Source organism: Chiloscyllium punctatum, chromosome 1, assembly GCF_047496795.1.
Source record: "Chiloscyllium punctatum isolate Juve2018m chromosome 1, sChiPun1.3, whole genome shotgun sequence".
Taxonomy (NCBI): domain Eukaryota; kingdom Metazoa; phylum Chordata; class Chondrichthyes; order Orectolobiformes; family Hemiscylliidae; genus Chiloscyllium; species Chiloscyllium punctatum.
The window spans coordinates 159,035,577-159,107,665 of NC_092739.1; the positions used below are offsets into that span (position 1 = coordinate 159,035,577).

At 46.0% G+C, this 72,089-nt stretch overlaps 1 protein-coding gene across 3 annotated transcripts; it reads right to left on the reverse strand.

Moving 5' to 3' along the window:
- Nucleotides 1-805: 805 nt before the first annotated feature.
- LOC140481391 (RING finger protein 145-like) lies at nucleotides 806-52,602 on the reverse strand. 3 transcript variants are annotated; one of them, XM_072577517.1, is made up of 10 exons: nucleotides 51,729-52,602; nucleotides 46,688-46,796; nucleotides 42,914-43,005; nucleotides 40,649-40,884; nucleotides 24,562-24,740; nucleotides 22,091-22,231; nucleotides 20,963-21,145; nucleotides 19,389-19,476; nucleotides 7,537-7,893; nucleotides 806-4,446 (listed from the first exon to the last, which is right to left on the reverse strand). In XM_072577517.1, the coding sequence occupies exons 1-10, from the start codon at nucleotides 51,895-51,897 to the stop codon at nucleotides 3,751-3,753; spliced, it is 2,250 nt and encodes a 749-aa protein (XP_072433618.1). In that variant the 5' UTR covers nucleotides 51,898-52,602; the 3' UTR covers nucleotides 806-3,750. The 3 variants fall into 3 exon arrangements, with proteins under 3 accessions (XP_072433618.1, XP_072433608.1, XP_072433626.1); XM_072577507.1 differs by having other exon boundaries at nucleotides 19,389-19,536; nucleotides 51,729-52,601; XM_072577525.1 differs by having other exon boundaries at nucleotides 19,389-19,536; nucleotides 46,688-46,755; nucleotides 51,729-51,860.
- Nucleotides 52,603-72,089: the final 19,487 nt, after the last annotated feature.

Here is a 72,089-nt window from a genome sequence, read left to right on the forward strand (position 1 = left end):
CTCAGCAATAGTTTTAAATTAATAATCTTTGTTCTCAATTCCCTATTGAGAAAATTATTTGTCTATGACATTGATAATTTTCAACAATTTAACAATTCGGTCAGCTTACACCCCTGGAACCTGCTACATCAACACTTCTCAAACGCTGTCACTGTCCCATTCCAAGGCTTCAAAGTTGTCACTACCACTCAGAGACGTGAGAGGGGAGCCCAAGGTAGGGGGGGGGTTGGGGGCAGGGGGCACAAGTAGGAGTGCAGCAGTTTGGAGTCACAGTGGGGGCTTGGAGGTAATACCAATGGACTAGCTCGAGTCCCAACGAAGGTAGATGGTGACATTTGAATTTAATAAAATTCTGGAACCAAACTACAGAGTGCTCCAATGTCAACTGTAGCCAATCGTCATAAAGCCCAACCTTATTCACCAATTTTATTTAGGGAAGGAAATCTGCCATCTTTACCTGGTCCGGCCTACAGGTGACTCCAGACCCACAGCAATGTGGTTGACCCCCTCTGGACAACAAATGCTGGCCCAAGCTAGCGATGTCCACACTCCCATGAACAAATGAAGGAAAATAGTTAGCCAGAGTTCGATGGTGTCCACTGCCCCATTTGGGGTCCTGCACACCCCACCCCTCCATTTAAGAAGCCCTGTCCAACAGTCATCGGGAAAATAGCCAGAGTTACATGAGATGCCCTCGCAGGGTAACTCCAGGATACTCTGATGGAGTTTGCGTCTGACCCAGCGCAGGATCTGCTGGAATGCAAAACTGGAAACAGGAGGAATGAATCACAGCCATGACTCGAACTGAGATAAAATAAAACTTTCAGTTCAATTCAAATTCCCAAAAGCTCACACAGATCAAACCTTCATGTTAAAGTTATAGAGAACAAGGCAGAGAAGGAGGAGGAGACAGGACAAAGGCACAATGTGGTGTCCTTTAGCTAAATGATGACTGAATTGCTGCATCTCAAACATCGATGACCACAACCTCACCCAGACCTTCTGGACCTGGATGATAAATGGTAAGAATTCCAGAACTTTCCTTGACCATGATCCTCCCCTGCTTTCAGCTGGGGCTTCTCCCCTTGGTAGTTTGGAGGCAGGAGCAGGAGAATAATGATGGGGTCGGCAGAAGGGGCTAAGCACAACGTTCCCCCATCCTTTTGACCCAACTCTTCCTTTGAGGCAATCTAACCAGAGCAACAAATGAACATAACTAACTGGGTTGGTAGGGTCAGGCAGTAGGCTGTCAACTCTGGTTGGGCATCTCCAAGGAGATCTCATCACATGACCTCCAACCACCTCACCCAACCTGCCATTAGTCACCTGATCTGTCAACTACCACCTTCCCCTCCCTAATTATTAGTTCGAGCATGCAACCATTATCCACTGGATGATTCTTAATCTGTCAAATAACCTCTTTCCTCATTTGGATATGCAGGTAAATAAACAAAATCAAATTGAAGAAAGCATTCTTGCAGCTACAATCCTTCTCCCCTGAGTTATTCACAGCACCATTTAATCTTTTCCTTACACTGTTCCTGAGGACACCCCTGGATAATTCACCCCCTCCATTCCCCCCAAAGCTCATCCGGGGCTCTGGGTGGGGTCAATTGAAGATATCAAAGCTGAGGATAGGCAGGTTTTTCCAATAGGTGGAGAGGTAAAGGGTTACAGCACCTGAGATGGACTCAAAACACAGATCGGCGGCCATCTAAATGCACAGCAGTGCAGGCCTCTTCCCCTTCCTCTCTCGGAGGGTTTTCAGCATTGTCGGGGAGAGTTTGTGAAAGGGTGGAGGTGGATGGAAATCAGGTGAAGTTGGAGAGTATCGGGAAGAGGGGACAAACCTGGCTGCAGACTGCACTAGCTCCACCCTTGCCCACCCTTCACTTCCCACTCCCACTCAAAGAAGCTCAAGGGAAGTTGAAGGTTAGTGCCTCGTTATTCAGTGAGGGACTTCACATCCTGACGCATTCAACATAGCGCAACAACTCCTGTTCATAACCACTACTCCTATTCTTTACAAATACAGCTCCTGGTTGTACCAGGGTATCTACTTTCTAGAGCTAGCCTTTACTTAACATCACTAAAATTCTGTCTATCACAGCTCTGTTGGTCAGTCAGTCAGGGAATCGACAGGGAAAGAGAGTTGCGGTTGCACAGGACATTGGTTAGGCCACTTTTGGAACACTGCATGCAATTCTAGTCTCCTTCCTATAGGAAGGATTTTGTGAAAATTGAAAGGGTTCAGAAAAGATAAACAAGGATGTTACCAGGGCTGGAGGATTTGAGTTGTAGGCAGAGGTTGAATAGGGTGGGATTATTTTCCTGGAGCATTGGAGGCTGAGGGTTGACCTTATAGAGGTTTATAAAATCACAAGGAACATGGGGACAGGGTAAATAGGCAAGATCTTTTCCCTGGGGTTGGAGAGTCCAAAGCTAGGGGGCATAGGTTTAAGGTGAGAGGGGAAAGATTTAAAAGGGACCTAAGGGGTAACTTCATGTTGCAGTTATATAAGACTCTGGTGCGGCCACATCTGGAGTATTGTGTGCAGTTTTGGTCGCCATACTATAGGAAGGATGTGGAGGCACTGGAACGGGTGCAGAGGAAGTTTACCAGGATGTTGCCTGGTATGGTAGGAAGATCGTATGAGGAAAGGCTGAGGCACTTGGGGCTGTTTTCATTGGAGAAAAGAAGGTTTAGGGGTGACTTGATAGAGGTGTACAAGATGATTAGGGGTTTAGATAGGGTTGACCATGAGAACCTTTTTCCACGTATGGAGTCAGCTATTACGAGAGGGCATAGCTTTAAATTAAGGGGTGGTAGGTATAGGACAGATGTTAGGGGTAGATTCTTTACTCAGCGAGTCGTAAGTTCATGGAATGCCCTGCCAGTAGCAGTGGTGGACTCTCCCTCTTTATGGGCATTTAAACGGGCATTGGATAGGCATATGGAGGATAGTGGGCTAGTGTAGGTTAGGTGGGCTTGGATCGGCGCAACATCGAGGGCCAAAGGGCCTGTACTGCGCTGTATTCTTCTATGTTCTATGTTCTTCACCCAGAGGGTGGTGTGTATATGGAATGAGCTGTCAGAGGAAGTGGTGGAGGCTGGTACAATTGCAACCTTGAAAAGGCACCTGGAATTTTGGTGAATTTCTGCAATATATTGTGTAGATGGTATACATTGCGATAAATATCCTTGTTCATTCACTGTCGCTGTGTCAAAATCCTGGGTTTGCTTCCTAACAGAACTGAGTGTGCTCAAATGCCCAAGGACTGCAGCTATTCAAGATGGCCACTCACCACCATCTTGCCAAAGACTGTTAGGGATGGGGCAATGAATGCCTGCCCTACCAACTGCACAAACAAATAAAATCAAACCAAGAGCACAGGGTTAGTAGTGGAGACACCTACTTTCGCTGGGTCATTCCTTGGTAGCTTGGTCTACCAGTAAGCCTTCAACCAACAGTAACCTGGGTGAAACACTTCTCAATGTGTTCACTTGAATGAGGCCAGGTTCGATCAACTTTGACCCTTTCCTGACTTCTCTGAAAACTGGGGATTTCCAAGATAGCTGCCACCGAAGGACAGTCAAAGGTCAGAGTTCAATTTTTTATAGATATATATGCATGTATGTACACACATGTTGAGTGGACAAGCTGAATGGCAACACAAACCAATTCTGTTTTAACAGGAACATAGTTTATATCCTTTCATTCTTTCCTGTCTTGCCAAGTCGTAACAAGGTCAACTTTCTTCATCATGCAAAGTCAGTTCTATTCCTGAGGGTTGATTCCTTGTGGAGATTGGTGAAGAATCCCTGCTGTCTGCTGGCGTTCCTGCTTTGTCTGGAAGAGGTTTAACATCTCGATTTGCTGACTCATTGCACACAGTGTCCTGTTGACTCTCTCCGCCTGCGCTAGCCAGGAGGCTTAGTTCCTTGGAAGGAGCTTTCCCACAGTCCGGGCTCTCCTTTTCATTTTCTCTCTCTATTTCAACCAGGTCCATTCCGTCCGCGGAATTGTTTTCTTCCAATTCTGGAATTCCAAGATGCCAGCCTCCCTTTGGAGTCTGGGACCTTTCAGGTTCTGCCCTCTGGTAAGAATCCTCACCTTCGACCTGGCTTGTGACCTTTCCCTGACCATCACACTGCAGTTCGCCATCTCCGCTGGAGCTAGGCCCAAAGTCTGGGGCCTCGGTTTGTTCCTCATCACCTCCCAAAGGCACTGCTGTCCCAGTTGCTTCATTGTCTCCCTCAAGGATTGGCTGTTGATCATGAATCTGTCCCTCCTCCTCTGTCTGCTGAGGAGGATCAGGTGGAGGGGGCGATGGCTTTATGAATTGATGGCACATGGGACATGTTTTTTGGACGTACAGCCAGCGCCGGAGACACGATGAATGGTAATAATGTCCGCAAACTGTTACGACAGCAGCCCTCATACCCTGAGCGGGGAAAAGAAATTGATGGAAATGAGACAAAAAGCAATCAACATCCAACAAATATGTTAACCTCCACACCCTGCACCACCGATGCTCAGTAGCAACAGTGTGTACCATCTACAAGATGCACTGTGGCAACTCACTGAAGATCCTTCAGCAGCCCATAAGATCATAACAAATCCTGTACTCACTGGTATGCAAACTAGGGAATGTTTTCAAACAGAAATATTTGTCTCACAATCTTTTGCTACTCAAGCATGGGCGATGGAACAAAAATGTGGTTCCTATTAACTGAAAGATGACACACACAGTATTACTGTATAAGCTACAGATAACCACTGTTAGAATTTCAAATTGTTTTTTTTTAAGTTAGATTTATAACTACTATCTTGATGGAATGTACTTTCAACCATCTGATCAGCAATGCTATAGAGTAGCATTTATACTTGTTCAGGGCATTTGCTTACATTAGACTGGTACCAAGTTGTTGGACAAGGTTACCAAATCATTTTGAAAGTTACTTGGCGTAATATATTAATTATTTCAAAACTTGCAAACTCTACTAACAAGAAGGGCGAAGGCAGTAGGTGCATGGGAGCACTACCAGCTGCAGGTTCCCCTCGGAGCCACTCCCCATCTGACTTGGAAACATATCGCCATTTCTTCAGTGTCACTGGGTCAAACTCCCTGCAATCCCCCCAACTTTGCCCAACAGGATTGTGGGTCAACCTACAGCTCATCACCACCTTCTCAAGTGTCATTAGGGACAGCCCCACCGGTGACTCCCAATCCCCAAGAAAACAAAAAAACTCTAGGCGCACCTTCATTGTGACGCTGAGATTGAGAACACAGGAGTGTGGAACAGGACGAGCCTTCATGGCTGATCATGCAAAACATCTCTCACACTTGCTCCCCATATCCTTTGATACAAACTTCTATTTCTTATGGCTAAAGGTAAGTTAGCTCACTGAGCTGGAAGGTTTGTTTTCAGACATTTCGTCACCATACTAGGTAACATCATCTGGTGAAGCGCTAGTGGTATGTCCCATCTCTCTATTTATCGGTCTTGGTTTCTTAAGGTAGGTGATGTCATTTCCAGAGACTCTCACTGATGATGTTACCATTAATCATGGTAACGAGATGTCTGAAAACAAACCTTCAAGCTCAGCGAGATAACTTACAGACTTTTCATCAAACTGAGCTATAAATCTTCTCAAAAATCCCGAAGAACTATGTCTAACTCCTTATTGAAAACCTTCAACATTTTGGCCTCAACCATTCTCCACTGTGGAAGATTCCACGGGATCCCCACTCTCTGGGTGAAGACATTTCTCCTGATCTCAGTCTGAAAATGGCTATTCTTTAACTTTAGACCGTGACCCCTGGTTCTGAGGGCCCCTCACCACTGGGAACATATTTCGTGCATCTAACCTGTCTAGTCCTGTTAGAATCATAGTGGTTTCAAAGAGATTGCCCCTTGTTCATTAAAAATCCAGAGAATATAGTCCTAACTGATCCAGTGTCTCTTTATACATCAGTCCTGAACATCCTAGGAATCAGTTGGAAAGGTTACGTATGAAGATGGTATATTCGGGATTGAAGCGGACTGTAGGGAAAGTGAAGATGACTTCACCTCTGTTGTTCTGTGATGCCTGTGATCTCTAATCTCCCTCAGTTGCTAACCCTTCCTTTCCATTCCGCTTGCTTCTCCCGCCTTTTCTTAACATTACACCCATCATTTCCCCACCTCAGTCTCCAGAGCTGTTGAAGGATAACTGGGCTGGAAACATGAACTCTGTTTCTCTCCACGGTGCTGGCTGACCTGCTTAGTTTCTCCACACCTTTGTTTTGAGTTCTGATGTAAAGCATCTACAATATTTGGGTTTGTTTCTTCCACCGCAACATTAGTCCCAACCACCAACATCGCTAAAACAAAAAGGCTTTCCAAACACGATCAACTTGCATGTGGGACCTAGTTATATAACCAGAGAATCTCTGCAGTGTGGAAACAAGCTCTTCTACCCAACAAGTCCACACCGACCCTCTGAAGAATAACCCACCCACACCCATTCCCCTACCCTATTATCCTATAATTACCTTTAAACAATGGGCAATTTAGCATTACAAATTCACCTAACCTGCAAATCTTTGTACTGTGGGAGGAAACCCACGCAGACACAGGGAGAATGAGCAAACTCCACACAAACAGTCGCCCGAGGCTGGAATCAAACCTGGGTCGCTGGCACTGTAAGGCAGCAGTGCTAACCACTGAGCCACCCTGTCGAACCAGGAAGCATTTTCTTTCTTGATTGTTAACAAGACATGGGTAAAGGACAGTTAAGAGTCAGCCACACAGTGCTGTAGGTCTGGAGCCGCATGTCGGCCAGACCAGGTAAAGATGGCAGTTTCTTTCCCTAAAGGACAATAATGAATCAGATGGGTTTTCCAACAATCAACAATGGTTTCCTGGCCATCACTAGACTCTTAATTCCAGACTTTTACTGAATTTAAATTCCACCATCTGCTGTGACAGGTTTCGAATCCAGGTCCTCATTGGGTCTCTGGATTAACAGTCCAAGCCATCACGCCCTGCCCCCCACATGTTGTTTACATTGCCCATTGTTTTAAAAAAAAGCACGTTAACTGGCTGTGGATTGTTTTGGCACATGAAGCTACATAAATCACAGAATCCTTACAGTGTGGGAGCATGCCATTCGGCCCAACGAGTCCACACCAATACTCCAAAAGGCACCCACACCCACCCCCTTACTCCATCCCTGTCAGCCTGGATTACTCATGGCTAATCCACTGAGTCTGCACAGGCCTGGACACTGAGTAACTTAGCATGACCAATCCCCTTAACCTGCACATTTTTGGACTATGGGAGAAAACCCACGCAGACATGGGAAGAATGTTCAAACCCCACACAGACAGTTGCCAGAGGGTGGAATCGAACCCGGGTCCCTGGCGCCATGAAGCAACAGTGCTAACCACCCAAAGGCAAGTAATCCTGTGTATTGGGTTCCTCAACATCCTATTTGGCCTCCCATCCATCCCCCCCCTCCCCAGCCCATTGGAGGTGCAGAGACCTACCTGGTAGCAGATGGCACAGACATCAGCGTAGTCAGCAAGCTGTTGTTCGGAGGCGCGGGGCAGAGAGCTGATCTTCTGGGCAGCCTCTCTGCGGAGGACAAAGCTGTTCCAGCCAGCGCGGGCGCGCAGCCAGACGTTGAAGTAAGAGTGCACGACGATGACCGAGGCGCCCATCCAGCTCCACGCCCCAAAGATGGACTCCACCACGCCGTAGGCCACGACGCACACTGCCACAAGGAACTCCAGGACCCGGCACGAGCTGTTGACGTAGTAGATGACGTCCTCCAGGTTCTCGATGGGCTCCCCCCTCAGGTCCTCAGTCACAAACAGCCCGTAGATGAATATAGTCCCAGTAACCTGGAGGAAGGAGTTTCAGTCACAATATGGCATAATCCACCAGTGAGGGGGCTAACGCAGAGAGGGCATGAGTGGGGTGGGGGGGGGGTAGGGGAGAGAGAAGAGAGTGAGTAGTGGGGAGGGCGCGAGCCGGGAGGGGGGTGGAGGGGGCGAGGCGGGGGGGTGGAGGGCGAGAGTCGGGGGGGTGGAGGGCGTGAGTCGGGGGGGTGGAGGGCGAGAGTCGGGGGGGTGGAGGGCGTGAGTCGGGGGGGTGGAGGGCGTGAGTCGGGGGGGGTGGAGGGCGTGAGTCGGGGGGGTGGAGGGCGTGAGTCGGGGGGGTGGAGGGCGTGAGTCGGGGGGGTGGAGGGCGTGAGTCGGGGGGGTGGAGGGCGTGAGTCGGGGGGGGTGGAGGGCGTGAGTCGGGGGGGGTGGAGGGCGTGAGTCGGGGGGGGTGGAGGGCGTGAGTCGGGGGGGTGGAGGGCGTGAGTCGGGGGGGTGGAGGGCGTGAGTCGGGGGGGTGGAGGGCGTGAGTCGGGGGGGGGTGGAGGGCGTGAGTCGAGGGGGTGGAGGGCGTGAGGAGGGCGTGAGTCGGGGGGGTGGAGGGCGTGAGTCGGGGGGGGTGGAGGGCGTGAGTCGGGGGGGGTGGAGGGCGTGAGTCGGGGGGGGTGGAGGGCGTGAGTCGGGGGGGGGTGGAGGGCGTGAGTCGAGGGGGTGGAGGGCGTGAGGAGGGCGTGAGTCGGGGGGGTGGAGGGCGTGAGTCGGGGGGGGTGGAGGGCGTGAGTCGGTGGGGGTGGAGGGTGTGAGTCGGGGGGGTGGAGGGCGTGAGTCGGGGGGGTGGAGGGCGTGAGTCGGGGGGGTGGAGGGCGTGAGTCGGGGGGGTGGAGGGCGTGAGTCGGGGGGGGTGGAGGGCGTGAGTCGGGGGGGTGGAGGGCGTGAGTCGGGGGGGGTGGAGGGCGTGAGTCGGGGGGGGTGGAGGGCGTGAGTCGGGGGTGGGTGGAGGGCGTGAGTCGGGGGGGTGGAGGGCGTGAGTCGGGGGGGTGGAGGGCGTGAGTCGGGGGGGTGGAGGGCGTGAGTCGGGGGGGTGGAGGGCGTGAGTCGGGGGGGTGGAGGGCGTGAGTCGGGGGGGTGGAGGGCATTAGTAGGTGGGTGGAGGGAGTGAGTGGGGGAGTGTAGGGCGTGTGTAGGGGGTGGAGGGTGAATGGGGGGGGTGGGCGTGATTGGGGTGCATGAGTGGGCGGGTGGTGGGCGTGAGTCGGAGGTGGAGGGCGAATGGGGGGTTGCAGGGTTTGAGTGGGGTGCGTGAGTGGGGGGGTATTGGGCGTGAGTGGGGTGTGGAGGGCGTGAGTAGGTGGACAGGCATGATTGGGGGAGGGCATGAGTGGGAGGGGGGAGGGTGAGAGTCGGGGAAAGGCGTGAGTGGGAGGGGAGGGCGTGAGTGGGTGTGATGGGGGAGAAGAGGGTGAGAGTGGGGTGATGGCAGAGAGTAGGGAGTGGAGGATTGAATCATCTTGTACTCATCAGTGGTAGCTTTGTTAGATTTATCATTTATTCTGGTCTTTACGACTAGTCTGAGGGGCAGGAAATGCTTAAAACGATGAGGGACTGTGAAGCATTTATCTCCCAAGTACCTGGGTGCCCTTGTTTACCATAAGGCTATAAGATACAGCGGCAGAATTAGGCTACTCAGCCAATCAAGACTGTATCAGCATTTGATCATGGCTGATATGTTTCACAACCCCATTCTACTTGCCTTCTCCCTGTCACCCTTGATCCCCTTACCAATCAAGAACCTAACTATATGCTTTTTACGGTTTATTCGCAGAATGTGGACATATTTATTGTCTATCTCTAAGTGCTGGGCGTCTGGAGTCACATGTAGGCCAGACCAGGTAAAGATGGCAGATTTCCTTCCCTAATTAGCGAACCAGATGGATTTTTTTTCTGACAAGCGATGATGGATTCATGGTCATCACTCCAGATCTTACTGAATTCAAACTGCAGCATCTGGGATTTGAACCCAATTCCCCAGAATATTACCAGAGTTTCTCAATTAGTGGTCTAGTAATAATACAGCTAAGCTATTACCAATCCATCTCTGTCTTAAATACTCAATGACTTGGTCTCCACAGCCTTCTGTGGCAATGGGTTCCACAGATTCCCCACCCTCTGACTGAAGAAATTCCTCTGCACCTCAGTTCCATAGGGTCTTCCATTCACTCTGAGGCTGTGCTCCCTGGTCCCAGTCTCTCCTATTAGTGGAAACATCACCTCCACATCCAGCCTATCCAGGCCTCTCAGTATTCTGTATGTCTCAATCAGATTCCCCCTCATTCTTCTAAATTCCATCGAGTACAAACCCAGAGTCTTCAAGCACGCCTCATATGACAAGCCCTTCATTCCTGGGATCAGTCTTGTGAACCTCCTCCAGACCCCATCCAAGGGCAACACATCCTTCCTTAGACAGGGGCTTAACAAGTCACTGAAGGCTCCCATACAGGTTCAGCAATTAATGCAGGCAGCACATTGAGGCCAAAACATTGAACATTTTTGAGGAGTTGGATAAGGTTCTTGGAGTAAAGGGATGAAAGAGAGAAAGTGGGAACAGGGTGCTGAGTTGGATGATCAGCCATGATCATACCAAACAGCCTCCGAGGACGGAATGGCGTGCTCCTGCTCCTACGTACTCTGTCTCAATGCTTCATATGGTATGTGGACCTTTATCGCAAGAGGATTCATGTGCAGGAGTAGGGATACTTTACTTTAATTGTATAGAACTTTGATGAGACCATACCTGGCAGGCTATGTACAATTTTGGGGTCTCCACATCTAAGGACCTATCTACTTGGCCGTATTTTTGGAGGTGGGGGGACTGCAATGATTGTGGGAATGCCTGAGGAGGAGAGACTGAGCAGAATGGATCTTTAGTCCTCTCAGAGTTTTGAAGCGAACTCACCAAAACTCTCAAAATACTTCCAGGGATCGACAGGGTAGATGCAGTAATTTTTCCCTCGCTGGTGGGGAGGTCAGAAGGTTCTACAATAGGGAACATTTTCTTATCAGAGGGGGTTCAGAAAAGATTTACAAGCATGTTACCAGGACTACAGGGTTTGAGTTATAAGGAGGCTGGGACATTTTTTTCTCACCCTGGAGTGGAGGTAGTTGCGAGGTGACCTTAGAGGTTTCTAAAATCATGAGGAGCATAAAAATGGTGAATATACACAGTCTTTTCCCTAAGGCGGGGAGTCCAAAACTAGCAGACATATTGTTAAGGTGAGAGGAGAAAGACTGAAAAGGGACCTTGAGAATGTGAGTAGGCTATAAGCAGTTAGGGAAAGAGTTCTGTGTTTTGTGAAACAAGAGGTTCCTGGGTTTCAGTGGGGTTCGGGTTCTCTGTGTTTCACTGGGGTTCAAGCCCTAGTGAGGAGTAAAGTGAGAAAGGGGTGAAAGTCCCCCTCGTAGGGAAATTTGAGGCTCTGAGTGTCTTTGTTCTGGGGGAAGAGTGTGGCTTGGATTTCTCTTTTTATAAGGGTAATTTCAGTGAGAGGATGCAAAAAAAAACACTGATCAAGCTAACATGACAACACCCAATTGGCTTTGTTACATTTAGATTAGATTAGATTAGATTAGATTACTTACAGTGTGGAAACAGGCCCTTCGGCCCAACAAGTCCACACCAATCCTCCGAAGCACAACCCACCCAGACCCATTCCCCTACATTTACCCCTGCACCTAACACTATGGGCAACTTAACAAGGCCAATTCACCTGACCTGCACATCTTTGGACTGTGGGAGGAAACCCACGCAGACACGAGGAGAGTGTGCAAACTCCACACAGTCAGTCGCCTGAGGCGGGAATTGAACCCGGGTCTCTGGCGCTGTGAGGTAGCAGTGCTAACCACTGTGCCTCCGTGCCACCCACTGCAGAGAAGGAGCAGACGCAGCAAAGGATATTGCTTTTACCTAGCCTGCAGCTGCAGTACTGCACTCTCAGATGCGCTGGTATCCTCCATCTGAAGCATCTCCAGAAGGATGGAAGTCTCGTCAGTTTTGTGAAGCAATTAACTGCCCTTATCCAAGAATTCAGATTTCTCCAAGGAGTGACGCAAGAACAGACTGATTTGTTTTCAGGTTGGACTTTACTGAAGGAGATTTTGGAGAACAGCTAATTTCTCCTTGATTTAGAGGGGATGGAGTGGTCACTAAGGACTGTGGATTGAAGAACTTTACTGGTGGATTTTCTTTTTCCACATAGGATTCTTCAAATTCTACTTACTGTAACGGATTTGTAATTTTGTTGTTATAATCATTGTATGCTGTGTCTTGCTTAAATGCTGGCTGCCAGAGTCTTATAAAAGCTGGTAATGTCATCTCAGTGGTTATCATGAAATGATAAAAGGAGGGAATGAGAACATGTATACGGTATAAGCAGGCAGGGAAAGAGTTAAGTTTTGAATTTAGTGAAACAAGAGGTTTAGCTGAGCATGACTCAGATCAGATAAGAACTTACAGTTAACAATGGGGTGCTGGAGGCAGAGGGTAATAGGTTAACAAGGTGGAAAAGCATTCATTATGTAAAGCCATTTAACAAGATGAGTTGGCATTCAGTATGTAAGGTCAGTTAACAAGGTGAAAAGTATTAGATTAGACTAGATTCTCTACTGTGTGGAAACAGGCCCTTCAGCCCAACCAACCAGTCCACACCGACCCTCCGAAGAGTAACCCATCCAGACCCATTTTCCTCTGACGAATGCACGTAACACTATTGACAATTTAGCATGGCCAATTCACCTGACCTGCACATCTTTAGTCTGTGGGAGGAAACCGGAGCACCTGGAGGAAACCCACGCAGACACGGGGAGAATGTGCAAACTCCACACAGACAGTCGCCCGAGGCTGGAATCAAATCTGGGACCCTGGTGCTGTGAGGTACCAGTGCTAACCTCTGAGCCACCGTGCCGTATTCATTTTGTGAAGTCAGTTATTCACTGTGTAACAGCAGATAGCTTAATTTTTACTATTGACACTTGCTGATTGTAACGGTCACCCAATTAATATGTATGTTGCCTTATCTGGAGGTTCCTCCCTGTAAAATGACTATATAGTTCACTGAGAAACTGCTGTTCCAGAGAAAACCATGAACTCATGTCCCTGTGCACATGGGTGATCATTCTCTCCTCCTCCAGGGCCCGGAATAAAGATGAAGGAGTCAAAACAACTCTGTTTCTGAGCGTTTTACTTCAACTGAGGGTGGGGGGGCGGGGGGAGGGAATGGAATGACAACCTGAGGGGCAACCTTTCCACACAGACAGTGGCTCGTATGTGGAATGAGCTGCCAGAGGAAGTGGTAGATGCAAGTACAGTTAAAACATTTCAAGATTTTTGGACAAGTAGATGAATAAGAAAGGTTTGGAGGGATATGGGCCAAATGCAGACAAATGAGACTAGGTCAGTTTAGGAAATCTAATCAGCATGGATGAGTCGGGCTGAAGGGTCTATTTCCCGTGCTGAATAACTCTATGACTCAGTATAATGGGCAAGCCATTGAGAGCTGGATGGAGGAGAAATTTCTTTACTCAGAGGATGGTGAGGTTTTACAATTCGTGACCTCAGAGGCTGATCGAGGCTCAGTCATTGAGTATGTTCAAGAGAAGGACCAATAGATTGAGAATTTAAAGAATAAGGGGATAGTGTGAGAAAATAGTGCTGAGAGAGATGATCAGCCACGATCTTGTTGAATGTCAGAGCAGCGTCAAGGGGTCCAATGGCCTATTCTGCTCCTATTTCCCATATGCTCATAGGTGCTTACAGCACAGAAGAGGCCATTCATCCCAACGTGTCTGTGCAGGCCAACAAAAGTCTGACGACACTAACCACATCTTCCAGCTTTTGGCCCATAGCCTTGGAATCACAGAAACCCTACAGTCGAGATAGAGGCCATTTAGCCCATCGAGTCTGCACCGAACCTCCAAAGAACAACCGACCCCTGTAACTCCACATTTACTATAGTTAATTCACCTGGACTGCCCACTACTGGGCAATTTAGCATGGCCCTGGAGGCTATGGCAGTACAAATGAATATCTAAATGTCACAAGTGTCTTTCGGACAGCAAGTTCTAGACCCCTCCCCCCCTCAAAGTGAAAATATTTCTTCACATCTTTCCTTATATCCTACGCTTACTTTAAATCAATGGCCCCTGGTTATTGACCATTCGACAAGTGGAAAAAGTAGCTTCTACTCCACTCTCAATCTCATGCACCTGCATCATCACCCATCTGAACCTTCACTGCTCCAAGGACAACAACCCCAACCTCTCCAATCTTCCTTCAGACTGTTCAGCCCAGGCAGCTTGAGAGGGTAACTTGCCTCTGCACCCTCTTCAGAAGAATCTCATCTTTCCCTGTAATGTGGTGACCAGGCCTGCACACTGTACTCCAGTTGTAGCCGAAACAATGTTTTATACACTTCCAGCATAATCTCCTTGCTTATTCTCTGCCTCGACTAATATCCCAAGAAGCCTATCTACCTGCCCTGTTAGCTTCAAGGATCTGCAGATATGCACACCACCATCCATCTGATCTTCTGTCATATCCAGGATCCTACCATTCAATGTAATTTGCTTGTTAGCCCTCCCCAAGTGCATCATCTCTCACTTTTCCAGGATGAATTCCATTTGGCTCTGCTTTGCCCACCTGACCAGTCCGTCCATATCCTTCTCGCTGTGTACCACTCTATCAATTTTTATCTCACCCTTTGTTGTACTTCAAATCCAAAATCTACAAACAGCAATGCTCCAACACCAAACCCTGTGGAACTCTACTGGAAACAGCCTTACAGTCACAAAAGCCTCTAGCATCACTCTCTCTACTTCTCAGCCAATTTTGGATCCACTTTTCCTTGGATCCCATGTGCTCTTACTTTCTTGACCAGCCAGCCATGAGGGACAGTGGCTCAGTGGTTAGCACTGCTGCCTTACAACACCAGGGACCAAGGTTCAATTCCGGCCTCAGCCGATTGTTTGTGTGGAGTTTGCATGCTCCCCCTGTGTCTACATGCGTTTTCTCTGGTTTCGTCCCACAGTCCAAGGATCTGCAGGTTAAATGAACTGGCCATGCTAATTTATCCCATAGCGTCCAGGGATGTGCAGACTGTGGGGGTTAGCCATGGGAATGCAAGGTTACAGGGATAGGGTGGGAGGGTGGGGGAATGCGTCTGGGTGGGATCTTAAGAGGGGCAGTATGGACTTGATGGGCCAAAGGCCAGCTTCCACACTGTCAGGATTCAATGATTAATTCATTATTCTCTCTCTCTCTCATACACTCACACATACATACACTCACACACATATACATACATACATGTTAACAGAGTTGTCTACATTGTTCTTGTTAATCAATACGAGAGCAAAGCGTCTCTGAGACCTGCTGGACCATAACTATAAGAGATTAATCGTCTCTCATCAACATCATCCTGAACCCATACTCTCTGGAGCTCAGGAGAATGAGAGGGGATCTGATTGGAACACACAAAATTCTCCAGTGTCTGACAGGGTCCATCCAGGGAATCAAAAATGAGGGAGTCACAGTATTTTTTTTTAATTCACTGATGGGATAATGGCATCAATGGCTGGGCCAGTGTTTATTGCCCATCCCTAACCTAATCTAATTGTTAAGTGTCAACCGCGTTGCTGTGGGTCTAGAATCAAATGTAGGCCAGACCAGCTAAGAATGGCAGTTTCCTTTTCTAAAGGCTATTAGTGAACCAAATGGTTTTTTTTTCTGACAATCAATAATTAATTCATGGTTTTCATTAAACTCTTAAAATCAGATTTTCATTGAATTCAAATTCCACTGCCTGCCATGGCAGGATTCAAACACAACTCCCCAGGACATGACCTGAGTCCCTGGATTAACAGTTCAGCAATAATACCACGAGGCCATCATTTCACCTTAAAATAAGATGAGGCGAAATTTCTTCACTCAGATGATTGTGAATCTTTTAAATTTTCCACCCCAGAGATGCTCATTCAGAGCACAGTCCAGGTTTACAGATCTTTGAACAATAAAGGGAATTAAGTGATAGAGGAGTAGTGAGAGAGTAAGGTTGCTCAGTAGATGACCAGCACAAGGGGCCAAATGACCTACCCTGTACACATTGCACAATATGCCATCACATCAGTGGCTTCTATCTCCAACTATTTGATATAATTTGTTTCAACATTTGTCTAACACTACATTGTTACCACATCTATCCATCAAGTTTGTGTATACATTGTTATCGTTCAATACTCATTGATCTTTCACAGTGAATACAACAGTTACCAGATAAAGCTCTCACTGCCTTAGCTTGACATCACTACTGTCGAATCTAATAATGCTTCACATTCCCATGCCTAACCCACATGACCCACATCCTCGCTCATGATAATTCCTTACCACCAAAACATTCCGAGGGAAGGTATAGCACAGGATCAGATACAGAGAAACGATCACTCTATACTGTCGCAGCAAACACTCAAGGTTATGTACAGAATGAGTTATAAACAGAGTAAAGCTCCCTCCATTCTAACAACATCCCAGATACCACCGTCACCATCTTTGGTCCTCTCCCACTGACAAGACACAAATGGCAGTGCACTGACATACAGTCGGGGCACAGCTGCTCTGGGAACCCTCAATGGTGACTTTGGATGCCATGAGGTCTTCTGGCATCAGATTAAACATAGGCAAGTAAACCTCCTGCCAACAAATCAATCTTCCTCTATTATGAAATGCACTTAGAGGAAGCACTGAGGGAGGCAAGGACACAAAATGCACTGAATGGGGGATTTCAATGTTCACCACCTCCATACTAGGGCAGTATGGTGGTTCAGTAGTTAGCACTGCTGCCTCACAGTGCTAGGAGACTGGCTTCAATTCCACCTCAGGAGTACAGCTTGCACATTCTCCCCATGTCTGGATGCTCCGGTTTCCTCCTACAGTCCAAAGATGTGAAGGTTAGGTGAATTGGCCATGGGAAATTGCCCATAGTTTTCAGGGATGTGTAGGTTAGGTGCATTAGTCGGGGTATATATAGGGTAGGAGGAACGGGTCTGGGTGGGGTACACTTTAGAGGATTGGTATGGACTTGTTGGACTGAAGGGCCTGTTTCACAGTGTAGGCATTCTATGAAAAGTGGCTCGGCAACAGCACTACTGATCGAGCTGATCGGGTCCTAAAGGACATAGCTGCTTGACTGGGTCTGCGGCAGGTGGTGAGGGGGCCAACAAGAGGGAAACTCATATCAGACCTCATCCTTACCGATCTGCCAGCTGCAGATACATCTGTCCATCGCAGCATTGCGAAGAGAGACCACCGCACAGTCCTTGTGAAGACAAGGTCCCATCTTTACATTGGTAGTACCTTACATCATGTTGTGTGGCACTATTACAGTATTGAGCAGGACAGACTTTAAACTGATTTAGCAACTCAAAACTGGGCATCCACGAGACTGTGTGGACAATTAGCAACAGCAGATTCATACTCCAGCACAATCTACAGCCTCACAGCTTGGCATATCTCTCACTCTACTATTGCCAGCCAATGAGCAGATCAAGCCTATCTCAATGAAGAGTGCAGGAGGGAATGCCAGGACCAGCAGCAAAATGAGGTGTCAAGCTGATGCAGCTACAACACAGGACTACTTGTGTGTCATCAGCACAAGCAGCAAGTGATAGAGCTTAGCAATTGCACGGCCAACGGATCAGATCTGAGATCTGCAATTTTGCCACATTCAGTCGTGAATGGTGGTGGGCAATTGAACTCACTGATGGAGGTAGCTCCACATATATCTCCACTATCAATGTTGGAGAAGCCCAGCACATTAGTGCAAAAGATAAGGCTGAAACAACTGCAACAATCTTCAGTTACAAGTGCAGAGTGGATGATCCATCTTGTCCTACTCTGAAGGTCCTCAGAATCATTGATCCCAGCCTTCAATTAATTCAATTCGCTCCAATATAATGTCAAGAAATGGCTAAAGGCACTGGATACTGCAAAGGCTGTGTGCCCTGTCAATAATCAGCAATAGTACTGCTACATCCCTAGCCAAGCTGTTTCAGTACAGCTATAATACTGGTATCAGAGAATCCCTACAGGCCATTTGGCCCAATAAGTCCACACTGACCCTCCGAAGAGTCTCTCACCCAGACCCATTCCCCTACCCTATTCCTCTGTTTCTCCTGACTAATGCACCTAACCTACACATCGCTGTACACAATAGGCACTTTAGCATGGTCAATTCATCTAACCTACACAACTTTGGATTGTGGGAGAAAACTGGAGCATCTGGAGGAAACCCACACAGACACGGGGAGAATGTCAGTCTATGTCGAAATGCCACAAACAGTTTGACACCATCCAGGACAAAGCAGCCCACTTGATTGGCACCAGATCCACCAAGTCAATGTTCTGTTGTCTACAAGATGCACTGCAGAAATTCAACCAAGCTCCTTCCAAACCAACGACCAACTTCATCGAGAAGGTCATGGACATACACATGTCAGCACCACCACCTGAAAGCTCCTCTCTTACCACACATCACCTTGACTTGGAAATATACCACATTTCCTTTAGTATCACCAGGTCCAAACCCTGGAATGCTTTCCCTCACCATATTGTAGGTGTACCTACATCAAATGGATGGCAGTTGTTCAAGGTGGCTGCCCTCCACCACCATCCCACGGGTAACTGGGGTAGACAATAAATTCAGTGCCAGCCAACAACGCCCATATCAAATAAAAGAAAAGACCCCATCAAATACTTGCAGGGCAGGAACAGCACTGGATTAGATACAGTGTCCCTCCATACTGTCCCATTAAACTCACCCAGGGCCAACTTCTCTCAAAGGATGGTGAATGCGGGGAATTCCTTACCACAGAGGTGAGTGAGTCTGAGTGATGGCTGAAACAGACAGATTCTTAATCAGTAAGGGAACGAAGGGAAAAAGCAGCAAAGTGGAGTTGAGGATTATCAGGTCAGCCATGATCTCACTGAGTCATAGAGATCTACAGCACAGAAAAGCCAGTCAAAACAAACCAACTACCTGTTCTTATCCCAGTGAATGACGGAGCAGATACGATGGGCCAAATTACCTAAGTCTACTTCAAGGTGTTACAGTCTTATGTATGCCATGGTATTTATGTTTTAACTCATTCAGGGGTGTGGGCTTTGCTGGTTTGGACAGCATTTACTGTCCATCCTTAGTTACCCCTTGTGAAGGTACTGGTGAGCTGCCTCTTGAACCACTGCAGTCCATTTGGGGGAGAGACACCCACAATGCAGTTAGGAAGGGAATTCCAGGACTCTGACCCAGAAACAGCACTCACATACATACCACAAGTCTGTCTCTGCATCCTCAATCCTGCTACAGATCTTCCTGACTACTGACGGCATTTCCAAGTTTTTGCGCCATCTGCAACCTCTCAAACATCGTCCACCTCACCCAAGTCATGACCTGATACAAACAGTGCCCTCCTACCTGGAGAGAGGTCAGCGCACTGCTGGAGATGATGATCAATAGCCAGAAGTCCATCTTGAAAAACTGTGCAATCCTATAGGCCATGAAACTGGGAAAGACCAACAGGAAAAGACACATGCTGATGGCACGGAAATGCTTCCACAAACTCCTAAACAATCAGAAAGCACATAAAGATATGGAACGTGAGTAGAAATGGGTGATACGGCCTGTCAAGCTCCACTCCTACCATACAGCATAACCCGGGATTTAGCTGGGTCCTTGAAGGAGTGGTGTAGATAATAGGCCAGGTTCCCAGAAGGACATCCCGGGCATTAAGGTTAGCACAGCTGCCTCACAACACCAGGGATCTGGGTTCGATTCTAGCTTTGGGTGACTGTGTGGGCTCCCACCGGGTGCTCCAGTTTCCTCCCACAGTCCATAGATATGCTGGTTAGGAGGATTGGTCATAGGAAATGCAGCGTTTGTGGGGTTGGGGGGCACTGTGGACGGCGAGTCTGGGATGTCCTTTAAAGGGGGCGCAGATTTGATGGGCTGAATGGTCCTACACCACTCTATTTGCACCGCAGGGATTCTGCCATTTCTTTTGCCAAAGAGTGTTTTCGGAAATGGAGAACATTCCATCTTTCAAGGGATAAATGATTGATGGTTTGAAACAGAAGCTGATACACAAGTCAGGATAATGGGATAGGTGTTTCATTCGTGCAGGAAAGAGTCAGTACAGAATTGATGGGTGGAAGGGTCACCATCATGCTGGAAACCTCCCATGACTGATGAACATACTCCAAAATCAGACAACAGCTTTGCTGAGCCTTTTTCTGAAATCACTGTAAATTGTCTCTGCAGGACCATTAAGTCTCGACAAAAGTCCCGGGTTCGGTCTCAGGTGAGTGTGAGACCAGCCTACAACTGGGTCAAGAAGGGTGGTGCTGGAAGAGCACAGCAGGTCAGGCAGCATCCGAGGAGCAGGAGAGTTGACGATTCGGGCAAACCAGCCTATAACTGGCCTCAGTGTCTGGTGGGCAAGGACAGGAGCTGGGCAGGGGATCACAGAGTGAGCAGCCCGAGCTGCTATCGCTACCAGCCATTACCCAACTGGCCAACGAGGAAGCCAAGGCCAGGAGGGGATCGAGCCCTGGGGGGGGGGGCGAGGTCCTTAGCAATCCACCTGCCTCACTGCTGAAGCTCAGGTGAAATGAGACAGACGTTTGGCTCCACAGGCTGGGAAGCAGAGCTCAGCACGCAGTGGGCAAATAGAGAGGGGCTCAGGGAAGTGAACATGGGCATGCTCCAAATCTGGGGGCAAGGGGTATTCTCCATCCCCACAATTTCCACCCACTCCAGACCACTCCACCCCCTCCCCACACCACTCCGCCACACCACCTCCCCACACCAATCTGCCACACCCCTTCCCCACAGCATTCCACCTCTCCATACTACTTCACCAACCCTACCAAATCATTCCTCCATTTCCCCACACCCACTCCCCCATTTCCCCACACCCACTCCCCCATTTCCCCACACCCACTCCCCCATTTCCCCACACCCACTCCCCCACCCCCCGTCCTATCATTCACCTGTTCCGGGAAGCTCCTAGGGCAAGCACGATGGGGTCAGTGATCTCCAGCATCGATTGGAGGATGGAGGCGACTATGATGAACAAGATGATGCTGAGCAGGAAGGTACGCTGCAGGACATGCAGGTCTATGAGGTCAGTCTGTAGCGCCAGCAGCAGAAAGGTCACCCCTTCAGTCACACCTCTGTGCACAGAACAAAATTACTGCAGGATAAAAGCCAACATCAGACCCACTTGTGGTATTATTGTTTGAAAACTTCAGGAAAAGGGCATTAACAGAGAAGGTTAAAAACTAAGATATTGGAGGAGTCTGCCAAACGGATCATCCCTCAGGCTTTACTCTACCAGTCAATGTGATCTCAATTGACTAAAGAAAGATGCAGCAACTTCTGGACCATATCCACTTTAAAAGCAATGTGCTGCGGTTGCTGGAAATCAGTAAAAACCTGCAAAAACACCTTAATAAATGATTTGATCAATTCCCCACAATGGGCATCAAGTAACCTATAGTTACCCATTTGCTGCCTCTTCCCCTTTTTGAGTGTATTTACTATTTTCCAGTCTGATGGAACCTTTCCTGAATCTGGTAAATTAACACCAGTGCATCCACTACCTTTATTAACCAACTCTTTTAACACCTCAAGGCAAAGACTTGCCAGCCTGCAAATTCATAACTTTGCTCCACACGATTTCTCTCGTAACTGCAATTTTGCCAAGTTTCTTTCCCCTTTCCACTATTGCCAGAAAGTGTTTCTAATATCCTCTACAGTGAAGACAAAAGCAAATCAATTGTTTATCTCATCCTCCATTTCCTTACCATTGACTACCAACTCCTCATTCTCAGTCTATAGAGCAGCAACACTCGATGATCATTTCCACATTGTCTGAGTTTTGGGAACTGTATTGTGGGATAATTGGTAATGGCTTCTCCCATTATAACAGAAACTACATTTCAAAAAGGCTTGGCTGTAAAATGTTTTATGATGCCCAAAGAGGGAGACAGGGAGTGGGGGGGGGGGGGGGGGGGGGGGGGAGATGTGGTGACAGGCTCAGTAGACAGGGCAAGTTCTTCCACTGTTTGTTTGTTGCTTGGTTTAGGGCGTGGATCGGGTCACTGAAGCTCCCTTACCTGTGCATGAGGTTGCCATTCGCAAAAGCTGAATATCCCTGAAGGTAAAATTTGCACAGAGTGAGCAAGCCCAGCGACAGACGGGAGACCGTGAATGTCAGGCCCACCAGAGAGTATGGAGTGACACAGCACCCAGCTACGCTGCAAGAGGTCAAAGGCAGGAGGTCAAAGGGGCATCAAACATTCGACAAGGTGAATACTTGATAGCATCAGATAGGCAAGAGAGAAACATGCATGCTGGAGTTTTACAATACTTTTGCCATCAAATATATTTGGATTCACAACAATGCCACGCTGAAAAAGATATTCATTTAGGGTAGTGATGGAAAAGCAGGCAAGATGGTAGAGGCCACTAATCAGATTATATTTGGTCTTATCCAAAGACAAAGTCAGAAGTCACACGGCACCAAGATGTAGGCCAACACGTTTATTTGAAATCATAAGCTTTCAGGTATTATTGACTAGGCCGGAACCCCCCCCCCCCACAAACCTTCCCTCACAACCACCCCGCCTCAAAACATTTTAAGAAGGTAGCCCAGACCCTGACTTTACATCTGTCCAAAAAAATTTAAACTGGATAACCTAGGAGCGATGCAGCTGGTCAAACCACTCAACCTTAAACAAAACAGAGTTATCTCAACAGCACGAATGAAACTCAAACAAAAGAAAACAGAATTTAGAATAGCTCAATTTATTTGATAACCCAATCAACTCTTATCGCAATTTAACGAAGGAGCTGTTTAAATCCCCGCAACATCCTATAAACACAACCCTTAGTAAAAGGTATATTCAAACACGGGTTCTGACAGACAGAGGAGGTTTCAGAGAGAAGTTCCAGGCAAGACCTCTGCTAATCATGGAACCTCTTTTCACTGTAGCTGCTTCTCTGGGTCCCCAGCAACATTTTGATTGCTTGCGAAGAAACTAAACCAAACTAGAAAAAAAATCTTGAACTGGGAGAACTGGCCACTCCCCTGGCATTGTTTTCAAGTGGCTATTTCCAGACATATCAGAACCTCTGCCTTTACAACACCCTTTTGAGAAAGCGAAAAAAAAACATAACCTTGTGAAAGGGACAGCATCATCCTTCGTCAGGTGAAGGAGCGGTGCTCCAAAAGCTTGTGCTTCCAACCTGGTGTCATGTGTCTTCTGACTTTGTCCACCTCAGACCTTTGTCCACCAGCACCTCCACATCATTAACCAAAGACAGTACAGGTTCGAGGGGTCTAATGGCCTCAACTCCTCCTAATGTACATATTTTCAAGAGGGATTACAAGGAGACCTCGGGAGTTCAAAGACACAAATCCCTGAAGGTGACACGTTCAGTCAAATCACGAATTCCCAGAGAGATAAGGAGAAATGTCTTCTAACAGAGAGTGGTGAATCTATGGAATTCACTGCCACTGAAGGCTGTGGAGGCCAGGTCATTGAGTATATGTAGGACTGAGATAGATAGGTTCTGGAGTATCAAGGGGGAGAAAGTGGGAGAATGGGGTTGAGAGACTTATCAGCCAGGATTGAATGGCGGAGCAGACTCGATGGGCTGAATGGCCTAACTTCTGCTCCTGTTTCTTACGTTCTTATGCATCGTTATGTGAAAGTATTTATTTGCACCACAATACGGCCTATACATTAGGTAATCGAGATTAACGTTCCCGGAGCTGAGAGGCACAATCTCACTGAAGCATATAAGCTTCTCAAGGGGCAAGGTGTGGAACTAAGGCCACAAAGCAGTTTCCCCTCAGGAGAGAATTGAAAAACACTGAAGTACAGTTTCAGGATAAGTGGCCAATCAATTGAGGAGTAATTTGTTCCGATTAGAATGGTGCTGGAAAAGCACAGCGAGTCAAGCAGTAGCCAAGGAGCAGGAAAATCGATGTTTTGGGCCAATGATGAAGGGTTTTTTCCAGCAACGTCGATTTTCCTGCTCTTCAGATGCTGCCTGGCCTGTTGTACTTTACTAGCACCACTCTAATCTAGACTCTGATTTCTAGCATCTGCAGTCCTCACTTTTGTTGACTAATTTGTTCACTCAAGTTTATGAATTTTTGGAATTCTCCAGCCCAGAGAATGGTGGATGCTGTATCATTGTGTACATCATGGGCCAGCAGAGATAGATTCCTGATCTCTCTGGGAATTCAGGAAGGTGAAGAGCAGCTACTGTCATAGTGAATGGTGGAGCAGGATTGAGGGGTTGAACGCTGTAATTCTCATATTCCTTATGAAATGCTTATATTCCTTATGTTTCAATTACAATAGAGACCCCATTTCCAAAGTGACCTCATTGGCCACAAACTGCTTTGGGACGTGCTGAGGTTGAGACCGGTTCAAACAAATGCAGTTCTTTCCTGAGAAAAATTAATCAGTGAATCCGCAAATTGTAAGTGATGGACAAGGTTTGCTGTCGCTCTTTTTTTTTCAAAAAACGTTCGAAGTCTTTGAAATTCTCTTCAGCTGATCGCAAACAGTACCTGGTGAGGAAGGCGAAGTCCAACCCCTCCTGTGATGCCCCCTGCTGGCGGTGCGAACTGAAGTAGAAGTAGACCTCTGTGACAAACAGGACCAGCCAGAATGTGGTGAAGAGGGCTGGCACCGCAAACTGGTTCCACAGTATCATGCCTAGGCCCAGCACTCCATACAGCTCACTCTCCTGTGTATGCACACACAGGGAAAAAAAAAACACACACACAAGCCAGCCATGACAAGTCAACTCCAGGCACTGCCTCTTCAAAGCCAACATCCCGCCAGCCCACAGCCCAAGATTCCCTTCATCATCGGTCCAAGGGTACGCGCCCATCTGCAAACCACACCTCACCTTCCCCACCTCCTTATCTCTCATCTGTCACTGTCGGAAACCAAATCCTTTGTTTTCTAAAACCTGTTCCTTTTCTCGAGGATACTGTGTCCTTGATTTTTTTTTTCCAGAGGGGCTCATAAATGGGCTGGGCTCCGATTAGACTGGTTTGGTACAGAGATTATAGGATATTGAGACGCCTTTTTGTTTACATGGAAACAGATAAGACTTCCGGCCGAAGTGGTCATGTTTTAGATGTGACCTATATAGTGAAAGGGGAGTGATCAACTCTCTGAGCAGTTCAATCCAGAACTAGTTGGGAGTTCAGCAGTGGACTGTGAGAACAGGTTCTCACTCCTTCGGCTCTTCTAACTTCAACCTGTAAACATCGGTTCCTTTCTTTTACTGTGTTTTAAGGGGATTTTCTTATTGGGACTGTTGTATATATGCAGAACAGCATAATTAAGTCTAGTTTGGATAGACTGAGTGCTGTAGGGGCTCTTTATTCCATTCTTTGTGTTTTATTGTGCAATTTTGTGAATAAATTTCTATCTGTTTTAAAATCTAGTAGTCAACATAACTATCTTACTCCAGGTAATTTTCACTGTCAGAACACCCCTGGTACTCACCTTCCACCCTACCAACCTTCGCATAAACCAAATCATCCACCAACATTTCCGCCACCTCCAAAAAGACCCCACCACCATGGATATATTTCCCTCCCCACCCCTTTCCACCTTCCGCAAAGACCGTTCCCTCCGTGACTACCTGGTCAGGTCCACGCCCCCCTACGACCCACCCTCCCATTCTGGCACTTTCCCCTGCCACTGCAGGAACTGTAAAACCTGTGCCCACACCTCCTCCCTCACCTCCATCCAAGGCCCTAAAGGAGCCTTCCACATCCATCAAAGTTTCACCTGCACATCCACCAATATTATTTATTGTATCCGTTGCTCCCAATGGGTCTCCTCCACATTGGGGAAACTGGGCGCCTCCTAGCAGAGCGCTTTAGGGAACATCTCCGGGACACCCGCACCAATCAACCACACTGCCCTGTGGCCCAACATTTCAACTCCCCCTCCCACTCTGCCGAGGACATGGAGGTCCTGGGCCTCCTTCACCCCCGCTCCCTCACCTCCAGACGCCTGGAGGAAGAACGCCTCATCTTCTGCTTCGGAACACTTCAACCCCAGAGCATCAATGTGGACTTCAACAGTTTCCTCATTTCCCCTTCCCCCACCTCACCCTAGTTCTAAACTTCCAGCTCAGCTCTGTCCCCATAACTTGTCCAACCTGCCTATTTCCTTTTCCACCCATCCACTCCACCCTCTCCTCCCTGACCTATCACCTTCATCCCCTCCCCCACTCATCCATTGTACTCTATGCTACTTTCTCCCCACCCCCACCCTCCTCTAGCTTATCTCTCCACGCTTCAGGCTCACTGCCTTTATTCCTGATGAAGGGCTTTTGCCCGAAACGTCGATTTTGAAGCTCCTTGGATGCTGCCTGAACTGCTGTGTTCTTCCAGCACCACTAATCCAGAATCTGGCTTCCAGCATCTGCAGTCATTGTTTTTACCTCGACAATTTTCACTGTACACTTACCGAAACAAATTGCAAAGTTATGGTCTAGGCTGCCTGCTTAAGAATGTTTTGTGTGGTCTGGCCCAGTCCATAACAGAATGGGGGCTCTTTGCGGGATCTTAAGCAGCGAGTGGTAGGTGCTAGTATCTTCATTTTGGGTGTTGGTTTGGTTGGGTAGATAAAGCATGGGGCAGTAATGGCTCTTTCAATCGCCAAAAGTTTTCTGGAAGTGGTTGCGGTAACTTTGGAAGTTTTGCAAAAGGTGAATAAGACCAAGCTGCAGGAATTAGCAGACCAGCTGGGGTTGGACCTGCCTGCTTCTGTGAGGAAAGGAGAGATAATTACAGCAGTAACTCAGCGATTAGAGTTGCTGGAGAAACCGTCAGAATCTGTAGATATGGCAAAAATTCAATTGCTAATGAAACAGCTTGAGTTAGAGGTGAAAGATAAGGAAAGGGCAGCAGAAATGAAACCATTTGAATTACGGTTAAAAGCAGAAGAGAAAGAAAAAGAACAAAGTGCTTTAGCAGAAGAGAGAGACTTTTTGAACTTCAGAAACTGACACTTAAAAAGGAAAGTCAGCTTAAAAAGGATGGAGATGAAGGCTGAAGACAAGGCGAGTGAGGAAGAGAGTGGGGTGGGCAAAAGCCCGATGAGAAACTGTTTAAGTATGGTCAAGCATTGCCTAAATTTGATGAGAAGGATGTGGAAGCCCTTTTCATCTCATTTTAAAAGGTGGCTAAACAAATGCAGTGGCCAGTGGCAATGTGGGTTTTGTTGATCCAAACAAAACTTGTAGGTAGGGCGGGTGAGGTATTCACATCACTATCAGAGGAGGTATCAGAGGAGAATGAGGAGGTAAAAAAAGCCATTTTAAGTGCATATCAGGTTGTACCAGAAGCCTATAGACAATGTTTCAGGAATCTAAAGAGGGACTTAGGTCAGACCTATATTGAGTTTGAAAGGAGGAAACAGAGTAATTTCAATAGATAGATAAGAGCTTTAAAAATCGAGCAAACCTATGATGCCCTTTCAGAGGTAATTATTTTTGAGGAATTCAAAAATTCACTGCCTGAAGTAATGCAAACTCATGTGGAAGAGCAGAGAGTTAAAACAGCGAGGTAGCAGCTGAAGTGGCTGATGGTTATGTGCTGGTCCATAAAACTCAGTTTGGCTTCCAGAATCAATATCAGTCCATGAGGGATAGAAATTAGGGCAAAGAGAAATCCTCACATGGAAAGTAAAAGATAGATCTCAGTGAAGATCATAAGGATAACCTACCACAGGGTAAAAATGAAACCATTGATTGGAACAAAGAAATTTAAAAACTCCGGTATTTTCACTGTAATAAAGTAGACCACATGAAATCACAGTGTTGGTGGGCCAGAAGAAAGCCAGATGTAGGAAAACCAGACAAGCCTGGAAGTTTTGTTGAACTAATGACAAAAAGCACAAGGGAAGCTAGACAACTGCCTCAGAGTGTACAAGATGACGAGAGGTTGATTAAGGAGGAAGTGCCAGATCTGCTTAAAAAATATACATGCAAGGGTAAAGTTTATTCACATAGGCCAGAAGTAGCAGGTAAAGAGGTTACAATATTAAAGGACGCAGGATCCTCTCAGTCTGTAGTGCTGAGGGATGAGGAGATATGTACTCCTGAAGGACTATTGCCAGAAAAAGGTACTGGTAACTGGAATTCATGGTGAGACAAAAAGAGCTCAATTATGTAAAGTGAGGCTCGAGAGTCCAGAGAAGAGTGGAGAATTTGTGGGAGGAGTACTGGACAAACTCTCAGCTCCAGGAATACAATTTGTCCTTGAAAATGGATGCAAAATGGCACCGGATATGGCCTACTCCTTGTGAGCTCCTCCGTGCAGATCTTAGTTTCCTATTTCCTACAATCGTTCTACACTCTTTAAACTTAATAGCATACTTCTAAAAATTACTAATAACTATGTTTTATCTACTCTACTGTTGTTAGAGTACTGAATGGACTCAAACTCTTAACATTCGCCTGTTCCTGTGTTTTTGATTTTGCCGCTGTTTACCTATTATCTACTTATCTATGCTACTTAACTCTGTGATCTGCCTGCATTGTTCGCAAAACAAAGCATTTCACTGTGCCTCGGTACACATGACAATAAATTCAAATTCACTTCAAATTATATAGCTGATTCACCAGTAGGTGTGCTGCCTTCTCTAGTTGAAAAGCCAGTGAAGACAGCTGAAAAAAAGGAAGGATGTTTATCCAGGAATTTTCCCAGATTGTGTGATCACAAGAGCACAGAGGCACAAGTTGAAGCAGGAGAGATCAAAAGACACAGATAAGGAAGCTGACATAGCTTTATCAGAAACTTATTTTGATCAGATAAGTGGTACAGAGCAGGAGCAACTAGGTAAACATGCAAGTACGTTTAGAACATAGAACATAGAAAAATACAGCGCAGGACAGGCCCTTCGGCCCTCGATGTTGCGCCGACTGAAGCCTACCTAACCTACACTAGCCCAATAACCTCCATATGCCTATCCAATGCCCGCTTGAATGCCCATAAAGAGGGAGAGTCCACCACTGCTACTGGCAGGGCATTCCATGAACTCTCAACCCGCTGAGTAAAGAATCTACCCCTAACATCTGTCCTATACCAACCTCCCCTTAATTTAAAGCTGTGTCCCCTAGTAACAGCTGACTCCATACGCGGAAAAAGGTTCTCACTGTCAACCCTATCTAAACCCCTAATCATCTTGTAAACCTCTATCAAATCTCCCCTAAACCTTCTTTTCTCCAATGAGAACAGCCCCAAGTGCCTCAGCCTTTCCTCATAGGATCTTCCTGGTAAACCTTCTCTGCACCCGTTCCAGTGCCTCCACATCCTTCCTATAGTATGGCAACCAAAACTGTACACAATACTCCAGATAAGGCCGCACCAGAGTCTTATACAACTGCAACATGACCTCAGAACTCCGGAACTCAATTCCTCTACCAATAAAGCCCAGTACGCCATATGCCTTCTTCACAGCACTATTTACCTGGGTGGCAACTTTCAGAGATCTGTGTACATGGACACCAAGATCCCTCTGCTCATCCACACTACCAAGTAGCCTACCATTAGCCCAGTAATCCCTCTTTTTATTACTCTTACCAAAGTGAATCACCTCACACTTAGCTACATTGAACTCCATTTGCCACCTTTCTGCCCAGCTCTGCAACGTATCTATATCCCGCTGTAATCTGCCACATCCTTCTTCGCTGTCCACCACTCCACCGACTTTCGTATCATCCGCAAACTTGCTCACCCAGCCTTCAAGCCCCTCCTCCAGGTCATTTATAAAAATGACAAACAGCAATGGTCCCAAAACAGATCCTTGCGGAACACCACTAGTAACTGCACTCCAAGATGAACCTTTACCATCAACTACTACCCTCTGTCTCCTTCCAGCCAGCCAATTCCTAATCCAAGCCTCTAATGCACCCTAAATGCCATACCTCCGTATTTTTTGCAGTAGCCTACCATGGGGTACTTTATTGAACGCCTTCCTAAAATCCATATACACCAAATCTACTGCTTTACCCTCATCCACTTCCTTGGTCACCATCTCGAAGAACTCAATAAGGTTTGTGAGGCACGACCTGCCCTTCACAAAACCATGCTGACTATCCTTGATCACATTATTCCTATCCAGATGTTCATAAATCCTATCCCTTACAATTCTCTCTAAGACTTTGCCCACAACAGAAGTGAGACTCACTGGCCTATAGTTACTCGGGCTGTCCCTGCTCCCCTTCTTGAACAAGGGGACCACATTCGCTATCCTCCAGTCTTCTGGCACTATTCCTGTAGACAATGACGACATAAAAATCAAGGCCAATGGCTCCGCTATCGCCTCCCTAGCTTCCCAGAGGATCCTAGGATAAATGCCATCAGGCCCAGGGGACTTCTCTATTTTCACCCTTTCCAGTATTCCCCGGACCTCTTCCCTACATACCTCAAAGCCATCCATTTTAATCACTTGTGACTCAATATCCACATCAGCAAAAATGTCCTGTTCCTGAATGAATACTGACGAAAAGTATTGATTTAGTGTCTCTCCAATCTCCTCTGCCTCCACGCACAACTTCCCACTACTATCCTTGACTGGACCGATACCTACCCTCGTCATCCTTTTATTCCTGACATACCTATAGAAAGCCTTAGGGTTTTCCCTAATCCTACCAACCAAGGACTTTTCATGTCCCCTTCTCGCTGCTCTTAGCTCTCTCTTTAGATCCTTCCTGGCTACCTTATAACTCTCAATCGCCCCAACTGAACCTTCACGCCTCATCTTTACATAGGTCGCCCTCTTCCCTTTTACAAGGGATTCCAATTCCTTATTAAACCACGGCTCCCTCACAAGACCCTTTCCTCCCTGCCTGACTGGTACATACTTATCGAGGACACCCAATAGCTGCTCCTTGAACAAGCTCCACATATCATTTGTGTCCTTCCCTTGAAGCCTATTTTTCCAATCCACACATCCTAAGTCATGCCTCACCGCATCATAATTTCCCTGCCCCCAGCTATAACTCCTGTCCTGCAGTGCACATTTATCCCTCTCCATCACTAGAGTAAAAGTCACCGAGTTGTGGTCACTGTCCCCGAAGTGCTCACCTACCTCCAAGTCTAACACCTGGCCTGGTTCATTACCTAGAACCAAATCCAGTATAGCCTCACCTCTTGTTGGCCTGTCTACATATTGTGTCAGGAAACCCTCCTGCACACATTGGACAAACACCGACCCATCTAACGAGCTCGAGCTATAGCTTTCCCAGTCAATATCTGGGAAGTTAAAGTCCCCCATAACAACCACCCTGCTACTTTCACTCTTCTCCTGAATCATCCTTGCAATACTTTCCTCTACGTCTCTTGGACTATTAGGAGGCCTGTAGAAAACTCCTAACAGGGTGACCTCACCTTTCCTATTCCTAACCTCAGCCCAAACAACCTCAGATGGCAAGTCTTCCTCAATCGTCCTTTCCACTGCTGTAATACTATCCTTGACAAGTAATGCCACACCTCCCCCTCTTATACCCCCACCTCTGACCCGACTAAAACATTTAAACCCTGGAACCTGCAATAGCCATTCCTGTCCCTGTTCTACCCATGTCTCTGTAATGGCCACAACATCGAAGTCCCAGGTACCAACCCACGCTGCAAGTTCACCTACCTTATTTCTTATACTTCTGACATTGAAGTATACACACTTCAAGCCACCTTCCTGTTTACCGGCACCCTCCTTCGAGATCGATGCCTTGTTCCTAATCTCCCTACACTCAAGGTCCTGTACCCTAAAGCTACAGTCCAGGTTCCCATGCCCCTGCAGAGTTAGTTTAAATCCGCCCAAAGAGCACTAGCAAACCTCCCCCCAAGGATGCTGGTGCCCGTCAGGTTCAGGTGGAGACCATCCTGTTTATAGAGGTTCCACCTTCCCCAGAAAGAACCCCAGTTATCCAGAAACCGGAATCCCTCCCTCCTGCACCATCCCTGTAGCCACGCAATTAACTCTTCTCTCTCCCTATTCCTCGACTCTCGATCACGTGGCACAGGTAACAGACCAGAGACAACAACTCTGTTCGTTCTAGCTCTGAGCTTCCAACCTAGCTCCCTAAAAGCCTGTCTAACATCCTCAGCCCTCCTCCTACCTATGTCATTGGTGCCAATATGGACCACGACTTCAGGCTGCTCCCCCTCCCCCTTAAGGACCCGGAAAACACGATCAGAGACATCACGTACCCTTGCACCTGGGAGGCAACATACCAAACGGGAGTCTCTGTCGCCCCCGCAAAACCGCCTATCTGTTCCCCTCACTATGGAGTCCCCAATAACTATCGCTCTACCTTTCTCTGCCCTTCCCTTCTGAGCAATGGGGACAGGCTCCGTGCCAGAGGCCTGAACCTCGTTGCTTACCCCTGGTAAGTCATCCCCCCCCACAAGTATCCAAAACGGTATACTTGTTATTGAGGGGAACGACCGCAGGGGGTCCCTGCACTGGCTGCTTCCTCCCAGTCCCCCTCACTGTCAACCATCTGTTTAGCTCTGCTCAGCTGATTGAGCTACAGCCGTAAGATAAGAACTTAAAACCGTTGTATCAAAAGGCGCATACACAGGAGAGTGAATGTATCCCTGCGTGCTATTACTTAACAAATAATGTCTTAATAAGGAAATGGAGACCATCACACATTCAAAGGGATGAGAAATGGGCAGAGATTCGTCAAATTGTTTTGCCAGTAGTATATAGAAAGAAGGTGCTGCAAGTGGAGCACAAGCTACCACTTGGAGATCATTTAGGGGTGAGGAAAACACAAGCTAAAATACAAAGACATGTTTACTGTCCTGGACTACATAAGCATGTAGTTGAATTTTGCCAGACGTGTCATACATGTCGGCTAATCAGAAAACCACAGACAGCAATAAAACCTGCACCTTTAATACCTATTCCAGCATTTGAGGAATCTTTCACAAAGGTCTTGATTGATTGCATAGGTCCTCTATCTCAAACAAAAAGTTGGAATAAGTATTTATTAACAACAATGGATGTGTCGAATAGATTTCCAGAGGCAATCCCATTACGCAACATCACAGCAAAAATGTTTGTAGAAGATTATTTAATTTTTTTCTACTAGATATGGACTACCAATAGAGATCCAGTCAGATCAAGGATCAAACTTCACATCCAAACTATTTAAGGTGGTTATGGATAACTTGGGAATAATGCAACTCAAATCGACTGCGTACCATTCCGAATCGCAGGGACTGCTAGAGAGATGGAATCAAACACGAAAGACCATGTTGAGATCTTATGGTCAGGATTATCCAGATGATTGGGTCAAGGGAGTTCTGTTTGTACATTGTGCGATCAGAGATGCACCAAATGAACCGACCAAATTCAGTCTATTTGAATTAATTTTTGGGCACGAAGTAAGAGGACCATTAAGTCAGAATTCAGGGATCACCCATTTGGGCTATGTGTCAAATTTTAGAGAATGATTAAAGGGAGCTGGAGAGTTCGCTCGACAGCATTTAAAAGTATCACAGCATACAATGAAACAGGAAGTGGACAAGAAATCACAAATTCGTAATTTTGCAATTGGGGATAAGGTATTGGTGTTACTTCCAGTAATAGGTGAGCCCTTAAAAGCAAAGTTTAGTGGACCGTATCAAATCGAGAGGAAATTGAGTGAGATAAACTACTTGATAAGGACTCCAGACAGGGAGAAATCTCAGTGTGTGTCATGTAAATATGGTCAAAAGGTATTTTAATAGGGAGGGAAAGCAAGAGGAGAATGTGGTAATGATTACAGCCCAGAAGAAAGAACCAAGTTCAGAGGATTCTGAATTGGACATTCCTCAAATCAAATTGGACAATAAGGAAGTTGTCAAAAATTGGGATAAATCATTGAGTTACCTTCCACAAGAAAATCAAAATGACCTGAAAGACTTATTACTATCACATGGAGAGATAAACTGGGAAGTACTAACCTAATTGTGCATGATGCAGATATAGGAGATGCTGTTCCGATTAAGCAACATCTTTATAGGCATAACCCTCTAAAGTTGGCACAGGTTCAGAAGGAGATAGAGCGCATGCTCCAAGATGGCATAATCGAAGTGAGTTACAGTGATTGGAGCTCACCCATAGTCATGGTGCCAAAGCCAGATGGTACCCAACGGTTATGTGTGGACTATCGCAAATCCAACACCGTTACAAAGACTGATATATATCCAATTCCATGGTTGGAGGACTGTGTTGAAAAAGTGGGACAAGCAACTTACATTTCTAAGTTGGACTTGCTCAGAGACTACTGGCAAGTACCTCTGTTAGGAACAGCAAAGGCAATCTTGGCCTTTGAAATGCCAAATGGACTATATCAGTTCAAAGTCATGCCATTTGGTATGAAAAACATCTCCAGCCATTTTTCAGAGACTGACTAATAAGGTCATTGCCAGGTTACCCAACTGTGTGGCGTATATTGATGACCTGGTGATTTTTAGTCACTTATGGAAGGAACATTTACAGCATTTATTGGTCTTGTTCGATCGACTTCGGAAAGTAGGCTTGGTGATAAAACTAGTTAAAAGTGAATTTGCCAAAGCCCAAGTCACCTTCCGGGGCCATTTTATTGGACATGGATAAATGTCCCCACAGAATGCAAAAACAAAAGTAATTAGGGAATTTCTGAATTTGCACATGATAGTGCATGTTTGCATTTGTGTAGTTAGTATAGTGTGTATGTGTGTTTAGACTACTAACCAGGTTTTTTATTGGTTTTAAAAAGGAAGCCATCTTTTGTTACTGATGGGTTTTTTTAAGGGGGGGGAGTTGTCACAAAGCTGGTCCCTATTTTATAAAAGCTGTTCCTTTTGTCAAGGTCCTTGACTATTTTTTTCAGCGGGGTTGTAAACAGGCCAGGCTCCAATTGGACTATTTTGGTACAGAGATTAGAGGGTATTGAGAGGCCTTTTTGTTTATATTTACAGAGGAACCTCGATCCGAATACCAAGTATCCAAAAATCAGATTATCTGAAGGAGATCTCGAGGTGCCGATGGAAACATTACATCAAAGACTTGTTTCCAGCAGTGATGTTTACAGTGATTAAACAGGCACCATCGCCAAATGATTGACCTCCCGCCCTCTCTCTCGCTCCCCATACTCTTCCTGGAAAGCCCCCCCTTCCCCAAATAATCTCTCCTACAGTGTCCTGTACAGGACAATTGTGGAACCTATCAAAAAGTTGCAGTAAAACGTTGTGTGTGTGGCTGTGGTTGTGGCTCTGTGCATGCGCGCTATTTGGAGACTTACCCCACAAAGGCAACAGCAGTCTTGTTGTTGGTTCAGTCCGGCTGCCCCGGAGAGGGGGCAGAGGTGGACGGGGTTGGAGTCAGGAGGCGGTGTTGGACGGGGTTGGGGTCGCGGTTGGGGAGATCACGTTGGGGGCAGGGGCTCACGTACGGTGTGCTGCTGCAGTCTCCTGAACAGGGAGCAGACTTTAAAAGCTCCGAGCCCCAGAGGAAAAGCATTTAATCGATTAACCGAATAATCGATTATCCAAACAAAACAGTGCCCGCCCATCTTGTTCGGATAATCCAGGTTCCCCTGCAAACAGATGAGACTTCAGGCCAAAGTGGTCATGTTTTAGAAGTGGAGATTAGAGTGGTGCTGGAAAAGCACAGGAGGTCAGGCTGCATCTGAGGAGCAGGAAAATCGGCATTTCACGCAGATGTTGAAGGGCTCCTGCCGAAACGTCGATTTTCCTGTTCCTCGGATGCTGCCTGACCTGCTGTGCTTTTCAAGCACCACTCTAATCTTGACTATGATCTCCAGCATCTGCAGTCCTCACTTTTGCCAATGTTTTAGATGTGACCCGTATAATGGTCAACTCTCCCTCAGTCAAGTGGACTGTGTGAACAGGCTCTCTCTTTCTGTCCTTCTAACTTCAACCTGTAAGTATCGGTTCCATTTTTTAAAAAACGGTGTTTTCAGGGGGTTTGCTTATTGGGACTGTTGTATATAGTCAGAACAGCATCATCAAGTCTTGTTTGTAGGCTGAGTTCTGTAGGGGCTCTTTATTCTGTTCCTTGTAACACGGTGGCACAGTGGTTAGCACTGCTGCCTCACAGCGCCAGAGACCTGGGTTCAATTCCCGCCTCAGGCAACTGACTGTGTGGAGTTTGCACATTCTCCCCGTGTCTGCGTGGGTTTCCTCCGGGTGCTCCGGTTTCCTCCCACAGTCACAAAGATGTGCAGGTCAGGTGAATTGGCTATGCTAAATTGCCCGTAGTGATAGGTAAGGGGTAGATGTAGGGGTATGGGTGGGTTACGCTTCGGCGGGGCGGTGTGGACTTGTTGGGCCGAAGGGCCTGTTTCCACACTGTAAGTAATCTAATCTAATCTAATCTAATCTTGTGTTTCATTGTGTAATTTCGTGAATCAAATTTTGTGTTTTAAAACCTGGTAGGCAACCTCGTTAACTTACTCCAGGTAATTTTCACTGTACACTTACCGAAACAAATTGTAAAGTTACAGTCTGGGCAGCCTGCTTAAGAGTGGTCTTGCCTAGTCCATAACAGTCACCTTCATCCCTTTCACTGACCAGTGACCGAGAAAAGGGTGATTCTAACTGCAGCAATCTCACCTACCCTAAGTTAACAGAAGTGCCCTTCAGACACAATAGGGCCTACAGTATTACATACACAACAACTGGTATATATGTAGGTGTATACATAAAACAATAGTACAGGTAGTGACCATTCAGCCCAAACAATCTATACTGGTGCTTATGTTCCACACAACTCTCCTCCACTTCCTTCTGCCTCATCTCAGCCCCTTCAACAGACCCTTTCCTCTCGTGCACATATTTAAGCTTTCCTTTCAATACATCTATAAAATACTTGCTTCGACATTTTCCTGTGACAGCAAGTCTCACATTCTCACCACTGAGTAAAGATATTCCTGCTCTGCCTTTATTAGTGACTAACTTGCACATACAGACCCTTACACTTTGGATTCTCACACTCGTGGGAAGTGGACCTCGGTGTGGAAGGGAATTGGATCATCATCTGGCAAAGGAACAATCGGCTGAGCTACTTAGGTAAGGCATGGAAGTGGCATTGAGTGATTCAGAAAGCCACCCCAGAAACGTTGGGATGAATGGCCATCTTTTATGCTACAATGGGTCATGCCCAAAACTGCTATCAATTGACCTCTCAGTTTCCATTTTGTTTTTGGAACAAAACTCCCCACCCTACTCAATCTTTCCCAATAGCAATTTTCTCTCTTAGAAATACTCAGTGCACTTTCTCCATGGCTTCTATATCTGTCTCAGACTATGGAGACCAGGACCGTTCAGAGTACTTATACTGTAATCAGAAAACCATCCAATGTAAGTTTGACTCAACCTGACCTTTTGGTTAATGATAATCCCTCTTAAATACATCACTTTTGCAGCAGCACAATTTTGGAAAGGGGGGAAAAAAGGATATCATTACAGACTAAATGCTCCATTCAGTTATCACTGGCATGTGACTTGTAACCGGCCAACAAGAGTGACTTCAGAAGGAAACACAAGCAGAAATGGAAATACAAGATACAGTTCACACAGACAAGCCATTGACAAGCTTCAAACAGGCCCCATCCCTCCCATTAACATCTGGCTCTTTCAGACAAGACATGCCCAACAAACAAAAGGATACGAGTAAGGGAGGCATCATAAGTCGTGGGATTTAAATTTGATTCATTATTTAAAATCTAGAATTCAAAACCAATCTACCAATTGCTATAAAACTGAGAGTGAACAATGGGGTGTAGTGGAACTATCACTGGCTTGTCAATCCAGAAACCCAGGCTCAAATTCCACCGTGCCAGATGGTGGAATTTGCATTCAATGGAAATTAGAACTGATTAACTGGTATATATGTAGGTGTATATATAAAACAATAGTACAGGTAGTGACCATTCAGCCCAAACAATCTATACTGGTGCTTATGTTCCACACAACTCTCCTCCACTTCCTCATGGCATTGCAGATTAGCAGAAAGTGAGGACTGCAGATGCTGGAGATCAGAGTCAAAGAGTGATGAAGGGCTTATGCCCAAAATGTCAATTCTCCTGCTGTACTTTTCCAGCGCCACACTCCAACTATTCTATGCTCACTTTGAGTAGAATTTCAGCAGAGAGGTAACACCTATTCCTACAAGTCCTATCCCAACAGTCACTGCATCAGAGGTCAGATCAGTTGTCCTTCGTGTGAATCCAAGGAAAGTGATGGGACAAGACGGAGTACTAAGCCATGCACGCAGAGCATGCGCAAATCAACTGGCAGAGGTCTTCTCTGACATTTGCAATCTCTCCTTGCATCAGGTCACTGTCCCTGCCTGTTTCAAGAGGCCAACATCATCCCTGTGCCTAAGAAGGCTCATGCCGCATGTCTCAATGACTACCGCCCTGTGGCCCTAACTTCGATGGTAATGAAGTGCTTTGAAAGGCTGGTCATGGCATTAATCAACACCAGCTTCCCCACTACTCTTGACCCACTCCAATTTGACCTTAAGGCCAACATATCCATGTCAGATGTCATATCACTTGCCCTTCCCTCAGCCCTCGAACACCTTGACACCAAGAACAGCTACATATGAATCCTACTCAGTGACTACAGTTCAACCTTCAACACTATTATACCCTTGAGACTGATTACTAAACTTAGTGATCTCAGACTAAGTCCCACTCTCTGCAACTGGATCCTCAGTTTCCTGACCCACAGGCAGCAAACAGTGAAAATTGGGGACAATATTCCATCCTCACTAACACTCAACACTGGAGCCCCCCCCCCCAGGGGTGCACACTCAGCCCCCTACTGTACTCACTGTAAACCCATGACTGTATTGCCAAATACCAGACTAATGCCATTTACAAGATCACTGATGACACCACCATAGTCGGTCGAATCTCAGATGGCGATGAAACAGACTACAGACAGGAGGTGGAAGATCTGGGAAAATAGTGCACTGAGAACAACCTAGCTCTCAATGCTGGCAAAACCAAGGAACACATTATTGACTTTCGGCAGGATGTTACTCATGCACCCGCCACCCCACCCCACTCAAGCTCCTGGGAGTGGTCATCCACAACAAGCTTTCTTGGACTTTTCATGTGGACACACACTGGTTACAAAGGCCCAACAATGTGTTTCTTCCTCAGGAAGCTGAGGAAATGTGGCATGACGGCAAATACCCTTGCCAATTTTTATAGGTGCACCATCGAGAGCATTCTGTCTGGATGTATCACTACCTGGTATGGCAACTGTACCATTCACGATCGGAGACAGTTACAGAGAGTGGTGAACTCGGCCCAGACAATCACAAAGGCCAACCTCCCATCTACAGAATCTATCTACCAGGCCCACTGTCAAGGAAAGGCCGCCAGCGTTCTCAAAGATCCATACCAGCCTGGCAATGTTTTTCTACATTCTACTGCCTCTACCATCAAAGAGGAGTTACAGAAGCTTGAACACACACACACACACACACACACACACACACACACACACACACACACACAAGACGGTTTCAAAACAGTTTCTACCCTACTGTTGTTAGAATACTGAATGGACTCACAAACTATTAACATTCACCTGTACCTGTGTTTTTGTTTTTGCCGCTGTTTACCTATTATTTACTATCTATGCTACTTAACTCTGTGATCTGCCTGCATTGCTGGCAAGACAAAGCTTTTCACTGTGCCTCGATACACCTGACAATAAATTCAATTCATTGCGGATGGTCAGGAAAAAAACATCTAGTTCAATAATGTCCGTTAATGGAGGAAATCTTACCTGGTCTGGCCTACATGTGACCGCAGACCCACAACAAAATGGTTGACTCAACTATCTTCTGGACAATTAGGAATGGACAATAAATGCTAGCTGAGTTAGCGTCACCCACACATCAAGAATGAATTTAAAACAAACACCATCGGGTTCACCAATCTCCTTTAGCAGGAAAATCTGCCATCCTTACCCAGTCTAGCCTAGATATGACTCCAGATTCTCAAGGTTATGCTGGACTCAGAACTGCCCCCTGAAATAGACTAGCAAGTCTAGTAGTTCACAGGTGATGAGAGATGGGCAACAAATCATAATTTTTGTTTTAAAAAGTCAGCCCTCAATCCTGTTCCAACATTCAACTCAGCTGCTCGATCCATAACATGTTCTTATTCAACTTAATTCTGTAATACCCCTATCTAGAAAAACAACTCTCAATCGCAGTTGTGATATTCTTAGTTCATTCCTCCCCACTCCCGCTCCCTTTGGCCTCAAGTTTTTTTTAAAACAACTTGATTCTTTGAGCTCTGGAATTATTTTCCACGATCTCCCAGCTTCTCCTCATCCTTTAAGTCTACTCTCTGTGTCTAAGCTTTTGGTCATCGGCCTGGTATGTTTGTGTCAATGCTTGTCCGATAAAGGAAGTACTTTGGGATGTTTTGCCACAGTCAGGGTGCTGTACTCTGCCACTGATGATGAGAATCCTGAATTTCCAGCACCACTGTATCAACCTCAATGTTTGTGCCACCCCTTACTGTGGCACTCCCCCACCAGAAAACATGGCGCTGCAATCTAGCTTTAACTTGAACGATGTTTGGAACAGTTCTACCTGCACAATCTCTCGGTAGGCGGACTTGGCCAGGTTGTAGGGCACAAACATGTTGCACAACAGGAAGTAGAGCACCTCAAGGCTGGTGAAGATGATGGCCAATTTGTTGAGGATGAGGAGGGCAGTGAGGGGCACCAAAAAGAGCCTGGCGAGCAAAGGGACCAGGTGAGCGGAGAACAACCAAAATGGCTTGGGCCTCATGAAGAAAGAGCTGAGAGACAAGACCAGGAGTTGAGCTGCGGGAAATGGAAAACATTCAAAGTTTAGCATGAGGAACATTTCTGACCCAAAAGAAAAACCTCCACACATAAATGGCTTTCTCAATACACAAAAAATATCTTGGTATTCCAACCCTTCCACAGCCTGCCCTTTCCTATCTCTACAGCCTCCTCCGTTACCCTCAGATTTCTACAGTGCTTTCCTACATCCATAATTTCCCAACCAGGCCAGTGATGACTCTGCCTTTAATTGTTGAGGGCCCACATTTGGTAACTCCCTCCCTAAAATGCTCCATCGCTCTACTTTGCTTCTTGCCTTGGAGTGGTTCCTTAAAATTGCCTCCTTGACCAAACATCTGGCCGAATGTCCCCATATGAGGCTATTTGACAAATTTTGTTTGATGGTCATCACGAGCTCTGGAGTGTTAGAGATTCTACATAATTGCAAGTTGTCACTGGTCTACTGTTCTGAAGAAAAGTCTATGTTGCAGCTGTACAGGACACTGGTTAGGCCATTTTTGAAGTACTGAACACAATTCTGGTCGCCCTGCTAGCGGAAGGATGTTGTGTACCTTGAAAGGGTTCAGAAAAGATTTGCAAGGATGTTGCCAGGGTTGGAGGGTTTGAACTATAGGGAGTGGCCAAATAGGCTGGGGCTGTTTTCACTGGAGTGTCAAAGACTGAGGGATGATTTTGTCAATGTTTATAAAATCATGAGGGGCATGGACAGGGTAAAGTCAAGGTCTTTTTCCCCAGGGCAAGGGAGTCGAAAAGAAAAGGACATAGATTTAAGGCGAGAGGGGAAAGATTTAAAAGAGGCCACCTTTTCACGCAGAGGGTGGTGCATGTATGCAATGAACTGCCAGAGAATATCATGGAGGCTGGTACAATTACAATATTTAAAAGGCATCTGGATGGGTATAAGTAGAGGAAGGTTTTAAAGATATGTATGATAAATGCTAGCGAATGGGATTAGATTAGTTTAGAATATCTGGTCAGCATTAACAAATTGGACCTAGGGTTCTATTTCCTAACTGTACAACTCTGTCTCGAAACGTTCATTCTGTTTCATCTCTAGATCTGCTGAGTTTTTGCCAGCAATTTCTGTTTTGTTTCAGATGTTCAGCAACCACAGACCTTTCTTTTATTTTTTCTGCACTCAAGGCTATTGTGGTAGGCCAACACTGGAAATATTCCTCTTTTTAATGTTGTGCCCCAAATGAACAAATGGGCTTCACCGGGAGTGTTGTCTAACACAAATTTGACACTAAGCCTTGTAAGATGACATTAGAGTAGCGTACTAAACCCTGGGTCAAAGAGATAGGTTTTAAGAAGTGTCCAAGTCAGAGAGCGAGAGGGAGACGTGAATGTCTGTCAATTCATGCCCAGGACTTGGGTGTCACTGGCGAGGTCACCATATATTACCCAATCCTAAGTGTCCTGGAATTCCATAGCCTTGCTCAGCCATTTCACAGGGAAGTTATAAGTCTGCAGCCAGACGAGATAAGGGTGGCAGATTTCCTTCCCTGAAGGCCATTCGGGTTTCATGCTTAACATTAGGCTGGGTTAGCAATGTCTGAGAGGGAGGATTTCCAGAACCCAAGATCCAAAACGACTGATGACATGGACACCCATCAAGGAATGATGATCCGGGATGTGAAAGAGGGCATGATTATGAGACAATGGAGGGCTACAAGCCTGGGTTCGTTTCCTGGGACTAACAGCCCTCCCTTGTTTCTAATAAAGCAAAGAAAACAACAACAGACATCAAAACAGATCAGTATTTAAAGAAAAAAAACAGAGATTATGAATGTTACTGAGGAGCTCAGGATGGTTTGGGGTCAACACTGGGAATCTAGCATTTGGGATTTGGCTTTCAGGAAGCACAGCTTCATGGAAAACCTTTGGAAAATGCCAGCCCTCGCATGAGGGGTGAAATGGCCTCCAACTGTGCCAATGGTTCCTTGCGTAACTACAGACACACATTCCAATTTCTCAAAGAGATGTGGCCTCTTCGCTTAGTGATAGAGGATACCTTCTTCCTTACCTGTTAGAGCACTTACAAAACGCTGAAGTGCCACTAAGTCAAAATACACTGCTCCGTCGTACCCAGATTCAAGTTCTTTGAGAATGTAGCTCCTTTGAAGGAAAGAAAACACCAGAGAATTAAAAAACCACAGTTTCCCAGGAATCCATTTAACTGCCTGAATGCCATTTTGTTTTCTTTATTCATTCATTCATATGATGTGGGTGCCACAGATTAGGCAGGGTTGGATTTGTCCTGCTTTTCATGTACATGACACACCTGGGCAATCTTTCACATTGTCAGATAGACAAGTGTTCTAGTTGTTCTGGAACAGCTTGGTTAGTGGAGCGGCAAGTGCTGGAGCACAAGTTTGATGTTGTATTATTGGAATGTCATCGGGGTCCAGAACATCTGTAGCATCCAGCACTCCCCAGACAGCAAGGAAACTCCAAAAACCCTCAATGACTTGGCACTGTCTGGACAATGCAACTCACTTGTGTACCACGTCATCCATCACTTTCAGTCATCCTGACTTGGAAACATATCGCCACTCCTTCAGTGTCGTCGAGTCAAAATCCTGGAACTCACTCCCTAAGGGCATTGGCGGGTCAACCCACAGTGCGTGGACTGTAGTGGTTCAAGAAGGCAGCTCACTACCACCAGGGCAATTAATTGATATATAAAAAAATGACAGGCCTTGATAGTGATAGTCACATTCCAGGAATGAAAAAAATAAAATTAATCTGACTCCCAAAATGCCAATTTTGATGCAATTTGCTGCACTGCTTCCAAATAAATATCAGATAGAAATCAGCATACAATACCATGTTATTTGGGCCAATAGTCCATGTCACATTGTAGTTTTCCGAAAGCACTTCATTTTCCTAATTCTTTTTCACTCAAGTACCTATTGACCTTCCTCTTAATTGAATCTATACCATTCTATACTATTGGGAGATATGTCCTAATGCTCATCCGAATTTCTGTGGTTTTGGGGTTCAAATGGCAGCTGGTGAGATTTAAGTTCTATAAAAACATGGAATCAAAAACAAATCTAATGGTGAACATGTTGGGCGTCTTGAAAGGCATTAAAGGTAAACAGGAGAAAGTGAGGACTGCAGATGCTGGAGATCAGAGCTGAAAATGTGTTGCTGGAAAAGCGCAGCAGGTCAGGCAGCATCCAAGGAACAGGAGAATCAACGTTTCGGGCTGAAGAAGGGCTTATGCCCGAAACGTCGATTCTCCTGTTCCTTGGATGCTGCCTGACCTGCTGCATTTTTCCAGCAACACATTTTCAGCATTAAAGGTAGACAGGTTGCCAGGACCTGATGGGATCGACCCCAGAATACAGAGGAAGGCAAAGGAGCAAATTGTTGGGCTCACGTATGAAACCCTTGTGTCCCTGTTAGTCACAGGAGAGCACTCAGAGCACTAGAGAAGAACCAACATTGTTCCTTTGTTTAAGGACAACAGGAATAACCCAGGAAATTACAGGCCAGCAAGCCTAACAACAGTGGTAGGGAAATTATTGGAGAAGATTCTTAGGGACAGGGTAAACTCACATTTGGAAAAATATGGAGAATTAGCAATGGACAGCATGGCTTTGTGCAGACAGAGGTCACATCTCACAAACGTGATCAAATTTCTTTCAGCAAACGACAAAGATGATTGATGAGGGCTGATCAGTGGATGGTGTCCACTTGGACTTTAGCAAAGGCCAGCAGATACATGAGATGAAGTCACATCTGTGGGGAGCTGGAAAGACTGGCTTGATCTTAGAAGACAGACCGTAAAGGTAGAGGAGTGTTTTCCTGACTGGAGCTCTGTGACCACTGGCGGTCTGCAGGATCAGTGCTGGGACCCCTGTTGTTTATAATAGTTTTTTTTTACACAGTGGGTGGTAGGTGCTGCTAATGCCCTGCCAGAGGATGTGGTAGAAGCTGATACAGCTTAAATAGCAACATTTAAGCAGCAGATACATGAACAGGCAGGAAATAGAGGGAAATGGACCATGTAAAGGTTTTCAGCTGAGAAAGGTATCATGTATCAGTGTTGCCTTGGTGGGTCAAAGGGTCTGTTCCTGTGCTGTACTGTTTTTTGTTCACTTCTGATTATCATTTTTTAAAAAAGCATCCAGTTCACTTCCTTCTGCTGTTTTTACCTGGTCTGACCTCCATGTGACTCCAGATCCATAGACGGATACTATACTACCCTCTGAAATGGACTAACGTGTCACTCATTTCCAGGGTAAGTTAGGGATCAGCATCAAATGCTGGTCTTGTCATTGACAATTATGAAGTGGGCAGAGTGCACCGGTGGAAAAAACACAGATCAGGCGGCATCTGAGGAGGAGGGTCTGATGAAGGGCCCTGCCGAAACATCGATGCTCTTGCGCCTCAGGTACTGCTGTACTTTTCCAGCACCAATCCTCCAGCATCTGCAATCCTCACCATCTCCACGATTATGAAGTAAAATTGTCTCAAGCACTGTCTGTGATTGGTCAGTGATGGAACATCCGGCAGATATTGATCTGCACACTAGACGGGATGAAGTCGGGTATGTCAAGACGGTGTAGATCGGGGGCAACTGCACCCATTCACAGAAGGGTCATGAAACAGTGGGAACTGAGTCAAGGTGATTGTCAAAGGTAACATGAGGATAACCCTTTTTTTTTAATAAAAAGCTGAAAAATTGTGTAGAACACCAACTGCACTCCTGGAGTGTGCATGGTGGATGCAGATTCAATAGTGACTTTTAAAATGGAATCAAATCATTACATCAAGGGAACAACCTGCAAGGTTACAGGGAAAGGGTTCACAAATGGGACAAGCTGAGCTCCTCTTACAGAGCCAGTATCAACACAGCAAGCTGAATGGCCTCTTATTGCATTGTGATCACTTCGATGAGAGGAGACTGATGTGGAGTGTAAACGCTCTAATAGATTTTTCTTTTCTTTATCCTATCAAAGGACATGGGTGCCTCTGGCTTTGCGAGGATTGGTTGGCCATCCCCAATTTCTCCAGAAGGGGGCCATGAGCTGCCATCTTGAAGCGCTGCAGTCCCTTCGGCATGGGTAAATCCACAATGCCATCAGCGTTTAAGACCCCAGCAAGATGAAGGAACAATGGTATCATTCCTAGTCAGGGTGGTGTGAGGCTTGGAAGGAATCTTGTAAGTCACGATGCTCCAATATATCTGCTGCCCTTGTCATTCTTGGGCTTGGGAAGGACCATTGGTGATGCATGCAAACACCTTCCAGACGGTATATACTGCCACCTGTGTGCCTGTGGTGACAGGGGTGAATGCTGAAGGTGGGAGACAGGTTGCCAATTAAGTGATTGAATCAGTTGGGCAAATGACCAGTTACTTTGCAGCACACGTTACCTAATTTGAAATGGTGAAAAGCACCACAGTAATATTTCTGCCTTCATTTCAAACTCTGCTGGATGAGAAATGAACCTGCAGTAGCAAAGCTCAAGGTTCACATTTAATTTCGGACAAAACACAAGAAAATATGATTATACAATGACTCTTCACTGTAAATTGGTGCACATAACAACAATAAATCAATCAATATTGCAAAATGGTGCCAAGCACTCAAGGTAGCAGGATGCACTTGGGGCTAAATTCCACAGACGCCAATTCTACTGTGAGAGCCCCACCCCAGCTGTTCAAATTCATGCTCCCCATTTTATCCACCTGCTGAGGTTAAATTTCACTGAGCTCCTCGGCTGAAACAAGAGGCAAGGAATAGAAGTGCAGGCAGAGCTGACCCACAAACCTGTCGACACTCACCTGCAGGTCTGATGTCCCAAGTACAGCAACGAGGCAGTCAGTAAATACAGGTACACCTTCACCAAATGCTGGAGGGGCAACACAAGCACAAACACACTGAGAAGATGACCTGTGAAGCAGAAGTGGAGCAGAGCTCAGTACAAATGGAGGCGCGGTGCATTTGTTGCCTTTAACACAAGAGGAAAATGAGGGTGTTCAAAAAAAAACTCAACTGACAGCTCAGTCCGTGCGTACTCTGGCTTGGAGGTACAAAGTTAGAATCCCTGTAATGACTTGAAATTTCTGCCCTTAGACCCATGCAGCCTTCCCTGCTCTTTACTGGAGCAACCCAAAATGAATCCTACTGTCCTCAGCTCATAGATGTGTATCTCATGATTACCTGAAGTTGCAAAGATTTCTGCTGTAACCATTCCCTACGTCCAATCCTTGCTTCTCTTGGAAAATCCCTTGGGATCAAAAATGACCTTCCTCCACTCCAAACTTGTGGATCCAGAGGTGACGAGTCTCATAAACCCCTGGGTGGATGGTGTGCTCGGATTTTCACTCACTCCTTCTGTTGTCTAAGCTTGGCCTCCATCTGGGCTTAGGAGAAAGTGAGGTCTGCAGATAGTGGATGTCAGAGTCAAGAGTGCATTGCTTGGAAAGTACAGCAGGTCAGGCAGCATCCGGGGAGCAGGAGAATTGATGAAGGGCTTATGCCTGAAACGTCGATTCTCCTGCTCCTTGGATGCTGCCTGACCTGCTATACTTTCCCAGCACCAAACTCTCGACTCCACCTGGGCCTGTTGGAGACTCTCAGAATGACCGACACCTTTTTCGGGGTGGGTTGGGGGGTGGGGGGGAGGGGGGAAAGAGAGCTGCTTCTTTGGTTCAGGCAGATTCGAGCTAGAGATTCCCATGAATGAATGGGGAATTTGCAATGATCTTTCAGGGAGGCTTTGAGGACAACCTCGATCCTTATTTCCTCTCCCCTCCTGGTAACCTGTTGCCGTGATGAAGCTCCTGATGAACAGTTCATTTCTGGAGTCTTGTGTCAAAGACGTGGACAGCACGAGCTGCCCAAATGCAGCCGACTGACCACATCCAGTGCCTCAATGCTGGGCATATTGGCCAGAGAGGGGACACTGATAACCTGCCAGTGGATTTGCAGGTTTTGGCAGATGCATTGCTGGTGATACTTCTGCCGCACATGGTCCACGTCTCTGGGGCATACCAGAGAGCTGGGAACACTGCAGTTCTGTTGTCCACAGCCATGGTGGCCGATTTAAAATCTTTGTCAGCAAAACACGTATGTTCCTCGGATGGCCAAAGGCTGTAAGGGCACACTGAAGATGATGGTGCATTTTGCCATTGACGCCTGCCTTCCCTGAAAGGACACTCGCAAGGTATGGGAATTGTCCAGCAGCTCACTGTGGATCTTGATAGGTGGTGGAACAGGGGCTGGCGAGTAGAGGACCATTGTCTTCTGGCCCATTCTCTCTGTACGAACACATCAACAACAGAGCTTGGACACACACACACACACACACACACACACACACACACACACACACACACACACACACACACACACACACCCTCTCCCATGAGGCAGAATTTCCACAGGCAACCATGTTTCAGGAGAACACTCCATAATCCTTAGTTTGAAAGGGTCAAAGGTCTGTGCGAGGTCAAAGGGGACTGCTGCTGCTGGTGCTTCACACTGGTCTTGGACCAGGCTTGCCGTGAAAATAAAGTCCACTGTGCCTCTTGATTGACAAAATCCTCTTAGAAGAAGAAGATGGGGAAGATGAAAAGAAACGAGGAGAGGCAATGGACTAGTGATTTTGTTTGCATATTGCAGCTTGACAAGAAAGGTTGGGGGTATCTTGGTTCTGGACTTCAGCGACACAGGTTTTATCATCGCCCTCTTGCCCTGGAGAAGAGCTTCATGGATATGCGGAGGGGTGTTGCAGTGAGAAAGATAGAGGAGGAATACAAAACAGAAATTGCTGGAAAAACTCAGCAGGTCTGGCAGCAGTCTGTGGAGAGAAAGCAAACAGAAAACAGTTTAGGTGCAATGACCCAGCCTGTCGGACTCCAATTCGCACAAGTATTGGGATGGTGTTGAATTTTTAGAAGGATTACGTCTTAGATGCTTTCATGCGGCTGGTGGGGAATGTGTGTTCTTATTCATTATCGCTGGCCAGACCAGCATCTATTGCCCAGACAGCAGTTAAGAGTTGACCACATTGCTATTGCTCTGGAGCCACATGTAGGCCAGACCATGGGAGGGTCACAGTTTTCTTTAGTGGACTAACGATTAGGTATTAGTGAATCAAAAGTCATAGAGATACACAGTGCGGAAACAGATCCTTCAGTCCAACTCATCCATGCTGACCAGATAGCCGAAATTAAACTAGTCCCATTTGCCAGCACTTGACTCATATCCCTCTAAACCCTTCCTATTCATATATCCAACTAGATGCCTTTAAATGTTGTAATTGTTCCAGCCTCCACCACTTCCTCTGGCAGCTCATTCCATACACATATCACCCTCTGGGTGGAAAAGTTGCCTGTCAGGTACTTTTTAAATCTTTCCCCTCTCACTGTAAACCTATGCTCTCTAGTTTGGACTCCCCACCCCAGGGATAAGACCTCGGCTATTCACCCTACACATGCCCCTCATGATGTGGACTTCCTCTGCACCCCCTCCAGTGCAATCACATCCATCCTATAGTGCAGTGACTAGAACTGCACACAGTACTCCAGCTGTGGCCCAACCAAAATACTGTACAGCTCCAACGTAACTTTCCTGCTGTTATAAACTCTGCCATGACTGCGTCCCATGCGCTCCTTAACCAGGTTATTAACTTGTCCTGCCACCTTCAGCAATCTATGGACAAACTCCCTCCAGATTCCTCAGAGCTTCCTAGTGTCCTGCCATTCACAGTGTATTCCTTTGTCGTGTTACTTCTTCCAAAATGTGTCACTTTATGCTTTCGGGGTCAAATCTAGCCTGTGTGAAGATGACTTCCTTTTTTCAGATTTTCTCCATTAGTTTCTCTACCACCGATGCGAGATTCACCAGTCTGTAATTCTGTTTTATCCCAACTACAAATCTTTAAATCTTGAAATCTGCCATCCTCACCCAGTCAGGCCTACATGTGACTCCAGAACCTCAGCAACACAGTTTACTCTGAAATGGTCTAGTTCAAGGGCACCTAAGAACAGAAAAGGCTTGCCCAAGGGACACTCACGTCACATACAGGAATAAAGAAGAATGAGCTCTTAGTGTAGGGAGTAACATATTGGCCAAGATTATTGATTAACTAACAGGAAACAGTCAGTTGGGATAAATGGGTCTTTTACAGGCCAGCAAGCTGTATCCAGGGGATAGTCATAGAGACCAGCAATAGGACCTCAACAATTTACAATCCACATCAACAATTTGGCTGATGACACCGAACACACGGTCGTCAAATTTACCCATGACAGCAAGATCGACAATAAAGTTACAAAGTGGACATAAGGAGTCTGCAAAAAGATGTAGATACATTAAGTTAGTGGGCAAATGTTTGGATTTTCTTTCAAGCCAGCATTATTGTCTGTTCTTAATTGATGCCGACTGCCGAAGCCTTTTCGCTTTTGGCACATCCACAATGCTGGTGGAGAGGGAATTCCAGGATTTCGACCTTTGAACAGTGATGGTAACAAGTCAGGATGGTAAGTGGCTTGAAGGGGAACTTGCAGATGGTGCTGTTCCCATCTATGTGCTGCCCTTGTCCTTCGGGACAGAAATGGTCGTGGGTGGGCTGTCTGAGGATCTTTAGTGAATTTCTGCAATACATCTTGTAAATAATACATCCTGCTGCTACTGAGTGTCGGTGGTGGAAGGAGTGGGTGCTTGTGCCAACCAAGTGGGTGGCTTTGTGCTGGATGATGTCAAGCTTCGAGTGTTATTGGAGCTGCACTCATTCAGGCAAATAGGGAGTATTCCATCACAATCCTGACTTGTGCCTTGTAGATAGTGGACAGGCTTTGCAGAGTCAGGAGGTGAATCACCTGTTGCTATATTACTGACCTCTGATCTGCTCTTGTAGGCACTGTGTTTATGTGACGAGTCCAGTCCAGGTTCTTGTCAATGGTAACTTCAAGAATGTTGACAATGGGGGACTCAGTAACACCATTTAATGTCAAGGGACAGTGGTTAGACAGTCTCTTATTGGCAGTGGTCATTGACTGGCTTTTGTCTTGTGTGAATTTTTCTTTCCACCAGTCAGCCCAACTCTGGATGTTGTTCAGAGCTTGTTGCTTATGAACACAAACTGCTTCAACATCAGAGTCGTCGCAAATGGTGTTGAACGTTGTGTAATCGTTAGCGAACATCCCCCCTTCTGACTTCATAATGGAGGCTGGTCAATGTTGAAGCAGCTGAAGATGTTTGGGCCAAGGACATTATATAAGAACTCTTTGTGCTTGGACTGATGGGGTGGGGCCTGGATGGAGCACGACTGTGGGCGAGAAAACAGAGGGGTTGATACTGGTGGGAGATAGTGAGTGATTGAGCAACAGAGGGTGTCCAGCCAGTGATGGTGTCCCTACATCTAGACCGGAAAGCTTGGATTCAAGTCCCACCTGGTCCAGAGACGCGTAATAACATTTTGAACAGGATGATCAGAAAATATCCATCTGGAATTGTGGGGGCTGTAGTGGTGCAGTGGTACTGCCGATACCTCTGGACCAGGAGGACCAGGCTCAAGACCCATCTGCTCCAAAGATACCTGTGAACAGGTTGCTGTCCTACCTCCTGGCTGAAAGTATAGGTGACTCCAGTCCCAGATCCTACATGATCAAATCTTAAGCTAAACAGGTCCCTCAGTTTTATCAATACTTTCCAAACAGACTTGCAACAGTTCAGGAACACTACTTGTACAGCAACCTGTGTGAAAATGAGTGCCAGGCTTAACAGTAATGTCCAGATCAGTGATGATACCCACTCTAAATCTCAATAATTGAAAATTATACTTTGCAAGACAGGACAGATTGTAGAAAGCCTTACCCAAATAGTATGCATTCCACAAAACATACTTATATTTGATGTGCATTTCCTCATTCCTGGCTCGGATCTGTTCAGCAAAGTGACCAACGTCCCATTTGTAAAGCAGGTCCAGCAGCATGACACTGGGCACCCGCAGAGCCACATTCGCCAAGGTTTCTACAAAAGGCATCTTGGCCAATTTACCATAACCTGTTACTTGATTACTGGGCTAGCACGGGTGGCTATCACACTGGGAGGTTTTGTGAGCACTGAGCAGGCAACTCAAAGCCTGTAATCCCCAGTGCTGTCTGTACCAGCAGATAATGTGTACTCACCGGCCACACCACCCACCTTGCCACCTCTGCCCTGTAAATGCCTGACACTCTGCCTAGTTTTGTTCTGAAAAAATCCCACATTCATAACACAGTCTTGTTTTGCATTCTCTCTCTCTCTCTCTCTCTCTCTCCTCAATCAGTTCCCACTGTCTCTCTCTTTCTCTCTGTCCTCAATCAGTTCCCACTGTCTCTCTCTCTCTCTCTGTCCTCAATCAGTTCCCACTGTCTGTCTCTGTCCTCAATCAGTTCCCACTGTCTCTCTCTCTCTCTCTCTCTCTCTGTCCTCAATCAGTTCCCACTGTCTCTCTCTCTCTCTCTCTCTCTCTGTCCTCAATCAGTTCCCACTGTCTCTCTCTCTCTCTCTCTCTCTCTCTCTCTGTCCTCAATCAGTTCCCACTCTCTCTCTCTCTTCTCATCCCCTTCACTCACTCACTCTCTCTCCCTTCACTCACACTCCCTCACCTCACTCCTCGTTCCCTCTTTTTTTTTCCTCTTTCTCTTTCTTTTTCTTTCTCTTTCTTTCTTTCTTTCTTTCTTTCTCTCTCTCTCTGCACTTTCTTTGCTTCTGTTGTCTCACTCACTCACTCACTCTCCCAGGCCGCTCACTTCCTCCATTTTTCCCTGAACTCTATCCAGGAAGTGCCCGCCTGACCCCGCCCTTGGCCACTGCTGATTGGCTGCTGCCGCCTCGAGACGGCCGTAGGGATCCAAGGGGGAAGGCACTTTGGGCTGAGGGGCGGGGCCAGTGTGGTGGGGCGGGGCGGGGCGGGGCCAGTGTGGTGGGGCGGGGCTTGGGCTAAGGGGTGGAGTTTAGTTAAAAACCACACAACCCCAGGTTATAGTCCAACAGGTTTATTTGGAAGCACTAGCTTTTGCAGCACTGAACCTTTATCATGTAATTAGTGGGGCAGGATCATAAGACGCAGAATTTATGGCAAAAATCACAGTGTCATGCAACTGAAACAATATAGTGAACAAACCTAGATTGCTGTTAAATCTTTCATCTTTTAGAATGGTTTAGGTTCATTAATATGTAAATACCAGAACTTCTTTAAAGTCACATTGTCAAGATAACTTAAGGTTTTATTAAAGAAAAGTGGCATCTCAGCTCAGACAATATATCAAGGTGTGAGGTTAGAACCTGCCTGAATCCCAACCACCATAATATACCATTACCTACACACACACACACTCCTATAGACGCACACACACACACTCCTACCGACCCATACACTCACGTAGACCTCGTCTCGTACACAAGCTCTCTCATACACTCACACATACACTCCCACTCTCACATGCATGCGCGCACCCTCTCACAGACTTATACCCCTTTACACTCACACACACACTCATACACACACTGTTTCTCAGACACTCATAACACCCCGATACATGCACGCACACACACACACACACACACATATAACTTTGTGGCATGAATTTGTACTTGCAGAATTACATTTTAATTTGCTCAAAAACTGCACGAATCCATGTAAGATTATGTAAATCTATTTTTTTTAGATTAGAATCAGTCTGAACATTGTGGCACAGACAGTCTCACACAGGACAGCTCACACGTTAAATGCGTTATTTGGGCCAACATGACACCAATTGTTAAAAGTTCACTTGAGAATGTAATTTTAAAAATGTTCTGCAATTTACATATGAAAGAACTGAAACCAACATGGTCATTCTAAAAGATGAGAGACTTAACAAACAATCCAGGTCTTTTTCAATATGTAATTTCAGTTACATCACACTGTAAACTTTTGCTATATATTCTGTATCTTATGATCTTATACTCCACAACCACCTGATGAAGGAGGAGCACTCCAAAAGCTAGTGTGCTTCCAAATAAACCTGTTGGACTATAACTTGGTGTTGTGTGATTTTTAACTTTGTACACCCCAGTCCAACACCAGCATCTCCAAATCAATCTCTGTGAACTGTCTGTATCTCTCTCGCAACCTGACCTTCCATCCTTTTTATTGACAATTGCAATTTGGTGACAGTACATCCAAGTCATTGATATATATGTGAGTGCTGCTTAGCTGAACAAGAGTGCTTTGGATGAAAGTGAGGACTGCAGATGGTGGAGATTAGAGTCGAGAGTGTGGTGCTGGAAAAGCACAGCAGGTCAGGCAGCAGCCGAGGAGCAGGAAAATTGATGTTTCAGGCAAAAGCCCTTCATCAAGACTGCTTTGGTCTTGGGGGAGAACAGGGAGTAGGTGAAGCTGAAAGACTGAATGCAGTGCACAGTCACAGTCCAGGCAGTTTGAGAATGTGACATAGTCTGAACAGAAGATCCCAATTGATACGTGATACCTGCAGAGTATTTGCTCACAGTTTTTAAAGCACATGATTAAGTAACAAAAGGACTTCCTACTATTAAAGAAATGCTCAAAATGAAGGAAAGTCCCAAGCTCAATTAAATTCTTTTATGGGGTAACTAGCTTAATGTAGAGAAAAGTTATGGCAGGAGACCTGTGGTGTGAACCTCTTGCACTATGTGGGAAGTAAGGGGCCCTTCCAGTGTTCCTGATGGATACGTATGCAGGAAGTGTGTCCATCTGCAGCTATTGGGTAACTGCTTTTCACAGCTGGAGCTGTGTGTGGATTGATGGTGGAGCATCTGCGGTGCTGTGAATGTCATGGACAGTACATTTAGTGAGGTGGTCACACCGCAGGTGGGGATTACGCAGTCAGAAAGGGAAATGGGTGACTATCAGATAAAGTAAGGCTCAGAAACAAAGTGCAGCAGTTCCCTCATGGTCATGTAAAGCAGCATCAGCCAAGTTCATGGCTGCATAGGTGGTTCTGTTGCCTAGAAGTGGAGGAAAATGAGTGGCAGGGCTATAGTGACAAGGAGTTAAAGAGTAAGAAGTACAGACAGGTGCACTTGTTGCCGCAGACATGAATCCAGGATGGTATTTGCCTCCATGGTGTCAGGGTCAGGGATGTCACAGAGCAGCTGCAGGCCTTTCTGGAGATAGATGGTAAACAGGCATTGGTCATGGTACAGATTCGGCCCACCTTATCCATGCTGATCCAGCTATGCCCAGATGCTGTATCTAATTACATCTTGCTGCTCATGGCCCATAGCAGCTTACAGTACTTAAGGTGTGGATCTAGGTACTTTTAAAAAGAGTTTAGGATCTTTTTCTCCACTATCAACTCAGGCAACAGATTCTAGACACCCATCACTCTGTGTAAAAACATTTTTCCTCATGTCACCTCTAATCCTTCTGCCACTTCGCTTGAATCTATGACCTGTGGTTTTTGAACCCTCTACCAATGGAAACAGGTTCCTCTTGTCTACTCTATTTCAACTCTTCACAGGCTTTCAGAGTTTGGGAGAAGATTTGTAGCTCGGGTGCTCGTTGTTGTGGTTCTGTTCGCCGAGCTGGGAATTTGTCTTGCAAACGTTTCGTCCCCTGTCTAGGTGATATCCTCAGTGCTTGGGAGCCTCCTGTGAAGCGCTTCTGTGCTGTTTCCTCCGGCATTTATAGTGGCCTGTCTCTGCCGCTTCCGGTTGTCAGTTCGAGCTGTCCGCTGTAGTGGCCGGTATATTGTCCGCTGTAGTGGCCGGCACTAAAAGAAAAAATGGCCAAATTAACACACAAAGAAGAGGACACCACAACACACACCTGGGTTAAAAACCTCTCCCACAGACAGCTCACAGACACGGAAAGAACAATACTGGCCAAGGGACTCAACTACAACCACAGGAACGCCAAGACAGCAGACTTCCTAGCAGCACTAGAATGCACACTCAGGAACAATGGACTGACAGAAGAGACACAACAAACTGTGAGACAAAGTTTCGTACCGCTGATAACAAGAAAAAAACAAACACATAACCTCAACACCAAGGAGAGGGAAGCACTAAAATCACTAAGAAACAATAAGAACATAATTATACTACCAGCAGACAAAGGCAGAATGACGGTCATCCTGGACAAAGCAGAGTACATGCAAAAAGCACAACTACTTGCAGATACCAACACCTACCAAAAGAGGGAGTTTGACCCCACCCCACAGCTCACCAATAGGATAAACAATACACTGAGGAATCTACAAAAAAACGGACAGATAACCAGATCTGACCTACAAAGAATGAAACCTGAAAGCAACAACACCCCCAGATTCTATGGACTACCCAAAGTGCACAAACCAGACATCCCACTCAGACCCATAGTATCACGACCAGGGACACCATCACACAAACTGGCCAAAGAACTACAGCAGAAACTGAAACACCTGATCAGCGGATCCAGACAATCTATACAATCAACACAGGAATTCTTGGACATCATCAGAAATATACACATAGACAAGGAAGAAACTATGGTCTCATTCGATGTAACGGCACTGTTCACCTCCATCGACAAAACCCTAGCCAAAGAAACAATAGCCAACCTGCTGGACAGACATAACAGACAACAGGACGTTGAACCTATCAACAAAGACGGCATACTTAAACTACTGGACTTGTGCCTCACAACACACTTCACATTCAATAACCAAATATACGAACAAATCAACGGAACACCCATGGGCTCACCGATCTCTGGACTCATAGCAGAAGCAGTAATGCAAAGGTTAGAACAAACAGTCTTATCACAACTTCAACCCAAACTCTGGGTCAGATACGTGGATGACACCTTTGTAATAATTAAAAACACAGAAATAGAGAACACACACCAGATCGTCAATGCCACACTCACAGGAATCCGATTCACTAGAGAGGAAGAAAAGGTCAACCAACTCCCATTCCTAGAAGTGATGGTACAGAGAACACCGAACGGAGAATTCACCACAAAGGTTTACAGGAAAGCCACACACACAGACCAAGTCCTAAACTATGAAAGCAACCACCCCAACACACACAAACGAAGTTGCATCAGGACACTATTCAAAAGGGCCACAACACACTGCAGCACACCAGAACTACAAAAAGAGGAAGAGGAACACCTATACAAAGTATTCGCCAAAAACGGATACCCTCGCAATTTCATCAACAGATGCCTAAGGGAGAGACAACGGAACGAGGACATGCCGCAACCCAAAGGACTAGCCACACTACCATACATCAGGAGCATTTCTGAACTGACAGCCAGACTACTGCGACCACTAGGACTCATAACAGCACACAAACCAACAGCCACGCTCAGACAACAACTCACCAGAACAAAGGACCCGATACCCAACATGAACAAAACTAATGTAGTGTACAAAATCCCATGCAAGGACTGCAGAAAACACTACATCAGACAAACAGGAAGACAGTTAACGATCCATATACACGAACACCAACTAGCCACGAAACGACACGACCAGCTATTCTTAATAGCCACACACAAAGACGACAAGCAACATGAATTTGACTGGGACAACACTACCATTATAGGGCAAGCCAAACAGAGAACAGCCAGGGAATTCCTAGAGGCATGGCACTCATCCACAGACTCTATCAACAAACACATTGACCTGGACCCAATATACCGGCCACTACAGCGGACAGCTCGAACTGACAACCGGAAGCGGCAGAGACAGGCCACTATAAATACCGGAGGAAACAGCACAGAAGTGCTTCACAGGAGGCTCCCATGCACTGAGGATGTTACCTAGACAGGGGACGAAACGTTTGCATGACAAATTCCCAGCTCAGCGAACAGAACCACAACATCTTCACAGGCTATGTACTGCAATCATGTCACCCCTCAGCCTTCTCTGCTCCAAGGAAAACAACTCTAACCCATAATCACTCCTCATTGCTACAATTACCCAGCCCTGGCAACATTCTGGTAAATCTGCTCTGCACTCTCTCAAGAGCCATTACGTCCTTCCTGGTGACCAGAACTCCACACAGTACTCCAGTGGTGGCCTCCTTTCATCATTGTATCCCTACTTTTGTATTCTATATCTCTGCCAATGAAAGAGAGCATTCCAAATGCTTTCTTGATAACCTGGCTAGACAGGCAGAAGGCTGGAAGAATACAGCAAGCCAGGCAGCATCAGGAGGTGGAGAAGTCAATGTTTTGAGTATAACTTTCAGGACTCTTCTTCTTTACAACCTTATCTACCTGCAGTGCTACCTTTAGGGATCTGTGCATCTCTCACTTCATATAAGGCATCCGGATGGGTATATGAATAGGTCAAATGTGGCAAATGGGACTATGTCGGATTGGGATGTCTAGACGGCATGGACAAGTTGACCTGAAGGGACTGTTTCAATTTTGTATGATTCTCTATCTACCCCACTCAGTATGTTCCCATTTCGTGTATATTCCCTTTTGACTTCACACCTACCAGAGTTGAATTCCATCTGCCACTTTCCTGCCCACTCTCCCAACCAACCTAAATCATTTTGGAGCTCACGGCTATCCTCTACACTATCCACTTTATACGGGCAACAAATGCTGGCCTAGCCAACATTGCCCTCATTCCATGAATGAATACAGAACAACCTCGATTGTCCAAATGAGATGGGCGGAGAGTATTTTGTTCAGATAACTGATTGTTCAGAAAAACTGATTATTCGGATAGTATTTTTATGGGACCTTGAGATCTTGGTCAGATGATCCGAAATTCGGACAATTGATGTTCGGATAACCAAGGTTGTTCTGTATTTATAAAACTGCACTCTATGAATTTGTTGCCATAGCTTTTCAATTTGATTAACCCAATCAACATGAACATTACAATCACCCATAATTATTCTGCTATTCATTTCACATGCTGCAATGATTTGTTGATTTATAACCTTTCCTACAGAGTGGCTACTGTTTGGGGATCTGTACACTGCTCTTACCAATGTCTTCTTTATCTTACTGTTTTTTTTTACCTCGATACAAATGAACTCTACATCATCCAAGCTTAGATCATCTCTCACAACAATCCTCCTTTCACCCCTTACTCAGAGTGCTACCCCTCACCTTATCTACTTACCTGTCTCTCTGAAAGGTTAAAAATCCCGGACTCTCAGTTTTGATGTCCTTGTAGTCATGTCTATATAATGAGATCACAGTCATTTCCCTTAATTTGCACCATCAGTTTGTCCACCTTACTCCAATATTTCAGACATTCAGATACAAAGCCTTTAAGTTTGTTTTATTCTGAAATGTCTCTGCACTTTTATGTTTCCTTGGTACAATATGACATTTACATGTTCTGTCTCTTCTTTTTATTTTCTGGTAACAGTTAGCCCCATCACCTACCTGCAATCCTATCTCCTCCTTTACTTTGAGTTTCTAATTGTCCATGCTAATGAACTTTCCCCCCCACTGCAGAGTCAAAAGGGTGGTGCTGGAAAAGCACAGCAGGTCAGGCAGCATCTGAGGACCTGGACAGTTGACATTTCAGGCATGAGTACTTCATCAGGAAGAGCTTATGCTTGAAAAGTTGACTCTCCTGCTCCTCGGATGCTGCCTGACCTGCTGTGCTTTTCCAGCACCACCCTTTTGACTCTGATCTCCAGTATCTGCAGTCCTCATTTTCTCCTTTCCCCTGTTACACGCCACTATTTAGTTTAAAGTCTTATCCACAGCCCTGGTTATGCCCTAGGAGTCTGATTTCCAGCATGATTCAGCCCTTCCCATTAAAAACAACTCCCTCCTTCCCCAGTCCTGATGCCAATGTCCTATGAATTCGAACCTGTTTCTCACACACTAATCTTTAAGCCATGTATTTACCTCTTTAATCTTATTGTCCCCATGCCAATTAGTTCGTGGCTCAGGTTCTGTCTCTTACTTTAGTATCTAGCTACTCATATTCCCACAACAGCACCATTTTCTTTTTAACATTATCGTTGATACCTACACGGACAGTGACAACTGGATCTTTCCCCTCCCACTTGAGGTTCCTCTGCAGCACAGATGAGATATCCTGAACCCAGACACCTGGCAGATAACAAAGCCTTCAGGATGCTGATCCTAGCCACAGTGTTCCAATTCCCTCACTATACTGTCCTCAATTATAACTCCATTCCTTCTTGAATGTCTTCCTATAGCACAGTGCTATGGTCAGTTTGCTCATCCTCCCTACAACCCTTGCTCTCATCCACACAGCGAGCAAGAATTTCAAACCTTTTAGACAAGCTCAAGGGCTGAGGCTCTTTCAGGACTACCTCCTGCATCCCTCTACCTACCTCACTTACAGTGAGGGTGAGACACCCTCCTGTCCCTGTCCAATGACCAAACTCGAGGTAGTTAATCTAAGGAGTATGACTGCCTCCTGAAACACAGTGAACAGGTAACGTTCCCCCTCCCTGATGTGTTGCAGTGTCCAAAGCTCAGACTACAGCTCATGAACTCTCAGCCAGAGTTTGTCAAGCAATCAGCACTTACTACAGATGAGGTCACTATGAACCAAAATGGAGTCTACCAGCTCCCATATTGTGCAGCTACAACATAATGCCTGTCCTCCATTTCTATTTTATTTGATTTGTTATTGACTTATGTACTTTTTAAAATAACTTCGACTCGTCTTTTAGATTTTAATCTGGAAAATATTTCTTCTATTTACCTTTAATCTGTAAGTAATTTATAATAGAGAGTCAAATTAGCAGCTCTTATCAACCAATGAACTTATGGTTTTCATGCGATGTTACTCTTTGTTTTGGGCCCCCTCCTGAGCTTTAATTTATCCTGATAACAAGGCTTTCCAAACAAGGAGCCAAAAAAGCAAACAAAAGCTCTTCTTGCTCTCTGCACCAAATTCCCCACGTGACACCAAACTCCCAGAAATACTCACTTACTCAGGCTGCACCTCACTCCAGACGTGATCTCTCTTTCCAGATTCTCTGAAGCTGACTAAACTTCCTGCTCTTTTCATCAAGATAAAAGTAATCCCAAGATAAAAGGATAAGATTTCTCTCTATCTACCCTGTTTATGCCCCTCACAACTTGTGCACCTCAATCAGGTATTCTCTCAACATTCTCTGGTATAATGAAAACAATCCCAGTCTATTTATAACTGAATCATTCTTACCTTTAAAGATAGACAATGTTTTGAACGGTAAAGGAATTAAGGGTTATGGTGAGAGGGCGGGTAAGTGGAGCTGAGGCCATGAAAGGATCAGCCATGATCTTACTGAATGGTGGAGAAGGCTCGAAGGGCCAGATGACCTACTCCTGCTCCTAGTTCTTATAGAGTCATAGAGTTATAGAGATGTACAGCATGGAAACAGACCCTTCGGTTCAACCCAACCATGCCGACCAGATATCCCAACCCAATCTAGTCCCACCTGACAGCACCCGGCACATATCCATCCAAACCTTTCCTATTCATATACCCATCCAAATGCCTTTTAAATGTTGCAATTATACCAGCCTCCACCACTTCCTCTGGCAGCTCATTCCATACATGTACCACCCTCTGCATGAAAAAATTGTTCCGTAGGTCTCTTTAATATCTTTCCCCTCTCACCCTAAACCTATGCCCTCTAGTTCTGGACTCCCCAACCCCAGGGAAAAGACTTTGCCTATTTACCCTATCCATGCCACTCATGATTTTATAAACCTCTATAATGTCACCCCTCAGCCTCCGACGCTCCAGGGAAAACAGCCCCAGCCTGTTCAGCCTCACCCTATTGCTCAAATCCTCCAACCCTGGCAACATCCTGGTGAATCTTTTCTGAACCCTTTCAAGTTTCACAACATCTTTCCGATAGGAAGGAGACCAGAACTGCTCGCAATATTCCAACAGTGGCCTACCCAATGTCCTGTACAGCCGCAACATGACCTCCCAACTCCCGTACTCAATACTCTGACCAATAAAGGAAAGCATACCAAAAGCATTTTTCACTATCTTATTTACCTGCAACTCCACTTTCAAGGAGTTATGAACCTATATTCCAAGGTTTCTTTGTTCAGCAACACTCCCTAGGACCTGACCTTTAAGTGTATAAGTCCTGCTAAGATTTGCTTTCCCAAAATGCAGCACCTTGCATTTATCTGAATTAAACTCCATCTGCCACTTCTCAGCCCATTGGCCCATCTGGTCCAGATCCTGTTGTAATCTGAGGTAACCCTCTTCGCTGTCCACTACACCTCCAATTTTGGTGTCATCTGCAAACTTACTAACTGTACCTCTTATGCTCGCATCCAAATTTGTAAATGACAAAAAGTAGAGGACCCAGCACCAATCCTTGTGGCACTCCACTGGTCACAGGCCTCCAGTCTGAAAAACAACCCTCCACCACCTACTGTCTTCTACCTTTGAGCCAGTTCTGTATCCAAATAGATAGTTCTCCCTGTATTCCGTGAAATCTAACCTTGCTAATTAGTCTCCCACAGGGAACCTTGTCGAACACCTTACTGAAGTCCATATAGATCACATCTACTGCTCTGCCCTCACCAATCCTCTTTGTTACTTCCTCCAAAAACTCATTTATGTTTTTAATTTTTTTAGTAACTGAATCATTCTAACCCATTCTGACAAATCTCTTCTGTACACTCGAGTGTAATCAAATCCTTCTTACAGTGTGGTGACCAGAATTGCACACAGTACTCCAGCTATGGCCTAACTACTATTATTTATTCCACACGCTGCATCCGAAAGGCTAAGAGCATTGTGGACGACCCCACACACCCATCACTCAAACTCTTCTCCATCCTGCCATCTGGCAGAAGATACCTAAGCATCAGGTCTCTCATGGCCCAACTGTGCAACAATTTCTTCCCCAAGCCATCAGGCCCCTTAACACGGTATAATCAGACTCTTTCCCATATTGCTGCTAGAAAAATATCTATTACTTATCATTCTTCTGTTACACTGTAACTTGCGTGTTCTACACTTCTTATGCGTGTTATACCATGTTCGATTGTGTAGTTTGTGCTGTCCTTTTGGCACTCTCGGTTTTGGAGGAACGCTGTCTCGTTTTTACTGTATCAGTTGTGTATAGTAGAAATGACACTATATATAGTTCCATCATCACCTCCCTGCTCTGTGTTCAGTGTTTTGACTAATAAAGGCAAATATATCATATTCCTTTTTAACTACCTTATCTATCTGTCCTGCTACTTTCAAGGGTCAATAGACATGCACATCATGGTTCCACTGATCCTCTATGTTTTGTAGGCTGCTAACATTCAACATATACTCCTTGCCTTGTTAGTCATCTCCAAATACATTACCTCGCACTCTTCTTGATTAAATTCCATTGACCACTGTTCAGCCCGTCCATATTGTTCTGTACTCTAAGGCTGTCCTCCTTGCTATTTACTGGTAGACTGGTTACCAAGGTTAGATCAGATGAAATAAAGGGAAAACTAGCCATTTGGATGCAAAATTGGCTCGAAAGTAGGTTGGGGATGGAAGGTTGCTTTTCAGACTGGAGGCCTATGACCAGCAGTGTTTGCAAGAATTGGTGCTAGGTCCATTTATATGATTTGGATGTGAATACACGAGGTACGGTTAGTAAGTTTGCAGATGACACCAAAATTGCAGGTGAAGTGGACAGCGAAGAAGATTACATCAGAGTACAACAGGATCTTGATCGGATGGGCCAATGGGCTGAGGAGTGACAGATAGAGCTTAATTTAGGTAAATGTGAGGTGCTGCATCTTGGAAAGGCAAATTAGGGCAGGACATCTATAATTAATGGTAAGGTCTTGGGAGTGTTGTTGAACAAAGAGACCTTGGAGTGCAGCTTCATAGCTCCTTGAAAGTGAAGTCACAGGTAGATAGGATAGTGATTAAGGTGTTTGGTATGCTTTCCTTTATTGGTCAGAGCATTGAGTACAGAAGTTGGGAGGTCATATTGTGGCTGTACAGGACATTGGTTAGGCCACTGTTGGAATACTGTATGCAGTGATGGTCTCCCTGCCATCAGAAGGATATTATGAGACTTGAAAGTGTTACTTGATAGAGGTGTACAAGATGATTAGGGGTTTAGATAGGGTTGACCGTGAGAACCTTTTTCCACGTATGAAGTCAGCTATTACAAGGGGGCATAGCTTTAAATTAAGGGGTGGTAGGTATAGGACAGATGTTAGGGGTAGGTTCTTTCCTCAGTGAGTCGTGAGTTCATGGAATGCCCTGCCAGTAGCAGTGGTGGACTCTCCCTCTTTATAGGCATTTAAGCGGGCATTGGATAGGCATATGGAGGTTATTGGGCTAGTGTAGGTTAGGTGGGCTTGGATCGGTGCAACATCGAGGGCCAAAGGCCCTGTACTGCGCTGTATTCTTCTATGTTCTATGTTCTATGTTCAGAAAAGATTTATAAGACTGATGCCCGCTTTGGAGGGCTTGAGCTATAGGGAGAAGCTGATTAGTCTGGGGCTGTTTTCCCTGGAGCGTCAATGGTTAAGCGGTGACCTCATAGAGGTTTATAAAATCATGAGGGGCATGGATAGGATAAATAGACAAGGTCTTTTCCCTGGGGTAGGGGAGTCCAAAGCCAGAGGGCATAGTTTTAAGGTGAGAGGGAAAAGATTTAAAAGGGGCCTAAGGGGCAACTTTTTCACACAGAGGGTGATACGTGTGTGGAATGAGCTGCCAGAGGAAGTGGTGGAGGCTGGTACTATTGCAACATTTAAAAGGTACCTGGATGGGTATATGAATTGGAAGGGTTTAGGGGAATATGGGCAGGGTGCTGGCTGGTGGGACTAGATTAATGTAGAATATTTGGTCAGCATGGCTGAGTTGGACCGAAGGGTTTGTTTATGTGATGTGCATGTCTTTGTCTCCATGACTCTACCACAGAACCAATTTTTTATATCATCTGGGAACTTACTGACTAGATCAATAACATACACTAAAAATAAAAAGTGATTCAGCTCCGGCCTCTGTGGTATGCCACTGGAAACAAGCTTTTAGTGACAAAACCCCTACAACAATTAACTCTCCACTTCCTACTACAGAGAAACCTCGATTTTCCGAAGGACACGATCAGGGAGTATTTTGATCGGTTCATCAAATGTCGAATAATCAAATGCTGGATAACATAGTTAGCCAAGCATCAGAACCTTGCAATCCTGTTCAGATAATCTGAAATTCGGTTAATTGAATACCTGATAATCGAGGTTCCTCTAAGCCAATTCTAGATCCAATTTGCCAAAGTGCCATGGGCTCTTAGCCTCTTAACCAGTCTGCCATGTGAGACCTTGTGAAAAAACATAAGAAGATAAGAGCTAGGAAATGGAGTAGGCCATGTGGCCCAGCAAGCCTTCTCACCTTTTAATAAGATCCTGGCTGATCTTTTTGTGGCCTCCGCTTCACTTATCCCTCTCATCATAACCCTTAATACCTTTATTGTTCAAACATGATCTATCTTAGCTTTAAAAGCATTTACTGAGGAAACCTCAACCACTTCACTGGGCAGGGAATTTCATAGATTCACAAGCCTCTGGGTGAAGAAGTTCCTTCTCAATTCAGTCCTAAATCTGCTCCCCCTAATTTTGGAGCTGTGCCCTCCTGTCCTAGTTTCACCTGCCAGTGCAACTAGGACGGGGGGAAGGGCTTTTGCCCGAAACGTCGATTTCGCTGCTCGTTGGATGCTGCCTGAACTGCTGTGCTCTTCCAGCACCACTAAACCAGGTAGGCATCCTCCCTACCTCTATCTGATCTATCCTTTTGTAACTATATGTGTTTCCATCAGATCCCCCCCTCATTCTTCTGAATTCCAATGAATATAATCCCAGTCTGCTCAGCCTCTCCTCATAAGCCAACCCCCTCAACTCCCGAATCAACCCAGTGAACCTCCTCTGCACCCCCTCTAGTGCCAGTACATCCTTTCTCAAGTGAGGAGACCAAAACTGCACACAGTACTCCAGGTGTGGCCTCACCAGTACCCTGTACAGCTACAGCGTAACCATCCTGTTTTTAAACACTAAACTTTTAGCAATGAAGGACAAAATTCCATTTGCCCTTTTAATTACTTGTTACACCTACAGACCAACCTTCTGTGATTCATGCACAAGGACACCCAGGTCCCTCTGCACAGCGGCATGCTGTAATTCTTTACCAATCAAGTAGTAGTCTTTTTTACTGTTATTCCTACCAAATTTATGACAACCTAACTGAGGTCTGTCCTCCGGGGGGGGGGGGGAATTTCAGATGCCCCTTATACTTTGTTGTTAAGAATTGTGCTCTGATGTTACCCCCTAATTTTAAATTTCAGAGTAATGCATACTATCTTGCTCTAGACTGTCCCAGCAAACAGAATGGTTTCTCTTTGTGTATCCGATGAACTCATTTACTTTTCTTAAACACTTCAGTGAGGTCACTCTGAATCCTCACTACTGCAGAGAACAGAGGTATTGCAATAATAGTTTGTAAGTTTACCCTATAACAGTTAGCATCAGTTTATCCCATAACAGGTACAGCTGAATTATGGGCAACTTTAATCTATATATAGATTTGGACAAGTCAAATCAGTAACAACATCATAAAGGTAGAATCCCTGAAGTTGTACAAGATGGTTTTCTGGATTAATATGTTGAGGAACGAAATAGACAACAGGCCATTAGACACTGAATATTCTGTAGTGAGACAGGAATAATTAGTAATCGAGCTGTGCAAAGCCCCTTGGGAAGAGTGATCATAATATGTGTAGGATTAGTCGGGAAACTAATATTTTAAACTAACATTTTACGATTACTTTTGTTTGGTTATAATCACATAATCAACAAATTCATTGAATGATCTGAGATTATACAGTCTGCTTAAATAAAGACAATATAGATCTTGATTTTCTAACATCATGTGACTTTTACTTAGCTTCATTTGACAAAGTTTTAACACATGAAAAGAGTAAAGACAACCCAAAGTTTTAGACTTACGGCTACAAGATTGAAAGGTGCCTGAATAAATGTTTTAAGTCTGTAGAGACTGCATCCTTTTATTTCCTTTGTTTTTGGACTAAGATGGAGAAACATAATAACGAGGAGCAGGAGTAAGCTACTCAGCCTTTTTAAAGTCTGCTTCATGATCAGTATCGAACTCAGTACACTGTTCCAGCTTTCTCCTCACAGCTTTGGGATCCCTTCAACCTTGGGAATTATATCCAACTGCTCCTTATCCATGTTTTGGCATCAATCACTTTCTATTGGCAGAGAATTCCACAGGCTCACCATTCTCTGGGTAAAATGTTTTATTGTCATCTCAGTCCTAAATGATCCACCCCACATCCTTAGACTGTGCTCCTTGGTTCTGGACTTCCAGATCGTTGGGAACACCTTTCCTGCATTCCTGTTTGTACTTTATAGGCTTCTTTCTCCCCTTATTCCTCGAAACCCCAGTGAATATAGTCTTAACCAATCCAGTGTCTCATCTCATGTTGGTCCTGCTAATGGTTTGATGGTCATTACTAGACTCTTGAATCAAAAGATTATAGAATCTAAATTCGACCATCTGCTATGAATCCAGCTCCCCAGACATTATCTGGACTTATGGAATATGAGGCCATCATCTCTCCCATTTTAACCCTATTTACATCCAGCAGGATTTTCTAAATTATGGCCCCATAGGGAGGGGTAAAAAACAATGACTGCAGATGCTGGAAACCAGATTCTAGGTTAGAGTGGTGCTGGAAAAGCACAGCAATTCAAGCAGCATCTGAGGAGCAGTACAATCGAGATTTCGGGCAAAAGCCCTTCATCAGGAACAGACAGGCAGAGTGCCTGAAGGGTGGAGAGATAAATGAGAGGAGGGTGGGGGTGGGGAGAAAGTAGCATAGAGTACAATAGGTGAGTGGGGGAGGGGATGAAGGTGATAGGTCAGGGAGGAGGGGGTGGAGTGGATAGGTGGAAAAGGAGATAGGCAGGTAGGACAAGTCCGGACAAGTCATGGGGACAGAGCTGAGCTGGAAGTTTGGAACTAGGGTGAGGTGGGGGAAGGGGAAATGAGGAAACTGTTGAAGTCCACATTGATGCCCTGGGGTTGAAGTGTTCCGAGGCGGAAGATGAGGCGTTCTTCCTCCAGGCGTCTGGTGGTGAGGGAGCGGCGGTGAAGGAGGCCCAGGACCTCCATGTCCTCGGCAGAGTAGGAGGGGGAGTTGAAATGTTGGGTCACAGGGCAGTGTGGTTGATTGGTGCATGCATCCCAGAGATGTTCCCTAAAGCGCTCTGCTAGAAGGCATCCAGTCTCCCCAATATAGAGGAGACCACATCGGGAGAAACAGATACAATAAATTATATTGGTGGATGTGCAGGTAAAACTTTGATGGATGTGGAAGTCTCCTTTAGGGTCTTGGATGGGGGTGAGGGAGGAGGTGTGGACGCAGGTTTTGCAATTCCTGCGGTGGCAGGAGAAGGTGCCAGGATGGGAAGGTGGGTTGAAGGGGGGGCGTGGACCTGACCAGGTAGTCACAGAGGGAACGGTCTTTGTGGAAGGTGGAAAGGGGTGGGTAGGGAAATATATCCCTGGTGGTGGGGTCTTTTTGGAGGTGGCGGAAATGTCGGCGGATGATTTGGTTTATGTGAAGGTTGGTAGGGTGGAAGGTGAGCACCAGGGGCGTTCTGTTCTTGTTATGGTTGGAGGGGTGGGGTTTGAGGGCGGAGGTGCGGGATGTGGACGAGATGCATTGGAGGGCATCTTTAACCACGTGGGAAGGGAAATTGCGGACTCTAAAGAAGGGGGCCATCTGGTGTGTTCTGTGGTGGAACTGGTCCTCCTGGGAGCAGATACAGCTGAGGCGGAGGAATTGGGAATACGGGATGGCATTTTACATGAGGTAGGGTGGGAAGAGGTATAATCCAGGTAGCCATGGGAGTCGGTGGGTTTGTCAGTGTCAAGTCGGTCGTCATTAATGGAGATGGAGCGATCTAGGAAGGGGAGGGAGGTGTCAGAGATGATCCAGGTAAATTTAAGGTCAGGGTGGAATATGTTGGTGAAGTTGATGAATTGCTCAACCTCCTCGCGGGAGCACAAGGTGGCGTCGATGCAGTCATCAATGTAGCGGAGGAAGAGGTGAGGAGTGGTGCCGGTGTAATTACAGAAGATGGACTGTTCTACATAGCCAACAAAGAGACAGGCATAGCTGAGGCCTATACTGGTGTCCATGGCTATCCCTTTGGTCTGGAGGAAGTGGGAGGATTCGAAGGAGAAATTGTTAAGTGTGAGGACAAGTTCAACCAAACAAATGAGAGTGTTGGTGGAATGGTACTGTTGGGGACGTCAGAAGAGGAAAAAACAAAGGGCTTGAAGGCCCTGGTCATGGCGGATGGAGGTGTAAAGGGACTGGATATCCATGGTGAAGATGAGGCGTTGGGGACCGGGGAAACGGAAGTCTTGGAGGAGGTGGAGGGTGTGGGTAGTGTCTCGAACGTATGTGGGGAGTTCCTGGACTAGGGGGGATAGGACAGTGTCGAGGTAGGTAGAGATGAGTTCAGTGGGGCAGGAGCATGCTGAGACAATGGGTCAGCCAGGGTAGTCAGGCTTGTGGATCTTGGGAAGGAGGTAGAACCGGGCAGTGCAGGGCTCCCAGACTATGAGGTTGGAAGCTGTGGGTGGGAGATCTCCTGAGGTGATGAGGTTCTGTATGGTCTGGGAGATGATGGTTTGGTGATGGGGGGTGGGGTCATGGTCAAGGGGGCGGTAGGAAGAGGTGTCCTCGAGTTGGCGTCTGGCTTCAGCGGTGTAGAGATCAGTGTGCCAGACTATCACTGCGCCCCCTTTATCTGCTGGCTTGATGTTGAGTTTGGGATTGGAGCAGAGGGATTGGAGGGCTGATGAAGGGCTTTTGCCTGAAACGTCGATTTTACTGCTCCTCGGATGCTGCCTGAACTGCTGTGCTTTTCCAGCACCACTAACCCCATAGGGAGGGGGCCTGGCACACCCAGTGTTTTTAACAGAGCTGTGAATAAATCAGTCTTCTGCATTTTCCATGACGGGGAGGCTCATACAGAGCCAGTTTTATTGTGTGATTTTATGCTCATATCCATGGGTTTAGTTTCAAGTCATACTGGTGAAGGGAAGCCATGATGTGGAGGTGCCAGTGTTGGACTGGGGTAGACAAAGTCAGAAGTCACCCAACATCAGGTTATAGTCCAACAGGTTGGGCTCAGGGTGAGAGGAGAAGGATATAAAAAGGACCTAAGGGGCAACCTTTTCATGCAGAGGGTGTTGCATGGATGGAATGAGCTGCCAGAGGAAGTGATGGAAGCTGGTACAATTATAGCATTTAAAAGGCATCTGGATGGATATGTGAATAAGAAGAATTAAGAGAGATATGAGCCAAATGCTTGGCAAATGGGACTAGATTAGGTTAGGATATCTGATTGGCATGGATGAGTTGGACCAAAGGATCTGTTTCTGTGCTGTACATCTTTGTGACTCTGTGAGGTTTATTTGAAACCATAAGCTTTTAGAGTTCTGTCCCTTCATCAGATTAAATCAGATGTTGAAAAAGCAGTGCTCCAGAGCTTCTGATTTCAAATAAATCTGTTGGGCTATAATCTGGTGTCATCTGGCTTCTGATTTGGTGAAGGGGAAAGCAAGGTGAAGGACTGTCTACAGATGCAGGCTTCTTTAGAAATCTTGATTGTTAGCAGTAAATTCTTTAATACATGGTAGTCCGATCTTACTTTTGTATGATTAAGAGGCTACCCTCTCAACTAGTTTCCCACTTCTATCCATATTACAGACTCCGCCTACACTTTGCTATTTAGACCCAGTGCGGTTTAAATCCCTGACTTCGTTGTAAATTCGCACCAGGCCCAAACATGGCAGAGTCCTTCTGCAGTCAATGTCAGAGAAGAACAATCTGTGATTAGAGAAGCAGCAAGCGGTGGGAAGTGAGTGGCGATGTTTGGCCTGACAACCAGAGTAGCAATCACAGTGTAAATAAAGAGTTCTCACAGAAAGTACCATGGACTCAGGAACATTGGGCACTTGTTAAAGTTATGCCCCATAAATATGATGCAACACTACTCCACCTACTTCCCGCTTCACTCCCTTCCTGCCTCATTCCTTTCCTCCCCCATCCTGCTTCATCCCCTATCCCCTGCCTGGCCCATCCACTTCTCATCCTACCTGCTCGCTATGCCAGCACCTCCTCTTCTCACAGAATTCCTGATTTACCCCAATCTCAGCCTATTCCATTTCCACCACCCTCCCCCCACACACACCCCTATCACACATACTGTCTCAGTCCCGCTCTGTTCCAGCCCTGACAGCACCCCATTCATGTCATTCCCTCCAATTATTTCCAGATATCGAATGTCCACTTTTCTTTTAATAAGTGGGGGACTCCATTCTCCTATTGTTGAGGGTTGTGTTTATGTCCAAATCTGTCCTTACTAATGGTCATTCCCTGAATGTGCTAAAGGTAGGGGGCTATCCACAGCTTTGACCCACCAAAGGATCATCCTGAACCAAGTTGGTCACTTTGCATCATCCTATTCTCCCAGTGAACACTAGATGGCAGAGTATAACCATGTGAGATCCTTTTACAGCGATCAAACTCCATCAATCCAAATAGCTTTAGCACTTTGTTTCCCTCTCTCTCTCTCTCTCTCTCTCTCACTCGGATGAATGGGAAAGTTTATCAAGTTTGACTATGGAGCTACCAAACAGTGGGAAATTACCAAAAGCTGGTTGCCACTCAGTAGCACCCTCATGTTTACATCTAAAAAGTTCTGTGTTCAAGACCAGAGACAGCAGTACATTAATCTGGGCTGGATCTCAAGTGAATTTGAGTATGGGGGTGTTCCCGATTTATGGAAATCTGACTTACATCTGCTCATACTTAAGAGCGCAATCTTACACAGCGGGGTAATTTTGAGAAGAACTATCCTGCTCTTTTTCAAGGTTCAAAGCCATATACTCTTTTACGTGTATCTTATACACTTGTCTGTGGGACGTCTCTCATATGGAAGGAAAAGGGCAGCAGATATATGGGAACACCACCACCTACAAGTTCTCCTCCAAGCCACTCACTACCTTGACTTGGAAAAGTATCGCCTTTCCTTCACCGTCGTTGGGTCAAAATCCTGGAACTCACTCCCTAATGGCATTTTGGGTTTACCTACAGCACACGGACTGCAGTGGTTCAAGAAGGCAGCTCACCACCACCTTCTTCAGGGTAATTTGGGGCAGG

Coding starts and splice junctions, on each gene's coding strand:
- LOC140481391 (XM_072577507.1), bottom strand. CDS start 51,897: ATGCCTTTTGTAGAAACCTTGGCGAATGTGGCTCTGCGGGTGCCCAGT. Junction 24,741..40,648: donor CCTACCGAGAGATTGTGCAG/GTAGAACTGTTC, acceptor GTGCATACACAG/GAGAGTGAGCTGTATGGAGT. Junction 4,447..7,536: donor TCTGTGCCATCTGCTACCAG/GTAGGTCTCTGC, acceptor TTCCCCGCTCAG/GGTATGAGGGCTGCTGTCGT.